At 41.0% G+C, this 70,457-nt stretch overlaps 1 protein-coding gene across 1 annotated transcript; it reads left to right on the forward strand.

The window, feature by feature from the left end:
- Positions 1-22,105: 22,105 nt before the first annotated feature.
- LOC125891885 (basement membrane-specific heparan sulfate proteoglycan core protein-like) lies at positions 22,106-60,429 on the forward strand. Its single transcript, XM_049581455.1, has 3 exons — positions 22,106-22,275; positions 23,088-23,267; positions 60,363-60,429. Exons 1-3 carry the CDS (start codon positions 22,252-22,254, stop codon positions 60,402-60,404), a joined length of 246 nt encoding a protein of 81 aa, XP_049437412.1. The 5' UTR covers positions 22,106-22,251; the 3' UTR covers positions 60,405-60,429.
- Positions 60,430-70,457: the final 10,028 nt, after the last annotated feature.

The following is a 70,457-nucleotide window of genomic DNA, read 5'->3' on the forward strand; positions in this document are numbered from 1 at the left end:
ATCTTGTTTTCATGGAGCCAGAAGTGTCTGTAGTTCTACTGATGTGGTAGCAACTTGCCATCACCACGGTCTAAAGTAAACCGCACTTTATCATCTGTTTTCATTTAAATTGGACCATAATTTACAAAATGAACATCATGCTGTAATGAATAAGACTCATTAGGAAGATTTATTGGAGTAATTAATCAAGTAAGTATAAGGATCATTTTCTCAAAGACGTCTGTTCAATAGGACTTCTGTTTGCAACACATGTCAAAAAGTTGCCCCCAAGACATTGGTATCACTGTTCAGAGCCAGAGATAACTCCTTGGGTTTGACTTTACATTGCGTCATCTTGTTGCATCTTCTGCAGTGGTTTAATGGTACCTGACTGGATGATTAAACCCCACTAACTGCTTGTCTTGATAAACCAACTCCCAACATTTACAAAGTGAATGAAACTCACATAAATTCTTATTTCTTTAGCTCATTTTCTGAAAGATTAGGTTAAGATTTGTACAGCATTTGGATGGGAACCTGGCCAGAGATTGGTACTAAAACTGATTAGGTTAAGCAGAGGAGCTCTTTGCTGAGCCGCAGAGAGAGATATCAGTTCTTGATCAGATCAGGCAGAGGCCGGATATTGCAGGACTTCTCCTTCTAGTGGTTTGAGGAGTCCTGGGAGAGTGTTTCCATTTCCTCTCTTAGACTGACCTGCTCCACTCTGAATGCAGGGCAGCTCTCCAAACACTGACACATTTTCACTTCAGTCGAGGCCAAGTGCCACAGGGTCTATGGCTATAGGAACACCTTCCTATCCAGTGTTATCTTTGCATCGTATAGGGTGTCGGAGAGTCATTACCATGAGGGACCTGTTGGTATGCAGAGCCCACTCACCATGATGGGAGTGAGTCCACAGTGAATTTACGTGAAGGGTGTCCTTGAAAAGGGATTCAATCATTGTCAGCTGGGTAATAACAAAAAGAAATTTGATGTCAACAGGGCATGTCTGAGGCTGCAAAGAATGGAAAGGCAACTTTTTAAAGCGGCACTAAGTATTTTTTACAGTAACAGTGGGTCAAATTAATGTGTGTATTATTAAAGCAGCTCTATGAAGTCTTCTTTAGCATCTTTCAGCCCATTGTTTTGGTTTTACAGCCCACAATTTTACTATTTTGGTTCACTCTCACAGCGCTGATCAACCCCCTCTACAGCAGCAGTGGGAACCTGTCTCCAGTGAAATAACTCTTAAAAACTTGCTGTACACTTCCTGCTGAAGCAGATGGACAAATTTAGAGACTAACTGCTGAAGATAGTGGAGCATTTAGCAGCTTAAGAGAGAGACATCTCCCTGGGGAGTTGATGGAAACCAAAAACAGAGTGAAAAGGAGAGTGAATATTGCACTTACATTTGTCAGGAGGTTAGAAACACGACTCCAAATTGATGCTAAAAGCGCTCTTGTGTCTGCTGAAGGTGTAGGCTCAATATGCAACTGATGTATCAACAGGTGATTAAAAAGTCAGTATTTTGTTTACAGTTTGTTGCACTGCCCCGAAGATTTCAAAAGAGTTAATACTGCTTTAAAAAGCAGAACTCTGTTAAAGAAAGTCAGTAAACTGCTCACACCAAACAATCACCGGAGTAAATGTTGGCATTGTGCGTTTCTGCAACCCATGTTTTGTACGTTATCTTGTAGTAGATACATTGGAACTTTATGTTTCTTTACATGTCAACAACTTTTGCGGTTTATGTGTCGTTGGTTTAGGCACAAAACCCAGTTGGTTATGGTTAGGAAAAGATTTTGTTTTGGCATAAGATACCCTGTCTTGGGGGCACAATCCTGGCATGAAACACAACAATGTCTCATTAGTAAACAATTGCTTCTTTTTCTGGCATTATTCGTGGTGGAAACACAGGGAAGGATCCCTAGAAAAACATCCACCTTTTGTCACTAAAAAACCACCAGAAACCCAGCGATGAAATGCTAAATAACAACCAGTTTTGTTGCCACCCACCATCCCAAGTCACCTCATATACAGTACTACATCACTTTAGAAACGTTCATATGATATGTATGGAAAGCAAATGTAATGTATCCTTGGTTTGCAGAAATGTTCAATGCAAACATTTTCTTCTGGTTTGGCTCAAAGTTATTCCTCCCAGTTAGGACAGACTGTTTTTTTATATCAATTTGCCAAGGATATCTTCACAATATGAAGCCACTTTGGATAGCAAACTGCTGTCTTGTGACAAATAGCAGTTATTATTTTATTGGACTGCACTGTTATGGCCCCACAACAAAGGGTAGAAATTAAATTGAGTGCAAAGTCATTCATAATCCTGCAATAACTATTGTTTTGGCAGCAGGAAAAAGTTAACACAATATAAGTATGGCATCACTCTCTAAACTGATATGCTGAACTTGTTTTAATATTGTCATTTGATACTATTACTTGATTCTGATTGGCTGGGGAGTGTCTGTTAATAGGTCTCCTTTAGCAGGAATTAAGTGTGTTCATCATTCTAAATTAATGTGCTGTCTACAGAGTATCAGCCTGTATCTAAAGTGAGTAACCATAGCAACAGGCCTGTCATTTGTTCATGAACATCTTGACAGTCACATGGCCGGATAGTTCGCTGGTCTTGTTGTTTTAGATACTGTCAAGTTATGTAATTATATTTACTGTTTGTTAGCTGTGTGCAGTGTTATTGACTTTGAATCTTGCTAGCATAACGTTAGCTTTCTGGCTAATAGCTGATTTTAAGGGTTCTGTGAGCTGAGTGGACTCGAAATTTGCAGCATAGTATTATTGTATTTTGCATGGCAATTTTAAATCGGTACATGGACGCTGACTATCGATTTGTTTAATCATATACATTATTGATATTGCAAGTACAATTAAACTTTTGGTAGCCTTCTAGAAAAAATAAAACCAATTGCTTTTTCAGTCCACGAGAAACTTGATAGACGGGATGAATGGAATGAAAACTTTTTTATGTTATTAGATAAAACAGATTCTGACAAAGATTTCCATTGGGGAGATAGTTTGTACTTGAAAATAAGGTAATAAATTGTATGGGTGGGGGAAAATTTTGATACAGCATAGCATTGCAATTTTTTTGGCACGGCACTATTATATCATCAAACAGTGCCAAGTATCGATTTTTTTTAAATATATAAATTATTAATATTACAAATACAAATTCAACTTTAGGTAGCCTACAAGAATATTGTAAACAATTGATTTTTCAGTCCACTAGATCAGTGGTTCCCTACTGGTGGGTAGTGGTCCAAAAGTGGGTTGCAGATCCATTCTGAATGGACCGCAATTCACTTGCGAATGTTTCAAGTTAAAAAAAACACACTTTATTTTGAAGTACAGTGAATTTTTGGTGCAGATCTTTTATTTTGAAGTGTTGTTTTCTACGTTAGAGTGAGTGACTAATGGACAGCTGCTGAACAGAGACAGCAAACTAGCTCGACGGCACGGCCAAATGCAAGTATGATGCTGAATAAATTAAACTGTGTGGACTTTGAACTAATGACTAAGGACAAATCTGGACCCTGGGGCCGGACCAGTTGGGAACTGCTGCACTAGATACATTTTGCTGCTGCTAAAAAATGGCTAAAGTGAAATGAACAGACTGAAAACTTTCTTATTACAGTAGATAAAACAAATGTTGACAAAGTTTTCCTTTTAATTTACAGCTGAAAATTATCGTGATAATATCGTATTGTGGTTTCTGGCGATTTCCTACCCAACAAGTCGTATCTGACAGGACTATAAATATCCATTGTTACAAAGTCGTAACTAAGGTTCATCCTATTTACTGGAGTAGTGAACAACATTTCCATTATTTAAGAACATCATGGTAATAATATAATAATGCCGAATAATATAATTAATATTACAAATTAACCTTTAGGTAGCCTAGTAGAATAATATAAACAATTAATTTTTCAGTCCACTAGATACATTTTGCTGCTGCTAAAAAGTAGATGAACAGACCAACAACTTTATTTTATTAGATAAAACATATGTTGATAAAGTTTTCCTTTTTAATTTAAGGTTGAAAAAGGTAATACATTGCAATATAAGTAAAATCCCAATAATATTGTATCTAGCATCGTGATAATATTGTATCGTGGTCTCTGTTGATAACGACCCCTACAAGTCGTATCTGACGGGACTAGAAATATCTATCACTGCAAAGTCGTAGCTAAGAGTCGTCCTATTTACTGGAGTAGTGAACAGTGTTTCCATTGCATAAGAACATAATGGTAATGATTGTTCCAAGTATTAGTCAAACCCTCAGGTGTTACAGCTTGAGTAAAACTTAAGATATTGATTGCAAAATGCATGAATATATAAATGATTCAAATTCTTTTTCTGCGGCAAATGACCATGTAACAAGTGGAATAAGCCCTTCAAGGTGTCTATAGTCAGAAAGTTAATGGAAAAATGATAGACGTGGCCCCCTATGACTTCAGTTCATCAAGAATGTGTCTGGTTTTGGATTCTTCGTTCACCAGAGGCATGCAACAAAACAAAACAAAAAAACACCCAAACATTAAACAAAAAGTAAAAAAGTTGCACTGCCAAGTCAAAGTAACTTTGTTTAATCTTATTTATTTCAGTGGGGTTGTTTTACATCTATAAACCATAGTTGAAATGTAGAAGAGATGCTGGTCGTCATATTATCATGTAGCACAGACTGCTGACTAGACTCCAGAAAAAGCCCTCAGGTGTGTGTAAGGTTTCTGCTGCAATGAAGTGATGATTATGTTATGGTAATACAGTGATATGATATGGATCCTCTGCTGTACAGGGTGTTTTATGCATGAGGCTCCAAACCTCGACCGTTCCCTCTGGCTGTAGTGTTACGTTTTGAAATAGATATCCAGGGTTTGTCGCAGTCTCATGCAGATGAAACACCCCCATGCATGTGACAGAATGTTTCTGCCACTTGATAATGACGCTCCGTTCATCACTTAGTAATGCTCCTCTTGTAGTCTTCAACCAAACCTGGCTCATGGGATGCATTAGCGACTGTGTTTGGTCAGTGACAGCCGGTGACAGGTGATTAGTTTCCACACTGATGCCACAGGCCGCTGCTTCACTGGCATGTCACAAGCATGCATTGCATTCCAAGCATTCCCAACTCTGTTCTTAATTACACGCTTGGCTGAGGATTAGCTTGTCAAAGAGAGGGGGCTGTGATCTACCAGGGGATGAATTACCATCTGTAAAAACTTATTTACATAGAGGGATTTCCATACGTGAACCCCAGGTCATTACTGATGGCGTGTAAATTAGGGTGACTCATTCCTGTCACTCTCCCAACACATTTCACCTGTTGTAATATTAATGCCACACTGGGAACAATCCAACACAGACATTAACAGCACTGATATACCGACAGATAATTGTTCTGTAAGTGAAAATTATTAAAAACTAATCTGCCGGCTGATCCATGCAGATCAGCATGGATTTGGACATGGAAACAATTAAAAGTCTAGAGTGTAATGCTGATTGATAACACTTTATTTTACAAGTTTGATATTTTGTAATTAATTCCTGATAACTTATTGAAAGTTTTATGGAACAACAATGTAATTTGGTGTCAAATATAATGATATAGTGGAAGTTCTGGGACTGTTGTACTCCTGTGTGTATGCATGTATCTGCCTGTAGATAAATTTACAAGGACCCTAATATTCCACTAATCAAAATAAAAATGCCTCATACACCTGCCCTGTCTCCTAGAAATATGTTCGTATACAACTAATTTGAAACAGCAGATTTGTTTTGGAGGAAACGTAATGCAGAGCAAGTTCTATTTTACAATGATATCAAATAATGAGGAAGTGCTGCTGAACGTATCAACAAAATATTCACTGAAAACTTATTTCATTCATCAGATTACCTGAAAGAACAGAGAAAGTAGAATTCAGTATACATCATTTTAATTCTGCAGCTGTTGCAGAATCCGATCAGATGGTAAAACTAAGCAGCGCTGATCAAATATAAACCAAGATTCTGTTACTGAGTTGCATATTTTTTCGTCTCAGATGTTTTCAGAAATCAGAGAGAGATCAAGATCATTTCTTGCCAGCTGGCCACCATTGGTTCAAACGGACGTGTTTGCGAACGCATCTTTTTTCTCTGATGTGGAGCACCAATTTAAAAAGTATTTGCATCTTTCTACTACAGAGACATCCTTGATTTATTAAGAGGCCATCTTCCCAGCGATGACATGTCGTTTTAAGTATTAAAAAACGAACTGAATTTTCTCAGCTGGCAAAAAAAAAAACTTCTCCTTTTGTTATATTTCCGTCAGATTAAATGTTTCACAACAGACGCAGCCATGTTGCACAAGACATAAAATATATTTTTATTCATGGTTCATGTAAACAGTTAAGTTGGAATCTCTAATCAGATTGATTTTAACTGGATTGAAGAAACATCGCCCATGTAACTGCAGCATGTCTGTCCGCAACTAATCTCACAAACTTCTGGGCCTTTCAGCCTGATATTCTGTGTGCACATTCATCAATGTATGCTCTCGTGGTCAATTTTATTGACTGTGTTAGGGGCCATACACGTTGTGTTTTTTGCACCCTCAAATTCATTGTTTTCAAGGCTGTGCCCTGAGATAAACTGAGTTCAACTTTTGGAAAGCAGCAGCGCGCACCGTGTGTCATGTGACAAGGAACAACCAATTACAGCCGTCAGATATCTTTCCCTTCTTCTGTAAATACTCAGATAAATACAAGCGGCAACCTCCAGGGATGACGAGTGAAGCCAATGCGGAAGTGCCAAAACCTGCAGTTTGTTGAATGGCCACTTGAGGCAGGCTCCAAAAGTGAGCCAATCCCCATAGACCCCCATGTTAAAAGCTCAACTTTACAGCAGAAATAAACATGTTTACAAGGTACAAAAAACAGTTTTGGTCTCTATGGCTAATTTCCCCTTTCATGACAACTGTACGGGGCGTGAATTTTTTTTTTATAACTCATCTGTTTAAAATTTATTAAGACTTAAAGTTGCGCATAATTAAGGGCGTGGTCACTTTGAGTGACAGGTGGCGCCATCACGGGTGGCTAAATAGCCGCTGGCTGTCTGCTTGGGATCATCTCAGCTAATTCGCAAGTCAATGAACCTGACCTCTCAGCCCTGTTTGTGCCTTTTGGATATTTTGTTTCGTGAGGGAACTGCCACCAAGCGGGAGAATGAGCAGGAGCAGCCCACACCACAGGGCTAGCCAAAGTAGCGTAGCTTGTTAGCCTAGCTTGTTAGCCTTAGCTAATTTAGCAGCTTCGAGCGAGGTGGGTGTGTTTAGGCAACCAGGCTTCATTTGGCCTGCCTCTTTGCCCATTTTTGATTGGCTGGGAGTTGGGCGGAGTCAGGCACTGCCAAGATAGCAACGGCCAGAGCCACCTACTTTGAGCTTCAGACATGCTCCTCAGAAACCAATGGGTGACGTCACAGTGACTACGTCCATATTTTTATACAGTCTATGGATAAATATGGAAAAGTTGATCATGTTAGTGCAGGGCTACCCAGAGCTTTACATCTGTCTCACAGATGATATGCCGCCTTGACTGTAAGGGAGCTGGAAGGAACAACTGGGTGAAATTCAAGTCTTTGTTTGGAGGGAAGGGGGCGTAGGGAGGGGTTTTATTGAACATTTTGTCTGAAGTTTGTCCCTATATGGCTTACTGTAGTTACACCTTCATAATGTAATCTGTATATTGTCTCCCCTTCTTTTCACTAGTGTCATGCCTACATGCTGGACACACAGCTCCACCCACATGCCCTCAGACTCACCTGGCGTCAATCAGACTTTCCTCGTTTCAGTTAGTTGTGTTTAGTTTGAAAGCAGCTGGTAAAGAACTGCTCCATTCAACCCGAGTAAACATGCTTTTAATTATTATTCATTAATTATTCTTCATATATGGTAAATTACATGTTTGCCTGGAGACAGTTTGGATTTACTTTATGTTCAGCTGAAATTAATTACCCACTGAACCATGCCTCTATTTTCTCTATAATTAGCACAACATTACATAGTGATTATCAGGAGATGTTCTTGGAAATTATTAGTAATTAATGGACCTGTAAAAGAAAGGGAATTTTAAAAACACAGTGTAACAGCAGGAGAAAAACAGAAGAGTCTCAGAGTCTGTGAACATGCTCAGTGATGTCAGTTGCACAGCAATAAACACCTATGTCAGCTACATTAAAGCTTCAGTGTGTCGGATTCAGGGGGCTATATCGTCAGAAATTGAATATAATAAAATAACTACGCTTTCTCGAGCGTATAATCACCTGAAAATAGAAATTGTTGTGTCCTACGTCTGCACCCTCTGTGTGTCAGCTTTGATAGTTACCAGCCACACTCCTCCGAGTGGTTGCCTTTTAATGAACCCCGGGTTTTAACAGATCTGGGAAAATGGCATTTTCCTACTGTGCACAATTGGCATGGAATGATCTAAAATTAGAAATACTCATATCCATTGATGAATTTACAGGCATCATAAAGAATGGTGACAGAGACATGTGCTTGTTTTTCTTGAGAGGCCACTATGTGTGAAAAGTTAATGTATTATTGTGGATTTTTGTATGTTGTATATGAGTCAGGAACACTATAGCTAAAGAAAATTTAATTTCCATTTGTAGTATTATGTTTGGCGGTATCCCCTCCCTGCCTTTCCTTGGGCCTATGCAGAAAACCTCTATCACACGCCTACAGGGAAAGTCTAAGGCAGAGAGAGCACACCTCTCTGCCCTTCCAGGTGCAAACAGGGAAAGCCTGAGACAGAGAGAGCACACCTCTCTGCCCTTCCATGTGCAAATGGGGAAAGCCTGAGACAGAGAGAGCACACCTCTCTGCCCTTCCATGTGCAAATGGGGAAAGCCTGAGGCCGAGAGAGCACACCTCCCTGCCCTTCCATGTGCCTACATGGAAGCAGCAAAGACCCCCCAGGAACAGAACTGAGCAAACAGTGACAAACAGAAATGACATTGATAAGTCAGACACAGCATAAAAAGGAGAAGCTGGGGTGGAGGCAGGTTTCAAAGCGGCTTGCAGAGGAAGCGGCAACAGTAGGCAGGCCAGAGCAGTCTAAAGAGGGCGCCCTGAATGAGATTCGCAAATTGGTTGCAAGAGAGGAATCGTGTGATCTATCAGCTGACTCCCTTCCATCAATAACCTGCTCTAACAGTTGATTGGCTGTTTGAGATCAGCTGAGTTGAGCTGAGCTTGACATCATGTCCTGCCTGAGCTAACACTATGCTTAGTTTGTTGCATTTTAATGTGTTTTGATTGGCTGCTGCCTCGGCCAGGTCTCTCTTGTAAAACAGATTTTCAGTCTCCATGGGACTTCCTTGTTAAATAAAAATAAGAAATAGTAACAGTAAAAAACTCTTCATCTTCATCCTCTCCTTCAGTGCTCACCTAAAGTGAAAGTCCAATCCAGATTCCTTCTTGTTTTGGAACGAGCTGTGTCCGCTTGGCGTTTCATTTTGCTTCATTTTTGTTTTCTCTGTCCTGTGTCCGCATTTTTCATCGCGTCCTCTTGGATACATGCTGCTTACGGTCTGGCACCTGGTCGCTACCTTTTTATAAAGTTCTGACCTCACCTGCACGCTGTTAGTAGCTGGAGACTATGTGCTCAGAAATGTCCCGAACAAAGCAAAATGATAATAGAACACAGGCAGAGGGCAAAGTCTCAGATAAGTACACCATCACACACTTGTAGTGGGTCAAGTAATGAGTCCATAAGTTCCTTCTTAGGAAAATCCTGTATAGTATACCTTTAACTTTCTATACATCTATCAGAAACTTTAAGGAACTCATAATCTGCAACTCACCTGTTTCCTAATCTGCTGGAATTATTTATATGTTTCATAAATAAAAGTTCCACTCCTGCTATTTGCATTTCAAAACATTTCTCGTCAGTGTTTTCGAGGCAAAACTTCCACCTCTGCCTCAGAATTAATGAATTTCAAGTAATTTTGTCACCGAACAGAATCTATATCTGGTTATTTATTACAGCATCTCACAGATAAATGAAAAATGCAGATTTACAGGACGCATCTGTTGATGAATAATGGAACATGGCCTCCAGAGTGTGTGTGGATGAGGTGATTATAACATCTTTTTGTCTGGCTATGTGTCAAAAATTCAATCTACTATATGTTTTACTGAATATTACATATAAAAAGCTCTTTTCTGTTTTTTTTCCAAGAACTCTCTCCTCCTCTGATCTGCGGTGCCACAGTCTGGTGTTGCTCCACTGATGTAATGTTAGAGATAAAAATGCAACAGAGACACACAACTGTTTTCACATCTCCATTGTTTCACGGTGAAATTGTGGTGCAATTTTCTGCTGGTAGACAAACTGTAAGGTCATTCCATCAATTCTTGTCAGCTTAGGTAACATCATTTCAGAGGCAGCGGCTGCTTTGTAGAGGGCGCTAATATAATCAGAGGATGAAATGTCACAACAAACCTCAAATTGCAAACCTCTCTTTTCCCGTTGTGTTCAAAGACAGAGGTAAAAAATCTAATTCTGCCTTTTGTTTTAATTAAACGCAATGAACACTTTGTTCAAAAGCCTTTTGTGCTGCTAACACACAAGAAACACACATTTACACATATTGACATGCGAGACACACTCTGTCGTGAGGTTGTTATTCAGTTTGTCCTTCCCCCATCTCCCATCTACCCTGATTGTGCTTCGTGTGGGTCATGTTTCCTCGGGGGATTGTTAATGGCAGTATAAGTGAAAACACAAAATATAGGAAGCAGCAGAGATTCCAGGAAATGGGAATGATATAGTCTGAGCTGATGGAGGGCCTCGGGCAACATATGTTCTAGGTGCACCGTGACTAACACATTTTCTGGCAGCTCTCGAACACACAGGATTCATAGGCAAAGACAAAAGTATACCGTCTGCAACCTAAAAAAATAAATAAAAACATTTTAAAAATCCTTCACATACTATAATTGACTTTTTTATACATAAAATGGAGCTCTTCCCCTTCAGCTGAAGTTAAAAAAGGGAAGAAAAACATCTTCAATCACTGTCACAACACATGGCGGCAGGACTCAGTACCCTGTTGGCATCGCAGTATAAAACAGTGCAGCGCTGCATAAATATGACACCCTTGGTTTGCCCCTTAAGCATTGGTATTTGTATTTAATTTAGTCTTTCATGCGTGCAACATCTCTTTCTAATTAGTGGATAAAGTTTTAATAAAGTAGACCTCCTCCTCATTATCTTGTCATATCCTTCGGGTAGTTACGGTTATAGTAGAAAGAAAATATCTGACATCCTTCACCCAGAGGCAACACGAGAAACACCTCACACCCTTCTGCTGAGTGGACCTCCTGTCACGCACACGTCTGTAACAGAATAACAACACATTCTCACTCAGTCACTTCACTTAAAGGAGATTTATGTTTGTGTTTATGTTTTAATTAAACTAAGTAAAATTAGGTGCTTGTTTATTTTCTAACACAGCCTGCAAGTTACACTGTAATTTCATTGTATCACTGTGGTACCAATAAAATACTTCCTAATGGTAATTAAATGCAGGTACAGTGGAAAAAATCTAAACAGTGGGGAACAAGGGAGTAACAACTGGGTGTTTCAGAGGAAAGGGGAAATAAAGTATTCTTGTAAATACTAGGAACCTTTTGGGTGCAGTACTGGAAAATGAAACAACACTAACATTCTGCAGAACCTATAAAATAAAACCTATAAAACAGAAGCTGGTTGGCTAAACTGTCTATGCAGTGGGCTACTGTTTATCCTGTTAAATCCCATATAAGTATGTTGCTGTACCTCCTGTTTGAGCATCCAGCCCTAAAACTAAGTTTCTGTACCTAGGGCCGCCCCCAACTAAGAATATCCCTAGTCGACCAATAGTTGTCATTTAAGGTCATTAGTCGACTAGACACGCATGTTTACGGCATTAATTTAATGATTACATGATGTATTTTGGTGGTTTGAGTTGAAGGTGTGAGAAAGAATAGTATCAGTAACATTGTTAACACTGTGCTACATTACAGAGAAATACAAAACCGTACTAATGAACCTTCATTAATACAGGCCTATATTTTATCTACAAGTGCACGTCACACACTGAGCGAGCCGCCTGTTAATGACGCTGTGGGCTAATGGGCATGTAGCTACTTCCATGTTTCAGATGATACGTCATGTTTGTAGTCGACCAGTGAAGATGAGTTTACATATCACCTTGGGTTCGTCCTTCACCTTCTCAAAATGATCCCACACTTTGGATTTCCTGCCCGACATGTTATTAACTAGCCTGTGGAATAACTGCAGGTACCAGCCCTGGAGATTAACCTGACTCCTGTCTGACTGCTGAGCGTGGTCACTTCCTGTGTCTGTCCTTTCAAATTAAAGTCACACATGGTCCAGTCATATAGATTTTGATTCATTTTGACGAGGCACGGCTCCTAATATAGTTTTACATTTATTTGTTTGTCTGAGACTAAGCGACCAATGAAGTCTTGCCAACTAATGACCTTTCTAGTCGCCTAATGTTTGGTCGACTATAAGGGGGCAGCCCTAGCTGTACCCTATATCCATAATGTACCGATATCTTGATGTTAAATATCATCTTTAGCCCTGCTCGCACAGGATCAGTATCACCAATGGACTTGGAGAATGGAGAGTTTCAGAAAGCGACCTTTCTGGTCGACTAACATTTGATCGACTTTTAGGGGGCAGCCCTAGTATTTGATGACCTGGGTATGAGAACAGGTTAAATGTTTAGGTACCATTACGAACCATTAAGTATTTTATTGGTTCATGATTCATAGAACAAAATAACACGGCAAATGGAAGGATGTATTATAAAGTGTTACCAAAATCTCTTGTGCCCAATCAGGTTTGGTGATTTATCACGACTGCCTCTGGAAACAGAATATTGTGCAGGTATTGAAAAACAGGGTCGGACTCGTGTGAGTGAATTGACAATGAAAATACGTGTTTATATCATCCCTTCTATCACAATCTAAGAAGGAGGCTGTGAAGTAAAACTAGAAAGATCTCTTTGTTGGAGAAAATAATGAAAAGGTTTTATGAAACTGACACTCTTGTGTTGTCACAGTCTCTGGACAAAAAAGTGTCGTACAGATAGATTTTTTATTATGTTTCTATTGTATTGTGTCTCTGTGTGAAACATGTTTTTTTTTCTTTGTGTGGTTCGGGAACTATGTGCAGTCTGTCTGCAGCAATATGTGGTGTTATTATGTGCCGTGTAATTCAATGATGGATCATTTCAGCTGTATAACAAAAAAAATAAATGGTCCATTCGTGTATTTATATAATTTACAGTTTCAACTATTTATGACCCACAACCCCTGACATACACTGTCTGTTTAAGTGTGGTGTCTTTTACATCAGTGTGCAGCTGAAAAAACCCACAGTGGATTAAACACTAGAAACACTTTCAAGCTTTCACAATGAGCGTACAGCTGAATAAACACCTCTCACACAGTCTGAACAAAAACTGAATACAGGACCTTTAATTTATTGTGGGGCTGTTGCTGGGTTATATAAGATGTTTATATATTTCTGGTTTCTCTGCTCGTTAATCTAAAAAACATGTTTTAAACATCTTGTAACAAATGAGGTGCAGAAAACAGATGCAGCCTCTTTGTTATTCAAAGCAGCATTAATTAATTTCTGACCTCTTGGCAGCACAACAAACTGTGAACACAACATCAACACATTGTCACCTTTATAAAGTTACAGCGTTACAGTCAACAGATGGCTTTTTATTTACAGTATCAGACACGGATCAGCTGTGTTTGATGGTGCATTTTGACAGTGTGTTCTGGAGATGAAAATACACTGTATATTCTCTTGGTAGCAAAGAAATTAAAGGCCTAATTTAACTTTAAGTGATTGATACTTGTAATACTTGCTACACACGTCCTCACCTATCCTTACAAATCTCATTAATCTGACTCATTTAAGATCAGGCTGAGAGTGGTGTTAATTGATTTTTTTAAGGGTAGTGAAGCAGCTTGTTAACACAACATTGACACATTATCAGTGTGTAACGTTCTAAGAGTGCACATTTTATCAAACAGTTACCTGATTACATCACCAGCAGATATTGCTTTCTGAAACTCTCCGCTCTCCAAATTCATTGGTGATACTGATCCTGTGTGAGCAGGGCTTAAGATGATATTTAATATCAAGATATCGATACATTATGGATATAGGGTACAGCTAGGGCTGCCCCCTTATAGTCGACCAAACATTAGGCGACCAGAAAGGTCATTAGTTGGCAAGACTTCATTGGTCGCTTAGTCTCAGACTAAGTTAATAACATGTCGGGCAGGAAATCCAAAGTGTGGGATCATTCTGAGAAGGTGAAGGACGAACCCAAGGTGACATGTAAACTCATCTTCATTGGTCGACTACAAACATGACGTATCATCTGAAACATGGAAGTATCTACATGCCCATTAGCCCACAGCGTCATTAACAGGCGGCTCGCTCAGTGTGTGACGTGCACTTGTAGATAAAATATAGGCCTATATTAATGAAGGTTCATTAGTACGGTTTTGTATTTCTCTGTAATGTAGCACAGTGTTAACAATGTTACTGATACTATTCTTTCTCACACCTTCAACTCAAACCATTGTGTTGCCCCGCCCAAAATATATCATTTAAAAATCAAATTAATATCGTAAACATGCGGGCGACTAGTCGACGAATGGCCCTAAATGATGACTGTTGGTCGACTAGGAAAATTCTTAGTTGGTAGCAGCCCTAGTTGCAGCCAAGCGGCAACCTCTGGGGGTGAAAAAATGCAAAAATGTTTCTCAACAACGTCAGTCCAATTTGCAGATTGAAGTTAGTGTTTGTTATTTCTCCTTTACAGATCTCAGATCTGATTTTGTTCTTTGCTGGAACAACCCAGTCTTTTCAATGTTCAACCATTTAGTGATATCACCCTCTAAGACTGCACATTAATTTGTGTGATGAAGTGTTCGGGCCCCACGTCTAATTCTACACCATCAACCCTGGGAGCGTGACAGGAGCGTCAGCCCCCGGAGGCCCTGACGCTTCCACCGTGACAGACAGCTCAACAGCCATTATGACAAAACAGCTACATGAACCGAAACCAGCCAGTGAAAGTCGGAGACAGAAGAAGGTACAAGAGGCTTCATTAGAAAAGAGGGGGATCAGAAGAGCTTGACATCAATGACGTGGAGTCAAATGAGGCAAAACAAGAAGACTGAGGACTACTTTTTATTCTCTGTCTCAGCTGCTATCCAAAAATAAGACAATCCCAAAATACAGTTGAGCAATCTGTGGTGTGTGTGTGGCTGCAGCACGAGTGATGCTTGGTATATAAAGACTTTTTTGAGCCTTTGAGCAAAAGTCTAACATTTGATTAAACAGTGTGTTTTCATGCTCTAACCTGCAAACATTAGCATGTCCGACCAACCAGCTGACTACCTATGGTACTAATCTAACTCAGCATTACCTCAGAAGCCAACAAATATTTTACTGTTGGTTGGCCAGTTATATTTAAATGTTCCACTCACAATTAGCTCATCGAAGGTGTAATATTTTTTCAGTGTGTAGTAGCTGTTCCTGGATGCCATCAGAGTTTAGGCTATGTGTCTCCTGACTTTTGCCTGGGACCTCATGAGTGTAAGTCTCAGTGCATTTGAAACATTAAACCTGCAGTAAAATTTTTGGGCCACTTGGGGGCAGCAGAAACAAGCTGTGAGCACAACTTTGACACATCATCACCTTTTAAGTTGCACTTTATAGCAAACTGTTACTTGTTTACACATCACACATCAAGTACGGAGCAACATTTTAAGTCCTTTTTAAAAAAAGGAGAAGAACAAGAAAAAAATGATGGAGGTGGGTTTGCCTTTTTCAAATGGCACTGTTTTTAATCTAATGAGAGTTCTTCTTTGAACACAGGCATATTTCTAAGGTGGCAGTCACTCATAAGGGCCCATTCTCCACCCAACACATTGTTGAAGCGCCCTACACTGTCTATGGGCCCTCCACCTCACAGGCCCCTGTGCAACTGTACTGCCTGTATTGTCTATATTTACGCCCCTGTGTTTACCCCATTATTTCACAGTTTCCTCCCAGGGATCAAACATTTCTGATTAATTAAAACTCAACCACACTGTAACTGTATGCTGTATGACAGAAAATAAGGAAAAGCCTAATAGGTCTTTTTTTAATTAGCTAGCTACAGCTTACAAAACCTGCTAGCAGGAGTTGTCAAATAAGTAGGGCTGCCCCGTGATAGTCAACCAAATGTTAGTCGACCAGAAAGGTCATTAGTTGGCAAGATTTTATTGGTCGCTTAGTCGCAGAAAAAACAAAAGAAAACAAAAAAACGAACAAATGTGAAACTCTATTAGGAGTATCATCTGAAACATGGAAGTAGCTACATGCCCATTAGCCCCATTAGCATCATTAACAGGCGGCTCGCTCAGTGTGTGACATGCACTTGTAGATATAGGGCTATATTAATGAAGGTTCATTTGTACGGTTTTGTATTTTTCTGTAATGTAGCACAGTGTTCACAATGATTGGGGGCGGTCACACAGAGATGAAACGCTAGAAGCGCGACGCCAGTAAAACAGTTGTCTTCCTGTGATACGGCGCGTCTGACCGGCGTTCAAGCGTCTTTTTAGGCGGGCGTTTTTCCGGCGTCTTTTTAGACGTGCGTTTTTCCGGCATCTTTTTAGACGCACAGTTTTAGACACGCGTAGATGCTGAAAAGTTAAAATATTTTCAACTTTTTGAGCGTCAGACGCCAGTAGCACCATTCGTCATTGGCCCAGGCAGCCAATCAAATCCTCCTTCCTGTTTTGTTGTGGCAGTTAGGTCAGTTACGGCAGTTTACAGCACTTACGAACGACAGACAACACAATGCAATCTGAAGACGAGAAACTTATCCTGACGATATTTGATTTTTAAGAATTATACATCACACGCACACCTCAGTACTCGAACAAACACAGGAGGAGACACGCATGGAGCTGTGCGAGCAGCGCAACAAATTTCTCTGGTGAGTGCAATGTAATTGATGACGATGATACTGTCATAGCAGCTAGTTAACTTTCAGACAGTGGGATATGTGAGAGGGCTAGTGACCTTATTTCGTAGTTCACAGTTTTTGTGCTGCATTGTTATGTATGAAAAGTGCTCTATAAACAAAGTTGGATTTGATTTGATAGCTCGTGATAGTTTCATGTAAGCTAGTACTGTCTCTACTATCTTTGAGGGAAACACTATATTCAAAGGGAGACATAGGGGGATGACAGGAGGTGTGTGTGTGTGTGTGTTGCGCACGCACCCCCGCTCCACAGGCGCTCCTTGCTGGTTTTTTTTGTCTAGCGTGCATTGAATAAGCGCTTCCAGCGTTTCAAGCGTCTTTGAAGCGTCCGCGTCTCTAGCGCCTCATTTCTGTGTGATCACCCCCTTACTGATACTATTCTTTCTCACACCTTCAACTCAAACCATTGTGTACAAAATTTAATATTTAGATAAATATTGCAAACATGCGGGCGACTAGTTGACTAATGGACCTAAATGAAGACTATTGGTCGACTAGGAAAATTCTTAGTCGGGGAAAGCTCGCAAAATTGACTGTTCTTGGCTTGAAATGAGAGGCCTGCTTTTGTCTACCTCTGTCTGAAATCAAGGACACATTGTTCATGAATTTACCATGAGTTTCAAGTCTTCCTTGTGTTTTCATTGTGAACTACATGTGTTGTATGTCAACAGAAAGCGTGACATGTGTAGCAGCAGTGACTCAGGCTGTGTGCTTGTGTTGCATTCCAGTATCAAATTGTAGTATAATGTGCTCCAGTGGGGCGTAAGGCATGAACAAAAATTTCTCATGCTCTGTTGTGTCTCTCGTTGCCCTGTGAGGCTCTCACCGCTCTGCTCGCCTGGGGCCTGATTCTTTAATCAATAAACCGATGTTACTGCTCAATAGCTCAGCAGAGGCCTTGCCCAGTGCTCTGGCCTGGATAACACGCAGCAGGTTTCTACATTACTCATCCACCTAACACTTTTGTCATTAATGACACTGATGCATTTTGTTGGAGAAGGCCACGCAGAGAGAGGAGCACTCTCCTGCGAAACACTGACACAAAGATACAACACAGTGTGGTGTCGTCTGCGCTATTGAGTCCAGGAAGAGGGATTTTTATTATTTATTCATGGAGATGGATTCACATTCACTATAGTTCCACAGCTGTTCAACTGGAGGAGCAGATAACATCACTAGAAATTAGCACCTTCGGGGACATCCCGGGTGCCATTGAGCATCAGAATGAGAATGTGGGGGGAGGAAACACCAGAGAAGCCCTCAGAGAAAGAGGAATGAAGGCGGTCCTGTTTGTAATGCTGTTCACAGACTGCTTACAGAGGAGCTGATTGGTATTCAAGCCACTGTTTGACTTTTGTCTTTTAGCGCATTAACTTTAATGAAAAATGTGTTCTACTTTGCCGGTCATTATTTCCACTTCTTCCTCCGCTGACCCTACTCAGCCGTGTCTGTTTGATTTGAACCTCTGGTGTCATAAAATCACTCTTGCATTAGGTAATCTTACACCTTCCCTCTTTTGTTAGGGTGCAAAGAAAGGATAAAGGCTGAATAAATACATAAAGGTCCAGTGTGGAGGATTTAGGGGGATAAATTGGCAGAATATAGTATGCATATTTCCTTTAGTGTATAATCACCTGAAAAAAATTATCGTGCTTTGTTCCCTTAGAATGAGCAGAGGGAGCAGGTCCTCGTATTCAGAGATCACTATGTTGCGCCACCATGTTTCTACAGTTGTCCAGAACGAATAAACCAAACACAGTCTCTAGATAGGGCCATTCCTATTTTTGCGTTTTCACATTGCTACGAATGCAGTGTCTGAAAACACAGATTTGTAATGTAGAACTGCTTTATTCTGTGTTTTTACTGATTTTAATCACCTGATCCATTTATTTGGGAGACAAAGAAACCTCTGCTGATAATTTGGCTCCCGGTAAAAACCTCCTGAATGTCTGGCTCTTCAAGGAACAGTGTGTAAGATTTAGGGAGATTTTAGTGGCATCTAGTGGTGAGGATTGCAGATTGCAACCAGCTGAAACTTCTCCTGGTTAGAATTCTTTCAGTGTTCGTTGTTCTGAGGTTTTTACCAAGAGCCGAATTATCCGCAGAGGTCTCTTCCTCTCCAAAACAAATGGAACAGGTGATTCTAATTGGTAAAAACACTGAATAAAGCAGTTTCACATACAAATCAGTGTTTCACCAATGCAGTTTGGCACGTCACAGACAGGCCACTAGCCCAGCCCCTGGTCACATGTGCTCCCCTTTTCTCTCTGATAACTTAAGATCCAGACGTTCAGGAGGTTTTTAGCAGGAGCTGAATTATCCTCACAGGTCTCTTCCTCTCCCAAATAAAGCAACCCAGTAATTTAAACCATTAAATAAATCAAAAAGCAGCTTAACGTAAAAAAAAAAAAAAATCTGTGTTATTCTGACACTGCTCATTGTGAAGGGGCTTCTTACTATGGTGGTGGACTCAAAAACGCAAAGGCCCTATCTAGAGCGACTTTTTGGTTTGTCCGTCCTGGGCAGAAACATGTTAGTGCAACACAGCGATCTTCGTTGATGAGGACCAGCTCATAATGTAGATATAAGAGGCTCATTCTTAGGCAAAGAAAACATTATGGGTCCTTTCACACCTGCCCTGTTTGGTTCAGGTTAATCGAACACAAGTTCGTTTGCCCCCTAAGTGCAGTTCATTTGGGCAGGTGTGAACACAGCAATCACACTCAGGTGCGCACCAAAACAACCAGACCGAGACCTTCTTGAAGAGGTGGTCTCAGTCTGGTTACAAACGAACTCTGGTGCGGTTCGTTTGTGGTGAGAACGTGTTCCGACCTGGATGTGAACCAACTGCAGTCACATGCCACATTGTTTGGGTTAAACATGAGCATGTTACAGTCCTGGAGGATTATTAATGTGCACCTCCTCCTGTACTGCCTTAATATGCACATTCAGCACATCCAATGCATCAAAACATTGTTTTCTAGTTGGAGCCGCGCCTCGTTTTCAAACTGTATGGTTTGACTAAAATGAACAATGACAGCAATATAGTCCACGATGAGCAGCGCTAAAATCAACCTGCGTAGTTGTCCCTCCATTGTGACATTACAAAGTGTCACATTTATCTTGCAAGTGTATTGTTCTAGCCTGAGTGTCAGACTGAAGCTCCCAGAACCTTCAGTCTGACACTGCCTCCATTGAAGGCGATTTACAAGGGGGAGGGAGTTTGATTTTCTCCCTAACCAATCAGTAGAGATCAACGACTCACCCAGAATCTGACGTCATTAGTATCCATGCCTCGGGGTGCCGAAAACAAGCGAGCATTGCCCATTTAAAATGTCTCCATCGTTTTAACGCCCAGCTGCATCGCTGTTAAATCCAGTTTAGCAGCTTCCTTAATTTGGTCCTCCATTAACGCGAGTAGTGGCGAAATACCTCGATAGCATCGTTAATGTGGTCTGTAGGATCTGTAGCGGTCGCCATTGTTGCTATCCTCACCAGTTACCCACCGGCGTACAGCTTGACTTCAGCGTGGCGCTGATTGGCTAATCGCTAGACCCCCGGCGTTCATTGGTCCGTCCATCGTTTGGACGAGATAAATCGCAAATTCATTGAAATATGCCACACCAGTAATGCAAGCCTACTCAGTTGAGTGGGCGGGGTCTATGGTCTGGAACCAGGCTAGTACTCTTCTTCAACGTTTGCTTTACTTCCTGGATTTTTCCCACATGGAAATTCTGACCAATCAAGAGCAGCTTTCTCGCACAAGGCATTTGATCTGGTCCGTGAGAACATGAACCAACTCTAGGCAATTATACAACTTTGTGACAAAATTAGTCCCTGATTCAGACCAAAGGAGACGACTCTAGGTCTGAAAGCACCCTATGATTCTTATCTGCTTTATTCAGTGTTTTTACTGGTTAGAGTCACCTGGTCCATTTGTTTTGGAAATAAAAAGAGTTCTGCAGCTCCTGATAAAAACAATGTGAACGTCTAGATCTTAGGTTATCAAAGGAAAAAGGTGAGCACACATTCGCAGGGGCTGGGCTAGCAGCCTGTCTCTGATGAGCCTAAGAGGATTAAAGAAAAGCTGATACAGAATGAACATGAAACTACTTAAGTCAGTGTTTTTCTGTTGAAATCACCTGTGGTCTCATTTATAAAAACACTGCGTAGGGTCCATACTAAAAATGTACATATGGACAAAAGCCAAAAATGGTATTTGCCAAAAAAAAAACAAACAAAAAAAACATACATCTGCATCACCAATTTCCCGTCTCCAGAATGTTCATAAGCGTGGGTCAAAGTTTCTCCCATCAAATCTGCTTTTGCGCGGGAAATGGCATACGCCACTTTCAGGCCTTGTTGTGTGTGTACGCAGTGTTTCTAAATGAGACCCCAGGACTGTTTTTGGAGAGGAAGAGACCGCTGTGGATAATTCTACAGTAAAAACCTCCTGAGCAATGAACACTGAAGGAATTCTAACTGGGGAAGTTTCAGCTGGCTGCAATCTGCAGTCCTCACAGCTCAATCCCCCTAAATCTTACACACTGTTCCTTTAAACCCTCCTAATTCTGCCTCTTCGATCTCTTCCCTTGCCCACCTTGTTGCCACTTATTTTATTATACTAATGATTACAGCAATAAAAGCAGGAGCCTTGGAGGACTGGCGTTTGGTCTTTTCACAACAGACATTTTTCCGGTTCTTATCTTCCACAACAGGAACACGTAGTGTCTCCACTGTTCTTTTGTGGTCTACAGTGAAATGTTGTATCAATAAAAGACAGAGACAGTCGACAGTGGGTATTAATTATTGAAAGGCACAGTGGTTCGGCCGGGGTTCTAATCTCCACAGTGCAGTTAATTTGATGTCCTTGTTTTTCTGTTTTAGATTCAACCTGCAATGCACCATCCGAGCCTGCAAATACCACGGACACAGAGAGAGTGGATACCGGTGGGAACTAAATGAATGATCTGCTGATGCTAATGTCCTCTGCCAGCCAAGGTCTTGTTTAATAAACCTCAAGATGAGATGGGCGTGCGAGAACTAACATGATCAAAAAAAAAAAAAAAAAGCCTCGTCAATTCAGAACCCACACACCTGAAGCTGCAGCTGATAATGAAAGAGGAATTTCTAATGCAGGTGAGTGAGTGTTTGGAGGAGGGGGCGGAAGGTGGGTTATAAGTGCATCCAGCCGTTCAGGAGCCACACGGGGCTTAAGAGATATGTTTTGTAACCTGTATAACGCTCGGGAGTGAATATCAATATCTGAGGCTGGCAGTTGATCAGTGGGAAATGTTCGCTCAGCAGAGTGTGAGACGCCTGATCCGAGCTCTCATTTATCTCCCTGAAAAAGTCTGGTGTTGCGTTTCACACGCACAGCAGGTGGGTCCGACGCGGCCTTTATTGGAATACAATCAGCCAACTCAAGATTCAACAAATTGGTCAATAAAGACAATGGGTTATTATCTCCCAGCCGCATCAGGACACGGGAATTAAAGTCCCAGGCTTTCTAATTAGTCGTTCTTATTTTATCATAATCGATTCAAAACTAGCAAGGGAATACTCAGCCGACAGCGAGGAGTTCGGAAGGGAAATTTGCTCTGGTAAAATGACTCTGCTGCTGTGAGCCTGATTGCTGCAGATATATTCAAACAGCTGCGTGTTCGCAAAACTAATGTGCTGTTTTGCCCTGTCACAGATGAGGAAATGGGCCAAATTGAAACATTGAGTTGTTGTTTTCCCAAATCTCTCTAAAAGCTGGGATGAAGTGGAGAGAAAAATGGAAATTACAAATAGATGAAAGAATGCACAAGCTGTACATCTGTGAGGTTCACTGATAGTTTGGGCAATAAAACCCTCACTGACCAACTAAAGCAGCTCAAACAGAAACACTATGTAAATGTGTCGTGGTGTTTGTCACGAACAATTTGAATCTTTTCATCTGTTTCTAGATTGACTCCTGTGGAGGATCCCTGAAGTTCAAGGTGCGGTACACGTTGGCCCATGGTCTGTCTGAGCCTGTGGAGAAGCCAGATGTGATGCTGGTTGGAAATGGAGGCAGGCTTGTGTACCGCAGAGGCAACCCCACCCCTGCCCGAGTGGTCAACCAGAAGGAGATCAAATTCACTGAAGTAGGTCTTTGGTTAAAAACAGTGCAAATTCTGCACAATCCTGTGGTACATCTGTGATTATGACGTGACGTCATTTAAAAAAAATGTTAAAATACGAGGAACAGAAAAACACAGGTAACATCAAGTTTGACACTAACAACATTCTGACCAAATTTAAACATAAAAATCAAGAGCTGTACATCCCCTGTCAAAAATAGTGTTTTACCTACGTTGTAAGCGTGTTTTCAAAAAGGCTGCATGCATGTAACAAGCAGAAACTGTACATTTCTTGTAGAAACAGAAGTGTATTTAAAGCAGCTGTGCAGAACTTTACGTTTCCATTGATTATAGTGCCCCCCTTTGGTCGAAGCAGTATGACACCCACAGCCTGGTGTCGTAAAATCTCTGCAACCAGCAATTACTGCATGCATTTGTTTTGGAGAGCGAGAGGAAAATCATAAACGTTCTGGTGTAGCTCTGAATTTCTTATAAACTGAGGACAACTGCCTGCTGTATATTTGTGTTCATGGTCACAGTCACAGATAATTTTGTGGCGTTTGTTGTAACGTTACTAGACAAAAGCAGTTCACATCAGCTAACGTTACATTTAGTTTGCTTATAACTTCCATGTCATCATATATTGAAGTGAAACAACGTCTAACAAGTTGCGGTATATTCTCTAAATAAAAACAAAAATGACATACCAGTCGATTAGGAAAAGGGCCAACTTGGCATCACTTTAAAACCTTTCAAATCTCTCAGCTCTGTCCACTTGGTGAATGCCCAACCGAGGTTTACACGAGTCCTATCACTGTCCCGTTTAGCCTTCTTCTGTTCTTTTTCTTTTAGATGGTGCTCCTTCTTTATCCGCCACGACATCGAAAGTACAACCAAGTCCTTATAGATACATCTGGTAAAACTGTTACGTGTTCAGCAATGCCCGTTGCGTACCGCTTACTCAAAGAACACTCTCTGTAAACACGGCTCTTCTTCTTCTCTCAATTTATTGGCAGATCGCAAACAACTTCCAGGTGCATACCACCACCTACTGTACAAGAGACTACTCCCTACTACATGTCATTTAGCCTGTTTCTTAAATCCTACTTGTAAACACGTCTTCTTCTGTGGTTTAATGGCTGCGGGCCGCTGCAGGCGTACAGACTTACTTCCGCCTCTGGGTGCCATATTCTGGTTTGCTGACTGCCGCTGTGTCCGACCCGAGCCAGGCTACGCTAAATAGCCATATAGAGAAAGGCTTTTTTGTCGCTGTTGGGTTCAAATAAATATGCAGATCTTCAAGGGGAGGTGATACGAACTAGGGACAGTTTTATGAATGGTAAAAAGTTCCGCACAGCTGCTTTAAAGAGACACGGTGCATGTCACAAGCGTGAAGTGACACACCATCCCTGAATGTCCAAAACAGACGCAGGATTTAGGTTACCTAGTGCTTCATATTTGCACATGTAAGTCAAAGCAACAGCATTTGACGAGTTGGGATGAAAACATGTTGAGTCACCAGAAGAAAATACTGGGTTTGTGTTTCTGCAAACCACGGTTATGTTAGGTTTGTATGTTTCATATGGATCATATCGACGTTTCCAAAGTGATGGAGTATACGTGCTTTGTCATGGGGAGGTGGAGGTGGAGGGAATGGTGGATGGCGTGACCCCGTGAAATGGCTGCCAAGCTGCAGAGCACTGTTCAAGACCAATAAACAAGAAAAACAGTTGTTTTTCCAGCAAGACATCAGCAGCATTTCCAGCGGCTGTTGTGGCACCAAAGCCAGGTATTTTAAGCCATAAACATGATCTTTTCCCAACCATGACCAAATTTTTGTGTATAAACATAAATTGCTCTGGCGACTGAGTTTTGTAAACTGTGAATGTGCATCTTGAGGTGAGTTTATGGAGTAATGAGAAACTGAAAACATGCAGCACACTTTACAAGTTTGAAACAATTAAAAGTGTAAATGAAATTTGGATTCTAGCTACATTTTGTGCAGCTATCAACTGTTAAGGATTTACCAATTTTACCGCAGTGCTGCTAATTATCCATTTCTCTTGAAAAATTTGAAGCTAATAAGCTAAGCTAACTAGTGTCTACTAGTGCAAGCTTTATTTCCCTCCAGTCTCTCTCCTTCTCCTTTTCACCTCTGTCCACTTATAAAGTAGATTTTCAGGACCTGGAATACTCACAAATGCTTCACTCAGGTTGAAACATTATTTTTCAAATGTGCACAGATGCATGTTCATATAAATCTGCACTTCCCTGAGTAAATGTGTGTCTAATTGTGACTTTCCATCGCCCTCTGAAATTTGCTTTGTGTTCTCCCTGAACACACTTTTGGTTTAACTTTACATCGATTACCACCAGAAATTACTTTTTGTTACTTTGTTATTTGAACACCTGCAAAGTCATTGTCAGGCTCCAAGACACTCGGGTGAATTCACAAAAGGATTTCATGGCTTATGCAGTTTTTAATCTGCACAAATAAGACAAAAAGAAACTGGATAATTCTCGAAACACCTGCAAAGTGAAACGTGAAATGCATCCTCAGCTGTGCTGCCAAGCAAAAAGCATCTCTGTGCTACTGTGCTGTTTGCACATATTTAAATAAAGCAACATGTATTAATGTAACATTTTGCTCCAAACTGGCCCCTTTCTACGCAAATGAGCCGAATTTAAAAAGCAGTCCTTTTCACAAAGGTCAGCACAAACAGTCACACACAGGTACAGTGAAGTTATCAGTGTCTGTCAGAGCAGAAGTGCTCTGCAGTGCGAGCATTTCACTCGCATTTGCCCCTAAAAATATATACATATGTGCGAACTGGGAAAATGATTTAGGTGCACAGTGTGCGAGTAAACACAGCCTACTGTTTACCATAATCGGCATCGGACGTTTTTTCATCGATAACCAATCAAATAAATGTATTTTAAAACTCGCCCTTTGGCTCTGATACAGCCGTCTCGCTCCCTGCCTGCAGTCCCCACTGCGCTGGGCTTTGTAACAATGTCCCGCCTACAGCCCCCTCTGATTGGTTACACGGCACAAGTGATAGCCAATCAACACTGACGCCTGTGCATGCTTTCACATCATGTCACATTGAGACACAGAGCACAGACGGAGCGGGAGAGGCTCCGGTAAGCCAGTGGTAATTTTGAAGGTAAGGTAACAGAAACCAGACAGAAATGAAGGTTGCAATAAAAATCCTCTATGCTGAAGTTTTAAAGTCACCACCACAACGTTACATGATCCATTTCAATGATGACATGCTTGCCCAGAGGTGAAATTTCAACATAACTGCTGGTTTAATTCACATCAAGCGTGATACAATTTTGCAAACAGCCTAAATGATTTAGCTTCTAAAAATAAATAGCACCAAGGCAAAAAAGAGATGCAGGAGCTGTAAGTCAAAAAGTCTGGTAACTGCTGACAGTTTAATCTTTATTTATAAACTCATTATGCTATAAAAGTTTAATCCGAAAAGTAACGACTAAAGCTGTAATCTTTTTGTTCATTGTAATACTAAACACGTTCCTTTGCAACACATACATTTCTTCATTTTGTGACCACAACACCAAGCCCCCCCCGCTCCGGAAAAGATTTCAGATTTCAGGCACACAAATCTTCCGTGCTCCACATTTCAGGCACAAAATGTTTTCTTGCTTTAACCCCTGTGTTATACCTTTGGTGCAGTATCTTTTGTGAATCAGACCTTGAGATGAAGCAGATAGCAGTTGCCAAGTGATGCATAATTCATGGTGCCATCAGCGGCCGCAATTGAGTCTTCATGAATTTGCTTTTCTGTGTTTTCCTTTGTCTAATATCATTGTTTATTTAACAACTCTGTTTTGAGAGGCCTTCAACAAAGACCATTTCCCATAAGCTTGAGACCACTGTGTGCTGAACGTCTGTGCCGGACAAAAGAGACCCCGAGTGAGTTGAGAGGCTGCAGTTAACTCTAACATGTCTGTAATAACAGCGGGACAGAGACAGGGTTTTTTTTGGACCGCAGAGATGATGGTTAAAACGTTAAAAAGATGATATCAGAGTATTGGTCAGAAGTGAAAGACTTATTTGGATCTTTTACTGACAAATAAATCAGATTGTAAAAACACTCTGTCACAAGTAAAAGACCTGCATTAAAATATTAGTAACCCTTTATTTTACAGTCTGCTGATTACCTGGTTTTAACTAGGAAACAGAATGATAACAAAATCTAGTTATTAGGAAAGTATCAAAAGACCTGGCTAGTAAGTAAGAAGTTAATAGGTTACTTAGTGAGTACATGGAAACCGACCAGGAAACGAGATGGTAATAAAATCTAGGCATTCGTAACAGTAAGAAAAGATAGTAAGTACTAAGTTATTACCTTGTGAATAAATAGTACACCTGCACTTGTGAAGCAGCTTTCTAGTCTTCTGACCACTCAGAGCGCTTTTACACTACGAGTCACATTCACACAGTGGTGACCAAGGCTACCGTACAAGACGACACCTGCTACTCTCTTTTAGACATTCAGGAGCAATTTGGGGTTCAGTGTCTTGCACAAGGACACTTAGACATGTTGACTGGAGGAGAAGGGGATCGAATAGCTGATCCTCCGACTGGAGGAAAAACTAGCTTCACTTCCCAAGCCACAGCTGCCCACATGAAAAAAGTACTAGGATATTAGTTTAAAAAATATTGTTAAGAAAGTACCTTAGCAAGTGCATGAAAATTAGCAACAGAAAGTGCTTAAAATATCAGTAGTACAGTTCAGTTTGGTATGCATTTTGGTACCACTGGAACCGTTTCTTATCGTCCCCATGTTTGGTCCTCCTCTGTTGGGGTACCTAGCACACAGATCTGGTACTAAAAGGTGGAGCTGTGAACACTGCAGTCTGATTGGTCAGTAGAGGACGGTCACTCTGCTCAGGGCTGAGTTGTGTCTGGTTTTGAGGCTCATGTAACCACTGTTCATACTGTGGAGAGTTTTATTAGTAAACTGTAACTATAAAATGAAAGGATGATTTGCTGCCTCTCACAGCAGCTGGAGTCTGAGAAAAATAACTTTATTCACTGGGCCGACTGCCGGTGACTTTTAAGGTGGAACGTTCACTTGTTGCATGAGGTGACGACGTGACGCACACCTTATGCCCTCTATACACTGCGATTTTAGCAATCTTATAAGACCATTGCATGACACACTGTGAGACGTGGATCTGATAAACTTTGGTACGACGTCAAGTTTGATGTGTGCAGATTGTACGATGGCCTTCCATGCAACATCTTTTTTCTCGCGGTCATGATAGCAGATGGAGGAAACATCAAATAAACAAGGCTTCTGCTGCCACAGCTCTACCAAACTTTCCTCTGTCTGGGAGTTCGTTTTTTTGTTCGTTTTACCTCCATGGCAAGCGATTTATTTGGGTTATTTGGGTTTAGCGCCGGTGACCATTGTGTCATTTCGTGCTGCATTTCTATTGGTTGATTAGAAGACGTAGGTCGTAGCAGCTGTCACACTGTGAGATAGTCATCCTAAATTTCTGACACTGTCAGAATTTTATCTCAGGTTATCTTTGGTCGCAAGATGTTGACAACGGCCATCCTTGAACCTGTCTCACAGTGCGATGTAAGACCACCGTTTTAGAGCCACGACCAAAGATATTGCCACGTTTCTCCCACGATGGCCATCTTTCATCTGGGACTGCCCAAAATCGCACAGAGTATACCGGCCGTTAAATTTCAATAGGACAACTATGACCATTACTTCAGTTGTTTTTTTGTCTCTGTAAGATGACCTACACCTTTAGAAATTACTGGATCTTCAAGCATGAAAAAATATTAAGTTCGAGTAGACTATGTGAACTGCCTATATTCTAGTCCTCAGTTGGAGAAAAAAAGCATCATGGAGCATCGTTCCTGTGGGCTACAGCAACACTAAACCCCTGAGCTTGCCTGAGAAGGACTAAATGCACAAACCTGCTATTTTTAAATATCCCATGGAGAGAGACTCTCACTGCAGCCTGTTTTATTTTGTTCTGAAAATGTCAGCATGCAGCCTCGTGTGTGGATGAGAAACAAGGTGCAGACCTCCATCTGTGTCACCGCTGATGAGGAAATACAGCTAGAACTGTTTGTGGTGGAAACACTTAGTGGATGAAGGGTCTAGGTATCATGTCTGAAGGGTTACTTTTGGTTCCTAAGGTACTATACCGAAAGTGTTTGGTGGAAATTGGGCTTAAAAGTACTCATTAGGCAGCAAAATGGCCCCTGTCAATGTAATGTTACCATATATATATCTGATACTTTTTGGTAGTTCAAACCTAGAAAGCATACCATTTTGAAAATTCCTGATACATTTTCTATGTGAAATTTAAGCTTAACGCGTGTCAGATAAATTTCGTCAATTAAGAAATGAAAGATTTCCCTTAACTGTAGTGGAGTAGCAGCTTAAACTTGCTTTAAATAGAGATACTCAAGTAAAAGTACATCAAAATTGTACTTTGTTTACCAGATGAGTCCGCAAATCAAAGCAAAGGATGTGTGTACTGATGTGTTAGCAAAAACGAACTAACTAGTAGTATGGTCAGAAAATTATATCGTTCAGTTAGTGTAGTTTTTAGTCGTGTGTTATAAGAAGGGAAGGAATAATAAGTTGTAGCCTCAGCACATTCATGGTCTGTTTCCTGTTTGTTTAACAGCCACATAGTGCTCTATGTGGGACCTATGAATTATAGAAACTAAAAATATATACAAGGAGACATTTCATACAACCCCCCCTCAACCTGCATATCCTCCAACACTATGGGAAGCAGCTTGTCTTTAGCTTCCATGTGGCAGAAATAATCCACATCAATGGCTGCATAACATGCAATGGCATTTAATGTCCCCACAGCTCAGTAGTGGATGCCAGTGGCACTGTGATGTACGTTCAATTCCTCCGCTGAGAATGATGTGAGTTGACAGTGGATTTGGTCAGGATTGGTGTGACATGAACTCTGTGAACAGGGACCCATCCTCGAAAAAGCAGCTACAAATGATATTTCTTCTTTCTTGTGCACCTGCTAACAAACAGCCAGACTCACTCGTTGGAAGAGGAAATAAAAAATCAGCTGGATTAGCAGTTATGGGTGTCTAATATGCAACAGATCTCATAACTGGCATGGAATTATATGTGGTAATATATTTACTGCGTAGATATTTTAAATCCAGTTAATCCAGATAAAAATAAAGTGCTGTTTTTCAAATTGTACACGGAGATATTTTAATGTTTAAGCTCTGATATCAAAACAATCTGAACACTGTCAGAGCTCAGGGACGCCTGTCTGTCTAAATCTATCAAGCTACAATTCTCCACACACCCTTTCATCACATCTTGTGTAGTGTTCTCTGCAGCGTAACACTAAATTCACCAGGTCAGTCCATGTTTGCCAGATCAGACGTTACATTTTCACAACTAATATTCACACACAACAAATATTAAAGCACACAAGAGCGTCTCCATTAACAATGCGTCTGACGAGAGGGATTATTCCTTTAACGAGGATGAAGCCGACCACAAGTGCCAAAGCAACAGATGCACGAGGCGGCAACAGATGTGTAAATCAACCCTCATGAATAACTCAAAAAATCCACTTCAGGATGTTGAAACTTTGCAGAGCAGATTAAACACACAGCACTGCTACGTGATGCTTTTAACCTGGGCGCAGCGAGATACATTTCTAAAGAGGTTTGTTTGTTTCTCATCTCTTTTTCTTCGGTAAGCCTGAGTGGTCAGGACAGCATCAGCTGGCATTAGTCAGCCCGAAGGCTTATCTATTAACAGTATAGATGCGCTGCTCTCTGGAGCAAACTGGGGAGTCAATGTGAGTTTGTTTTACACACCTATGGCTCCCCGTTGCCCCGGGGTCACAAAAACTCATTAAGGATGTATTAATGGCTCAGTCGAAGCTCTATCTGAGAAACCATCTGTGACTGCACGTGTGATAAACAACGGGGGAAAGAAGTAAAACCACATGTTAACTGGCAATAAAATTCGATTTTAGCTGTGGCATTTACAAAATGATCTTTCTTCTGAGGAAAAGACGAGCATGGAGACTTACAAAGCACACGAGGAGAGCTGCAGCCTCTCACCCCAGTATAGATCAGGAGTTAATTATAGTCCTTACCCAATTCTTTGTGGTCAGAGCTGTGGGTGGACAACAGGAAGAGGTAATCCTGACAGGTGTCCTGGTCCAACAGTGAGCTGTTGTGCAGGCAAAGGTCAACAATTAGGGTCACAGCTTTCTGACAGACCATGTCATACTCCTCTCGGTCAGAACTCATGCTCCCAGCTGCATCCTCAGCCGAGTGTGTGCTTATCCAAGGGGACTAACACACCCACACACACGCAGCAGCAGCAGCAGCAGCAGCAGCAGCAGCCTAACATGCAGAAGATGAATTCAACTTGTCTCCGTCCTCAGCTGATTCTCCTTCCACGGTGTCTCAAATGTGTTTATGCACAAACACACTTGAGTATATGTACAAATGTGTGTGTGTGTGCCTCAGTTTGTGTGTGTAAGCAGGGCCATGGTAAGTGCATGAACATGTTGTATGCGTACTAATGTGTGTGTGCAGTAATGTGTGAGGACTTAATGAATCATATTTGTCCCCAGGTGATGGAGGGGCAGAATTATTGCATCACATACATACATACGCTACAGAAAGCAAGTCACAAAGAAACACAACAACTAACCAGAGCCTAGGAAAAAAAAACAAAAAACAAAATGCCTCCTCCTCCACCTCCTGTCTCTTCATTGCTCTGTTTCCACATCACTCCCCTGCCACACCCCCACCCCACCCCCACCCTCGATGTGACTGTAAAGCCCCCGCCGCCACTCCTCCTCTGAGTGTGCACAAACAGAAAAAACATAACGACCACTGGGCTTGTTTTTCTCACAGTTGGACAGATTCGGTCCCTGCAGGTCAAAATGTCTCCTGTGATAAAGTCCTCCTCGAGCTGAACCACCTGTGACTCGTCAGGTCTCGCTGCTCCCACCGACAATCCCCCCGTCGCTCAGATTGTGATCCCTGAGTGTTTACAACCTGTAATGATGAGGGTTTATAACTATGTCTGTGAACAAGAGTAACAATGACAGGGAGGAGGGAGAACAAGTCATGAGGCTGCACACAGTGTCAACTAATGCTGATCTGTGCAGTAGAAGTACTTTTATCAATATTGTACTGTAAAAATACTCCTGCTGTCACGTCTGATTCAGTGATTCAAAATATTTTATTTTCCGTGCCCTCAGTTCGGATGTGAGTGGGCACGTTTGTCCAAAAAGTGCTTTTTGCTTTGTGTGGTAGTGGTGCTTCACTTCCACTTTCAGTAATCACTGCGCTCCCGGGACATATAATGACACATACTGGTTTTAAACTGCCCGTGGGAATAATGAATACATAAACATGTGTCCATTCTTGATTAAAAGCTCTGTTTTCGTTGTCTACTTTTCTCCCTTTAAAGCACGCCATGTGAAATTATTTTTCCCTCACTCTCTATTTTTCTCTTTTTATGGTTGTCTCTCGTCTCATCTAAGCCCCGAGGAACAGCGCTGGGCTTTGAAGCCAATTTGAAATAGCGGCAGATAGTGGAATTACACCATTCAGTTCGGACACGTGATGCCATGGGACCCAAAAAGACCTTTTCCCATAGACTTACATCTTACGTCTGTATCAGTGGATTCATTTTTATGAGCGTCACAACCCCCACGAAATGTTCACGATCAGTATTTGATTCATACGGTCTGATAACATTTCATATGTCTAGAAGAGCTGTAAGATTTAATAGTTTTATCCTCATTCAAGTTAGCAGAGTGCTAAATCGGAACTTAGCCACTCGGCTGCACTCAGCTAGCATAAGTCTGTAGTGCGCTCACTGTTTGGGCCCCACAATGTGAAAGATCCGGGTAATTTCATACAACAGATATAGAGAGATTTTGACTTTATGCACCACCGAGCAACTTCCATAGGAATGAACAGAGGCCGGCCTCCAACACTGTATCTAGGTCTCTTTATATACCCATGATCTCATCTCTCCTGTGTGTATCTCACTGACTGTAGTCCCAATGCTTATCAGAATGCAGAGGCTTGGTTGGGTGAGCAGCATCACATGAGATGATTTAAAGGGAAATTTCGGTTTATTTCAACCTGTCTCCTATCATCCTAAATTTGTTTCAAGTGACTAGTGACATAAAAATAATAGTTAGCATGTTAGCTGTTAGCCTAGATACAGCCGGGGCGCATAGTAGTGGCAGACCTGTTGAAACGTAAGTGAACGGGTAACCTTCAAGTGCAAAGTTAGTCCACTAAACAAGCTTTTTTCCACAAAGACCGCCTCATATCGTTAGGATAAATGTCAGAGAACATATAGAAAACGACATGTAAACGTGTTGTCTTACCTTACCGGTGTGCTGCCGTGTTTGTTTATCCCTCTAGCTCTGCTTTCCAAAGCGCAGCAGAAATGTCGCGAGAACAAGCAGCGATCTCATAGCGTGCCTGAACAAGCAGCAACAGCTGGAAGGCAGAACCGGACAGTAGCCTGAAAAGTTCATTCATTTATTTTATGAAAGATTTATAGAATAATGGCTGACTTTTTGCCAGACTTCGACTTTGTGGAGGAGGGATTTGATTTTGCAGAGTTTGATGGCCTTATTTATTTGAGTCAGAATACACTGTGAAGAGCGTGAAATTGGAGAACAGAGGAGGAGAGAGAGAGGCGCAACAGGTAGAGGACAAGAGAGGAGGAATGGCTGCTGCAAGGCTGCGTAGCTCTGGAGATTGGTGGTGTACCTGTGAATGCTGTGCCCCAGTGCCCACAGAAGAGGAATGCCTCTGTTGCAAGGAATGGGACCGGTTGCAGCCTTATTTTCAAGGTCTGGATGTGACCGAGGACGAGACACCTCCACCTGGAGTAGTATCCAGCTGGGCTTTATCTAGAGCTCGCGAGATATATTTTGGCCGCGCTTTGGAAAGCAGAGCTAGATGGTAAACAAACATGGCAGCACACCGGTAAGGTAAGACAACACGTTTACATGTCGTTTTCTATATGTTCACTGACATTTATCCTAATGATATGAGGCGGTCTTTGTGGGAAAAAAAAGCTTGTTTAGTGGACTAACTTTGCACTTGAAGGTTGCCCGTTCACTTACGTTTTAACAGGTCTGACGCTACGGCTGTATCTAGGCTAACGGCTAACATGCTAACTATTATTTCTATGTCACTAGTGACTTGAAACAAATTTAGGACGATAGGAGGCAGGTTGAAATAAACCAAAATTTCCCTTTAACACAGTGGTTCCCAACTGGTCCAGCCACGGGGTCCAAATTAGTGTTGTCATGAGAACCGACACTTCAGTACCAAGTCGATGCCAGCAAGCAAAAAATACGTAGGTACCTGTTTTTTTTCGGTACCTTAAGTACCAGATACAACTTTGCCCTCAGCAGGCCATGTTGATTCATGTCGGAACTGACGGGGGCAGTATACGCGCGTCAGTCAGTGCCGAGGATGAGTGCCAAAGAGGAACCCCTGTTCTCCATTGTCTTTGCTAGAAACAATGGCTTTTACAAGTGCTGCTGGAGCCACAACACCTCTGCTTGTTGAAAAGTCAGGTAGTAGGAGTCCTGTGTGGAGAGGGATAGGCCTCCTACACCGCAAGTGATGCGTTCGCCTAGTGCTCGCAAACAGTCGCTGTTTACTCACGTTTTCATTTCGGCGAGCATGTTGACAGGTTAGAGCATTTGCACCGCATCCGTTCTACGCGCTGCTCGAGTCGCGCTGCTTTTGCGAGCAAGCTCAAAAATAGAAGACACACCGTTTTTTTGCGTGACTTGCGAGCGAATAGTCGCGGTATTCAACAAAAAACATGAGTTTGCGTGTGTTGTGACCTCTCTCGGCCACCGTAGACATCTCCCCCTTGACCAAGCGAGACCTGACAGGCACATGTTTCATGTACTTACCTATATGTAATGCTAAATATTAATTCTCCAAGTGTTGGAATAATCACTGGCGCGCGAACCTGTCCACCCTGGGCTTTGGGTTCAAACTCACTTCTTCTTTGGGGTTTATTGAAGATTTGCAAACACAGTGCACTACCGCCACCATTTGTTCAGTTTTGGTGTGAATACACGTGTGCTGCCGCAATGCTTGTGGATTGCTTGCGGTGTAAATGAGGCCTTAGAGTTAAAGTTTGAAACAGTTTTAATAAAGTAGTGAATATAGAAATACATGAGTTCTGTTTTTTGATTTTTATCGTGATATCAAATGAGTATCGAGAATTGTGGAGATTCACTGGTACTGGTATCGACTACTGAAATTCTGGTATCGTGACAAGCCTAGTCCAAATTTCACCTTAGTCATTAGTTCAAGGTTCACACAGTTTAATGTATTCAGTGTCATACTTGTGTTTGGCCATGTCATCGAGCTAGTTTGCTGTCTCTGTCAAGGAGCTGTCTGTTAGTCACTAACTCTGCAACAGGAAACAACCAACAAAGTAAAAGAAATTCACAAACTTAAAAATAAAGTGTTTTTTATAAACTTGACATGTTTGCAAGTCACCTGCGGTCCATTCAGAATGAACCTGCAATCCACTTTTGGACTGTGACCCACCAGTTTGGAACCACTGATTTAACACATGCAGTTGGTTTGTAAGTGTCCAGGTCTGCTTACCAGTGCTACAAATGCTGCACTGTTTGAAATAGAAACACTCCATCAGTGTTTCCTAATTCTCAATGGAGGGACTGCAGGTTTACAAGGGGGACACATTTTGGTCTCTCTATATATATTATATTACAGACACAGCATTTTAATGTTACACTGGTGGAGGTGGAGCACATTTAGACCTCTTAAAGATTCTGTAAGCAGCATCAGGGCATTAATATAGCAGCAAACCATGAAAAGATATAGTGGAGTAATGGCATCCTTAATTTCTATAAATACACAGCATCTGTAGGGACAGGACAACATTTGGGTATCAGAAGTGTTCTGGTTACCATTTGTATTCCGAGTTGTACTGACCAATCATGTTGTAATGATGGTAAACAGTCTGTGTGAAGAAGCAAAATGCAATCAGGGTCCACTGGCGATTGCTCAATTAGGAGTTAGCTTTTTATTAGCTTGTTTTATTTATCTGCATTCATATGCAGATATCTGTATATAGTAGGGGTGTAACGGTACACAAAAATCTCGGTTCGGTACGTAGCTCGTTACACAAGTCATGGTTCGTTTTTTTTTTGGTACAGTAATGAAAAAAATAGACGACTATTAAATATCTTTTACTTATTGGTAACCTTATTAAAACATACCACCACAGCAGTTAACTCTTTTTCCACAATTGTTGAATGAAACAAATATATATGTAAAATCCTGCTTTTTCACATTGTTTGAATGAAAATATAAATATACATTTCTGCTTTAACAGTTTTACTCAATTAAAATAAAAAGTATAGTGCAGCTGGTCAGCTTTAAAGCCTGCTCAGATTCAGTTTTACTAGGAACTTACTTAGCTTTCCCACTTTGTTAAAGTGCAGTAAACAAAACATGCTTATATCTAAAGTGCAGCTTAAACAATTTTACTCAGCTCCAATGGCGTTGGTTATTTCTTTAGCGTGATGGTCAGGGAAACGCTCTCTCTTTTTAAACGACGACGATATCGTAGTTTGCACCAGATTGCTTTTTCTAGTCGTGCCGGTTAACGTTCAAACTCGGGTGGTGTCGCTTTAGATGCGTTACCATGTTAGACGTGTTTCCAAGTACATACCCGACCGCTGTTCTGCAGTGTCGGCACACTGCTTTTGTCTTGTCCACTTGTTTATTTCCATCTTCGTATTTTATCCTGAAACTAAAGTGTTCCCAAATGGAGGACTTAAGGTTTGCGGGTGGGTCTTCAGGTTCGTCAGGCTCACTTGCCATGTTGTCAAAATGCGAGAATGCGCTGCACAAAGTGAAAGTGGAGATTTACAGTCGGACTCGGTCCGTCGGGGAGCTAGATATTTTAAATGGTTCGGCTCGCAAAAACGGAATTAAAATAAAACAAAATAAAATAAAACAATGTCCTGAGCCCAATAATTTGGTACAGGGTCGTGCCGAACCGAAAGTCGCGTACCGAACGGTTCGACACAAATGCATGTACCGTTACGGCCCTAGTATATAGAGATAAGTCTGAAATGATTGGCACACATAAGAGTTGGTCTTGGCTTAGATATCTGATGACTACACCAGATCGGCCTGAAACACCCCCAGAAATGTTATCGTCATCAGACCGAATGGGTTCAGAGATTGTAGTGCCCTGAGCACAGAGTGAAGTCATGCTGCCTCTTTGATTGTTGTAATCTGAGTTTCTCTGTGGTTTGTTGTGGTAAAATGATCCGATTGTGCATGCATGTTAGTACATGTGTGTATCCCACTGGCTAGCTCAACGCTGCCATTTTACACTGCACACATACAGTGATTACCACTGATATTGGGACGGCGTTGTCGCAGAAGCATAGCTGCTGGTTCTGGTTTGGTGTATGTTGTATTTTTAAGGCCGCGGTATGGCTGTAGAGCCCAAGACAAATATCCAACTTTGTGGGACAATGAAGTTCATCTTGATCTTGATCTTGATCTTGATCTTGGTTCCCCGCAGCTAACAGCTCTGTAAGCGCTGTTGCTGTTGTTAAGCGCTATTTGTGGAGTCAGCACCGTTACCTGCCAGCTCAGCCACCACCATGCTGAGAGCCAGTTCTATAGCACAGTATCACATTTTATAAGCTGATCACGTTTTGTTTTAAAATCTTAATCCATAAAGTAACTCGTAACAAAGAATGAAAAATGAAAACTAATTGTACTCCAGTCAGATAATTAAAAGTACAGCCTTAAATATTATACGATATTTCCATTTGAAATGTCGTGGAGTGGAAGTACTGAGTTGAATAAAATGAAATAATCAAGTAAAGTAAAGGTACCACTGGATATGTGTTCATTTTATATACAGTTTATAACTTTGCACCAACTGTCAGTTTGATGTAACTAAGTGTGAGCTGGGATGTAAAAGTTGCTTGAATGTTTCTGTTGGGACACTAATGAAGCTCAATAAAAGCAAATATACCTCGAGCAGCTGATCCTAAACCTCTGAGGATTCAATTCAAATTAATTTTTCATATTGGGTAATTAGAGTAAGTGAATACTCAGATGTGTTTATTATCAAATCAAGGCTTTGAAGCAAAAAAAAAAAAAAAAACCTCAGAGATAAACCTAATTGCCTTGACTTTTTCCACTGAATTATATTGAACTATACGTGAACCTGCTTGACCTTATCCCTTAATTATGTTCTTAACCATTAATTATAGTAATTCAATAAACCCTGTGACGAATCAGAAAAATGATTTCATGCCTTTCTAATTACAAAGTGATATTGAGTTTAAGCAGATCTCAGCTCCCCTCCTTAATTCAGTTAAAGCAGGGCGTAAATACGACGCTGTCTACATTGGCAGGCTATTGTTCCCAGATATCTCAGATAATTGAGAGCTTATCGTAGCCCCCACCCCGGGCTTCCTCTCAAAGGTTGGGTCTGGGGGTCTACTGTGCTTCCTGTTACTCAAGATTGGATCTTCTCCTCTTTGGCAGTCCTGATTAACAGGCAAATAACAAATCGTTTCTGGCTGCGGTTTTTCAAAAGAGTCAATTACTTGTCTGCTTCTGCTGCAGCTGATACTGACTTGCCCCCTTCATTTGCCCCTGTTAATGCAAACAAGTTTGCTGCCTACCTGTATTCACATTCACAAGACGGTGCTTAGATGTCAAAACAAAGCCAGCTCAGTGATTTCCTTCCAGTGCTGCAAACAGTGCCGATGTAACAGCTTTAATGTTGGAGGAAAATAGACCTGGGGTGTAGCACGTCTTCCCACTCCTACATTATTCAGAGGGTGTTGTCCAAAGATGTCCAGTATGTCAGACAAATAATGCCACTGGTTCCTTGTTAACGTATATATTGCATCATGAAGGCAGCTGGGAAATAACCTGCCATAAAAAAGATAATGCACCATTACTGAAAGAAGCCTCCAACATCTTCCCTCACTTCCACATTAATAATAACCCTATCTATACGCTGCGGTTCGAGGTAAACTTTACATCACAATACACATGAGTATGAGGTGAAATAATATATAATGTAGCAGACGGATAAAACACAGAGGAAGTCAGCAGAATAATAACAGAGGGCAGAGGTGGAATGAACTGTGCTTTCAAATTCGAGGTACTTGTACTTCACCAGAGCCTTTCCATGTCTTGCAACTTTATACTAATACTATATCTCAGAGGAAAATATTCTTACGTCGCTACATTTCTCTGAGAGCTTTAGTTAATTTACAGATTATAGTTTTTCACACCCTTCCTGTTCAGTGATGTATTGATTTTGAATGTTTGTGATGAACTGAAGGATGTTCCTCTACGTGTTGAGAAAAGTCTAACCCTTAAAGGGATAGTGCACCCAAAAATGATAATTCAGCCATTATCTACTCACCCATATGCCGATGGAGGCCCTGGTGAAGTTTTAGAGTCCTCACATCACTTGCGGAGATCGGTGGGGGCAGCAGCTAGCACACCTAATGGCTGACGGCGCCCCAGACTAACGTCCAAGAACACAAAATTGAATCCACAGAGTATCTCCATACTGCTCATCCGTAGTGATCCAAGTGTGCTGCAGCCGCGACATAAAAAGTTGTTTGGAAAAACGTCATATGAACTCTGTTTTTAGCCTCACTGTAGCCTGTAGCTCTGACTGCTTCTCTGTGCTCCTGTGCTCCGCGCTCACGTGTGCGCGCTTGTGTGAGACCAGCGAAAGCATGAGCTTTGCTCACCCGTGTTTACATCATGTGATACCTAACCACAGAGCTAAAAGATAATTTGCACTACGGTCTTTTAGCAAAGGACAGCCCAACATGTCTGAAGACTTTGAAACTGAGGAGGAACAGCATTTCTTTGTTGAGCCGTATTTGTTTGAGCCCGAGTATACGCACGGAACTCAGGCTACTGGATGAAGCAGCTGCTGCAGCTCATGAGCCTCAGCCAGCCACAGAATACCGGAGTCGAGCACTGGAAACCTGGTGGTGTAGTTGTTTCAAATGCAAAGCAATGCCAACAGATGAGGAAAGTCTTTGCTGCTCAGACTGGGAATTGGCGATGCCTGCACTTGAGAATCTGGACATCAGTACTGACGAGACTGCTGCTCTTCAGAGACCGTGCATCACCGATCACCCTGAGCGCGCACACGTGAGCGAGGAGCACAGAGAAGCAGTCAGAGCTACAGGCTACAGTGAGGCTAAAAACAGAGTTCATATGATGTTTTTCCAAACAACTTTTTATGTTGCGGCTGCAGCACACTTGGATCACTACGGATGGGCAGTATGGAGATACTTTGTGGATTCAATTTTGTGTTCTTGGACGTTAGTCTGGGGCGCTGTCAGCCATTAGGTGTGCTAGCCGCTCCCCCCGCCGATCTCCGCAAGGGATGTGAGGACTCTAAAACTTCACCAGGGCCTCCATCGGCATATGGGTGAGTAGATAATGGCTGAATTTTCATTTTTGGGTGCACTATCCCTTTAAGGCTCAGACACACCAAACCATCTTCAGAGAGCTAGCAGTGATGAAAGCTCTCTGCTGCGTTGCCCGACATTGCCGTTTCCCAGCCAAAAAAGTTGCACATGAACATACCGCAAAGACTACAGCCAACACGTACTTTCTGCACCTGTGTGAGAGGAAATAATGCTGCGTTCCAGGCAAGTTTCTGAGCCCGTAAGTCACCACTTCAAGTCACGACTTCATAGCGTTCCAGGCAAGTCACGCCAAACTCTCAAAGCAACATGGCGGACTGTGCGGGGTTTATGTTTGTTTATGATCACTTCTGTCACCAAAGGTGCCGGTTCCTTCCTCATTTGGTATGAGTTCACGGGTGGTAAGTTACGGGTTTGACTGCCGTTCCAGTGCACTTTCACGGGTAGAAGGTTGTAAAAACACGAGTTACAGGTTGCCTGGAACGTGGCATTAAAACAGGGAAACTGGAAGACCATTTTGAGGCTAGTTAGCGACACTATCCAGTGTTGAAAGAACAGAGCATTTGCTGTGCACAAGTGAATAATAATACAAACCATCACCAAACATTTCTGCTAAAGAGATCAGTGGCTAAAGAAAAAAAATCTTACCTTATGTAAGAAGTTTTTTATGGTCTCACTCCCTCTTGTATTTAGGTGTTTGTTTACTTCTCTCACTTCCATTTCTCTTCTCATCTGCTGAGCTGAAGCGCCAGTCAGAGTGATTTCATTCAACAATGGGCTTTGCTATCAGTGAGACAGGTTCAACATATTAAATCAGCCAAAAAGAAAGAGCCAACGGGAGCCTACAAGGAGCAACCGTCGGGACACACTGCACCAACGAGGGCGCCAGACGCTCACCAACGGCTCAACTTTGACCAACAGCTGACCGTCAGCGTGGTGTGTCAGGGCCTTTGAGAGAATGACGGGACTAGCACCCCAGGAGCTCAGCTACTCATTGCTGTGGATTATGGTTAACAGCAAAATGTATTTAGGCCACTTAAAGAAAGGCCTACCAAAAAATATCAGTCTAAGTCGACACAGCCTTACCTCACTGTCAGACGGCTCTTTCCTTTGGTGCTACATTTTCTCGACCATATAACTTCCATATTCCCACACAGAACACCCAGGTGTGCAGTGTACTGTATTATAAGGGAGACACTTTCTACTGCTATACCAAACCATCAGGTAAAATTATGCTATATACCTACAAATAAATGAAACTAAAATTGCTGCCTTGCGGTTGTATGCCTCCGCACAGTCAAGCTGAAGATATATTTTGCATACATGTCTATGGAAACATGGATGTTTCATACTTCCTCCCCCCAGCAGCACAGACGATCTATACAATCAGCACAGTTTCAAGATGGACTTTGAAGATTAGAGTCATCAATTCAGTATCTGACCAAATGTCTCCCTTTCTGTCCCTGAGATATGATGTTGAATAATGGCCAGAAATGTGTTTGTGCAGAACATTGTGATGTGACACTGAAGCTGACCTTTGACCTTTTGTATATAAAATCTCATCACTTTTTCATTATTTGACTTTTTTGGTGAAATTTTGTCATGATAAGCACACATGAGTTCTTGAGTTTTAGCCAAAAACATGATTTCTAATGTCACGGTGGCCTTGACCTCAACCTTCAACCACCATATTCTAATCAGTTCATTGTTGAGTCTAAGTGGACGTTTGTGCCAAATTTGAGGAAATTCCCTTGAGGCGTTCTTAAGATATCATGTTAATGAGAATGAAATGGACACAAGATCACAGCGACCTTGACCTTTGACCACCAAATTCTAATCAGTTCATCATTGAGTCCAAGTGGACGTTTGTGCCGAGCGTGAAGAAATGGACGTATCCACAGGTCCTTGAGATATGGCGTTCACAAGAATAAGACAGACGAGGTCACAGAGACCCTGACCTTTGACCTAGGGCCACCAAAACCTAATCAGTTCATCGATTTATTTATATATTTATTTATTTTTTCAAAAGCCCTCAAAGTGTTCTTGAAACATTAGGTTCACAAGAATGGTACATACGTACAGATGCATGGACGGACAACCTGAAAACATAATGCCTGCGGCCACGGCATAATGACTTACCAAACAACCAGTGAAGTGTGAAGCGCAGGCGTCTCCTTATTCGGAAGGATCTTGAGGTTGGGTTGTAACCAGATCCAGGCAGCAGCAGCTCTCTGACTCTGACACAAACAGCTGACCTGCATCGTAATGCAGTGGGAGCACAGTTTGGTGTTTCTGCGTATGAACATGGACGGTTGAGAAAATGTAGCATCTGTCTGACAGTGAGGTAAAGCTGTGAAAATATTCTCAATCTTGCGTCCACTTAGACTGATATTAAGTTCTCTTGGTAGGCGTGTTTTTAAGTGGTTAAAGTATGTGTTTCTGTTAACCCTAATCCACAGCAGTGCATAGCTGATCTCCTGGGGTGCTAGTCCCGTCTTTTTCTGCAAACACAAAGCGCAACGGCCGCCATCTACTGTACGTAATGCACTGACTATAAATAAAAGCTTGCAAGCCTCACATCAAAAACTGGAACTATCCTTTAAGTAAAGGATCTAAACACTGACAGGGGCGATAGTAATAACTGAATGAACATCAGTTGAAAATATCCCAGTAGCATCAAATCAAAGAGGAAACATGATCAACACTCTGTGTTCAAACCCCCACCTTCTTATAAGTTAAACAGAATGAAACATTGATTAAACGGCTCCGATTTAACCGCGCAGCGCATTTACCCTCTTTATTAATTATTCACGAGGCACAGTAAAAAGAACACAAAATAGTGCTTCTCATATAATTGTGTTTCCATCTCTAAATAATTTAGATCTCCGCAGCTACACAAGTGATTTAAAGAAAACAAATGGAGGCCCACTGTATGCTGATGGTGAATTAATGTGATAATCAAGACAACTGCTGAGAGTGCTCGTTTTAGATGGTACTAATAATCCTGCAGATTTAAAACCTTTCAGTCTGCTGTCATTAGGGGTTCTGCCTATAAGCTATAAATAAATGAGGAGTGTAGTGATGGTCATATTGATAATTTTGAAGCAGGTGCGGGCATATTTTTCACAGCAAATGAGGGGGTTGTGGCACACGAGGTCCTTGGTTTGATATGCAAATCAACTTCATCTGTGGCAAATCTTTCTGTGGTGACAGCCCCGTGGCTGCAGATGTTGAACTTGATTCATCGTGGCAAATGCATGACAAAGGGTTGGCTCACTCAAAGCTATGCTAATCAACATCAGCACTTTAACAAACTTCTCCGGAGGGCCACGGAGGCAGGATTTATACAGTATATAGCCAGTGTGTCGGTGTATCCCAGTATGTGTGTGTGTGTGTTTCATTGTCACGATGTGTTAATCAAAAGATTCCCTACTCAGCTGTGGGGCAACGAGAGAAATATTTCTATTTTGACTCATAGTTAAGCTCATTAGCAACAGTCTTAAATTGTGTAAGCAGGATTTGATGGATGGTGCTCTGAAGCAACAATACAACAGATGAAGCGATGATCTGTGAACAAATAGATCTGCCAGTGAATATAACACAAGAGCCTGCAGGAATTACAATGCAACGCACACATGCTATTTCCGTCAAGCCCTCAAAGGGGGCTTAAAATACTTATGGAGCCATGATATCGCAGTGTTGTTCAATAAGGATATGCACACAACACAAGTGATGAACGAGAGTGACGATGTCCAGAGCGTGGATGGCGATCAGCGTAATTACTCTGTGTCCAGGTGAAATGTGCACAGAGCGGTATCTCATCCAAACATGTCCTGAATGTCATTGAGATGAGGTGTTTAATTGAGCTCCTGTCAGCCCGGTGCAGAGGAGCGATGGAGCCCAAAAGAGTCGATTCTTGGCGCCCGCTGTCATCCATATCAATCCCAAGACATGTAAATGCCATCAGCTTTTTTTTCTACTCAGTCTTCTCATTATTCCTTTACAGGTCCACACAACTCTTAATAAAAAGCCAAGAATTGAAGGGCTGCACCCACTTTTCATGGACCACCATTCAGCTTACTCAGTATGTGATGAAAAGACTGCACCTGATAGAAAAACTGTCAGTTTGGTGTGGTGCCTCTGCAGGGTTCAATAATTTAAATGTTAGACTTTTAAAGACCTTTTTTAGCAAAACCCATTTCAGTCAGGAACACTTTCATCAAAGAAAACTTTATTTCTATTTGCAGTATTATATTTGGCGGTATGGCTCTGTTCTGGGGCCTCTCTGCCTTTTCTAGGCAAGGTTGAGAGGGCACACCTCTCTGCCTTTCCGCGTACCTAAGTGGAAAGCCTAAGGTTGAAGCAGGATTTATACTTCTGTGCCATTCCTATGGCATAGGCACTGCGTCGATATAGAGCCAACAACATACCCTACACTGTAGCCTGACGTGCACCTCCCCAGACATGTAACTACACGTTGCAGTTCGGCAGACCTCCTGTCTATTTTTGTAAGCTGAAATCATTTCCCTCAGTGGAAACGGAGCTTTTATTTACATTAATGTCACAGACAAGAAACAATAAATTGTGAAAACAATAAAGCCTCCACAAAAAAATAGCATTTTAAGTCTTGTGTGTGATTTATCCTGGCTTCATATGAGCAGAGGAAATCTCTACTCCTCGCTACGTTAATTTATACAATGTAAAATGCCGTAGGCTTGTGCTAATAACGTTAGCATGTTATATTTGTTTGGAAAACATGTTTAGTATAAAACAGTTGTTTTGTCAGTGAACCTTGTGAGCTGTAATCGAGACGAATTTTGTTATGTTACCTTTATATATGTTGCTGTTTTTCCTGGCTTCATATGAGTAGAGGAAAAGTCCGCTAGCCAGGAGGCTAATTTATACCATGTAAAATGCCATAGACTTGTGCTAAAAACATTAGCATGTTGTATTTGTGGGGAAAATGTGTCCAGATAAAGATGAGAGCTTTGTCTGTGAATGCTGCGAGTTATAGCGAAGCCGAACTTTGTACTTGTGTTTGAAGTTGTCTCAATTAAGCCATGTTTAATGTGTGTTTTAAATCAAGTAAACGTTACAGAACTTGTACCCCACCACTGACTAGTGTTTTTGAGGTGTGTAACTGCAGAGTGATACAGACACACCACCACACAAGTATAAATGCTCATAATGGCATCGGCTCTGCATAGCACTGATGCACAAGTATAAATCCCGCTTGAGAGAGCAAACCTCCCTGCCCTTCCATGCGCCTACATGGAAAGCCTAAGGCAGGGAGAGCAGCAGCAAAGACCCCACCAGAACAGAACAGAGCAGCATCAATGACAAACAGAAATGACATTGATAAGTCAGACACAGCATGAAAAGGAGGAGCTGGGGTGGAGGCAGGTTGTAAAGCAGCTTGCAGAGGAAGCAGCAACAGTAGGCAGGCCAGAGCAGTTTAAATAGGGCGCCCTGAATGAGATTCGCTAATTGGTTGCATAGAAAGGAATCATGTGATCTGTCAGCTGACTCCCTTCCATCAATCAGCTGCTGAGCTCAGTTGATTGGCTGTTTGAGATCAGCTGATGTAGCTGGAATGTGAGCTGAGCTTGGCATTGTGTCCTGCCTGAACTAACACTATGCTCAACTTGGGATGACATGGTTGAGACTAATTTGGCACTGAGCATGAGCAGGGCCTAACGGGACCAATGGTCCCAACTGGCCCACTGAAAATGCGAAGAACCTATTGTTTTGTTGAGATTTTTCTTTTCTTTTTTTTGTCTGCTGTGCAGTCACATTTTTGAGGGGCCTAGGATTCTTGAAAACTCACAAAAATTGGCACACACATCATTTTGTGTCTGTTGTATTTTGGTATGTTTTTATGGTGTTATCAGTCCCTATTTGTACTTGTATTTGAAATTTCCTGATTTCACTTCCCATCTTGACCAGGACTCCCTGCTAGAAGAGATATTCTATCTCAATGGGACCTTTCTAGTAAACAGAGGGGAAAAACAAAGCAAAACAAAAAACTCTGATAGATTGACTGTCGGAGTAACTGCAGCAGCACTTTCTCCGGTGTGTACAGTAGATTATCGTAGCAGAGTGCCACTCTTCAGATCTGATGGCAAGTGAAGGCGGAGAGGATCAATGATGTCTTTGATCTATTCTCTTGCTTTTAGAGTGCAAGAGAGACGTAAAAGAAAGGAGCTGCTTTGAAAGTTGGATTGAGGTGTACGTTTTATTTTCTTGTTAATGTTTTTAATACATTATTTAAAGCCTTTTAAAGGGTTTATTTATATGACATGTACTGTACAAAATCACCTTTCCAGATTTTAAAAAACAGCTTGAACATGAAAATTATCTTAGACAGTATTAACAATTCAATAGCACCATCACAAGATGAGTTGGTGACTCATGCACCCATAAATCTTGATTCTAATGTACATCGACAGGGAAGATTTCCGTCAAAAACTTGTGTCAAAACATCTGAAACATCCTTTGTGCTTTTGAGTATCTTAATGTTTTACACTGACAAGAAGTCGTTTGAACTTTAGTCTAAGAATTTAACTGTTTTTTATTTAAAAAATAAAAAATTCAGACAATGACGAATAACAACATTTACTGTGAAATAAAAGAAAGACTTTGCTTACAGAATAAAAAAGACAGTGAGTCTCTCGGCCAAGCGTTTGGTTGACCACTTTGATCTATTCATCCATTCATCCATTTTCATCCGCTTATCCGGGGCCAGGTCACAGGGGCAGCAGGACAAGCAAAGCACCCCAGATGTCCCTCTCCTCAGCAACACTTTCCAGCTCCTCCTGGGGGATCCCAAGGCGTTCCCAAGCTAGACAAGATGTGTAATCTCTCCAGTGTGTTCTGGATCTGCCCCAGGGCCTCCTACCAGTGGGACATGCCCTGAACACCTCTAATGGGAGGCACCCAGGAGTCATCCTGATCAGAACCATCTCAACTGACCCCTTTAGATGCAAAGGAGCAGCTGCTCTACTCCGAGCTCCCTCCCAATGTCGAGCTCCTTACTCTTTCTCTAAGGCTGAGCCCAGCCACCCAATGGAGAAAACTCATTTCGGCTGCTTGTATCTGTGATCCCATTTTTTCGGTCACTGCCCAGAGCTCATGACCATAGGTGAGGGTTGGGATGTAGATGGACCAGTAAATGGAAAGCTTTGCATTCCAGCCCAGCTCCCTCTTCACCACGATGGTCCAGTGCAGCGCCCGTATCACTGCAGAAGCTGCACCAAATCACCGATCCATCTCACCACTTTGATCCAGATATTGATCCGACAACTATTGGATGGCAAGCCAGGAAATTTGGTATAAGAATTCATGTTGCCCAGAGGATGGATCCCAAGTACTTTGGTGATCCCCTTAAAGGGAAATTTCAGTTTATTTCAACCTGTCTCCTATCGTCCTAAATTTGTTTCAAGTGACTAGTAACATGAAAATAATAGTTAGCATGTTAGCCGTTAGCCTAGATACAGCCGGGGTGCATAGTAGCGTCAGACCTGTTAAAACATAAGTGAACGGGCAACCTTCAAGTGCAAAGTTAGTCCACTAAACAAGCTTTTTTCCACAAAGACCGCCTCATATCATTAGGATAAATGTCAGAGAACATATAGAAAATGACATGTAAACGTGTTGTCTTACCTTACCGGTGTGCTGCCATGTTTGTTTACCATTTAGCTCTGCTTTCCAAAGCGCGGCCGAAATATCGCGAGAACAAGCAGAGATCTCATACTGTACCTCACAGTATCAGTTCAAAATTTCAACTGTCCATTACTTTGGTTTATGATCAAATACCTGCAAAACTAAAGACATTTCCATCTGCCTCAGCTGTACTTTGTGTTCAGTACCAGTTATCAGATGCAAAACTAAGACTGTAAACATGGTTAAAAATGAGACCTGCTAAACATAAGTGTGAGAACAAAACAAATCTGCAAGCTCATGTTTTATTTGCTTGGGCAGATGCCTGTGCAACCAAGGAGCAGCTTGTGGTTGTATTTGTTTGTCTGCGCTTGTATGTTAGTCTTCATGCCTGCAGTTTTTTTTAAATTCTAACTCAACTTTTAATGACTTGCAGTTCAGGAGAAAATGTTTTTAACCATGAAGGGTGTCTACTTGGGTTTTTTTGGTGCACTTTGGACTCTGCTGAGCTGATTCACCTGTCGGCACTATGATGGCAGTGGTGAGGCCGTCAGCAGGATTGGCTACAACTAAGAGCTACTACTTGCTCCTCGACCACCAGCAGTAGTGGATGACTCTCTGCACATCCCCCATTTGTTACGGAGTAGCCCAAATGCTACAGAAGGTGGAATATAGACAAAGAATCACTGAAGGAAAAGAGGAAGCAGCAAGGACTGAGAAAATAGGCTTGGTGACAGACGCCGTCTCCAGCCCCTTCGAACTGTCCCACTCTCCAGTGTGCACAATGTATACGTGGTGATGTCATGTCACACCAGGGTCATGATGGTGAGCATAAACCTAGCTTAGCCGCTAAGGCATTTTCGAAAACAACCAAGATGGCTTTAACTGATGTGGAATTTGCTGAATACTCTTTTTTTTATTCTGAGGCAAAAATGGCAACACTGGTTCACAGACATTGACATTGCTTCACCATCACAGCTCGTCCCTGCACGCTGTGGTCTGTTCACAGTTGTCTGTAGCTCAGCACTATGTCACGTTTTATTGCTCTGAATCGTTGTAGGTAAATAATGTCGCGACAAGAGGTATTTTGTAGGGCTGCCCGCTAATAGTCAATCAAATGTTCGTCGACCAGAAAGGTCATTAGTTGGCAAAATTTCATTGGTTGCTTAGTCACAGAAAAAAAGGGAATGGGAATTTCATTTGAAAGGACAGACACAGGAAGTGTCCACGCTCAGCAGTCAGACAGGAGTCAGGTTAATTTCCAGGGCTGGTACCTGCAGTTATTCCACAGGCTAGTTAATAACATGTCGGGCAGGAAATCCAAAGTGTGGGATCATTTTGAGAAGGTGAAGGACGAACCCAAGGTGATATGTAAACTCATCTTCATTGGTCGACTACAAACATGACGTATCATCTGAAACATGGAAGTAGCTACATGCCCATTAGCCCACAGCGTCATTAACAGGCGGCTCGCTCAGTGTGTGACGTGCACTTGTAGATAAAATATAGGCCTATATTAATGAGGGTTCATTAGTACGGTTTTGTATTTCTCTGTAATGTAGCACAGTGTTAACAATGTTACTGATACTATTCTTTCTCACACCTTCAACTCAAACCATTGTGTTGCCCCGCCCAAAATATATCATTTAATAATCAAATTAATATCGTAAACATGCGGGCGACTAGTCGACTAATGGCCCTAAATGATGACAACTGGGCAACTAGCAAAATTCTTGGTTGGGGGCGGCCTTAGTATTTTGATCTATGGCCGTTGATAAAGCCACTTGGACGTCAAAACTGAACTGAGGGGTTCCAGACTAATTTGCATTTACAAATTGGTCTGACGATGCCAAGCTAGCTAAACATAGGCATGCTAACATTGTACACTGCCATACTGTAGACTCTTATTTTTACAGTTGTAATATGATTATCCTGTTACTGTATTTCAATAGTTGTCAGTGTGTTTAGATGAATCTATGGGATATCTGACAATATTCGAGACATTTTAGACAGATATTTAAGCAATGTATCATGTTGTCACTCATGCTTGTTCAGGTCTGCCCTTCTAGCCTGAGGTTTGGGAGACATGCTGTTCTGCCAACTGCAGTGTGTTTACAAGCCACAGTCAGCCAAAAACTACTCGGTATGAGAGAAATGACTGAATCCTCGGGGTGAGTCATTCCTGCTTGCAGGTGAGAGTCTGGTGAACTGTTTACCATCGGGTGTTGAGTCAGATCACATGGGGAGACTGCCAGACGGATTCTGTGCAGACATGTAGCCGGTGAGTGCCTGGTGGAGGACTCTGTTTGGAAATGTTTCAGCTCTTAAATGGATGCATTAATGGCTGAGTGAATAAGTGGACGGAGAAATTGAAGGATGGGCTGGCATTGTCGGTCTGTTGGCCGGGTGTTTGGTTGACCACTTTGATTCAGGCTAATATATCTCAACGACTATTGGATGGATTGCCGTGAAATTTGGTACAAACATTTAAGGTCCACAGAGAATGAAAATTACTGGCTTTGGTTATATCCTGACTTTTACCTCTAGCGCCACCATGAGGTTGAGATTTCTGATTTGTAGGAAAATGTCTTGACAGCTATTTGATGGATTACCATGAAATTTGGTACACATTTTCTTGGTCCCCAGAGGATGGAGATTACCGGCTTTGGTTATATCCTGACTTTTCCTCTGATGCCATCATGAGGTTTAGATTCTGAATTTTAAGGGAAATGTCTTGACAACTATCGGATAGACATTAACATTACATTTGGTGCACATTTTCATGGTGCCCAGAAGATGAATCCTAAAGACTCTGGTGACCCCCTGAGTTTTCCTTTAGCACCAATAACAGGTCAAACCTTTCACTCAACCAGTGAAATATCTAAACATCTGGCGCAGAATGCTTTTTACCTGACATTTATGCATTTGGTGATCCCCTGACTTTTCCTCTAGCGCACCATGAGGTTCACATTTGTGGTTTTAAGGTGGAATGTCTGGACAACTTTTGGATGGCTATCCCTTAAATTTAATAAGGATATTCATGTTGCCCTGGACATGATGAACATTATTCCTGCTTGACATCAGCATGTTAGTGGTGTCATTAGTTGGACTTCTGTCCAAATAAAGCACAAATTTTAACTGAAATTTTAGAAAATTGACCCCCCAAAAAAGCAAATTTATGTGCTTTTCCATTCACTACTGTTATTAGTTGATTCATTGAGATAAACAGTAGGCTGTACTCTCCGGTCAGGTGCCAATGCAGGAGAGTGCAACAAGATGATGTAATTAAAAGAGTGCTAGTCAAACCTCAAATGAAGGAAAACAAGGGACGTATAATAACGAAGAGCACGCTGGACAATGGAAATGGAGAGTTTTGAACAATTTATATAATAATATTAATAATCTTTATTTATAAAGTGCTTTTCAAAACAGAAATGCAAAGTGCTGTACATGTCAATAACTAAAAGAGACAAGACATGAAAACAGCAGCTTTTTAAAGAACTGATAAAAACTGAGGAAGTCAGTCTAACTCAAGTAAAATCAGGAAAGGCTCTTCCATAAATGTTTGCTTTAAGAAGGGACTTAACAGAGATCACTGACTTGGCTGACCTGATTTCTTCGGGCAGGTTGTTCCAGAGCCTCGGGGCCCTGATACCAAACACTCTGTCCCCTTTAGTTTTCAGCTGGACCTCAAAAAGACCTCTGCCCGAGAACCTCAAAGTACGTCCTGGTGTGTGCGGCATTAAGACGTCGTAGATATAGCTGGGAGAGAGACTTGACTTGATGAAAAGCCTTAAAAGCGATCAGTAAAATCTTAAAATCTATTCTAAAACATATTACAACTCTGTGGCTCGAGGAAGAGTTCTGTTAACAGCCCTGCGTGCACACGTAAGAGTGTAAAAAGAGACAACGAACACAGCTTGCAGCAAACTATGCAGTGACCGAGGGCCTATGTCATGACTGAACATAAACATCTATACACTGAGTATGTTTTCATTGCACTAAGTCGCATTTACCTTTTATCGATACACTGACTTTTCCACCTCCTACTCCTTCCCACCATTTTTTTGCAATAATTCGAGGTTGCTTTGTATTTCCCACTTTTATGTCCATTCCCACTCAGGTTTTTATGCGCAAATTGAAAATGCACGTAAAAACAGGGGGATGGAAACGCACCTAGTGTGAGCACTTTATTATGCATTCAGCTCAAAGCCACAACCAGTGGGTTCATACAACGTTTCCATTGCCTAGATGTTTCATTGTTGATCTGTTTTGGTATATCCTGCCATGTTCTACTTGGATCTACTTCATACTGGGTATTAGCCTGGTTTTAGTATAAATCCAGTTAAGTACAAAATTACCGCACTGATTATCCCCAAGTCTTCCTGCTAAAGCCTTGCATACCGTGACCATTGATATATACGGAAGCGTCTTCCTCATGAGCCCCACAGGCCCCTCTCAAGGATGTACTGCCCGAGGCTACTTATTTATGGTCCAATAGGTGTGTTAGTAATTTAAGACATTTATAGCCTTGTATTGAGCAGGTGCAGAAGCACGGAGCCCGGAGATGATGAGCTTGTTTTCATTATACAGGAGGAAATGTGATCTAGTCACCACGGTAACTGGACCCAGGCATGCACACAGGTTTAATAAATTAAAGTCAAGGGGTTATATGAAAGAAAAACTTGAATGTTTGATTAGCAATGTGTCAGACGTATGAAATATAACATGACATACCTCAGGCATCTCACAGGATTCATGATTTAATTGATTATCAACAGAAAATGCCACACAGTGCTGTAAGTCTTGAATGTGTCTAATATTTTTAGTGAAACTCTTTCCTACCAAATATCTGATCCATGCAGCTGTAATTTTGTCCATCCAAATTGTGCGTAAGTGAGTGAGTCAAATAGCTTGTGTATCCTTTCAAGCATATACTAAAGTGCCATAAGAACAATTTAGAGATTAAGCGGCCCTATAGGCAATAAAAAGATAATATACCTGTGCTGAATGTGGGCAAAGCAAATCACTTTGTCTGCGTTCAGAAGGTGCTCCCACACCAGAGGTCTTACTGTCCCCTTCTACCTGATATATCCTCCCAAACCTCAGCTTCCCCGAGCATGAAATCACTGGGGCAGAATGATAGGATGTTTGGCTGAGGAGCAGTAGCGTGAGATTTGTTTCTGTGCAGATAAACACAGCCTCGACTGTTGTCTCAGCAATTGAGAACACTTTTCTATTTCAATTTCAAAGTGTGTGAGGCAGAAAATAATCACTCTAGGAACAAAACAGGTTCAGCAATTTGCCTAATTGCCTCAGGTGTCTTCGTTGTCAGTCTTAAAGATATGGAAAAGATTTGTGTTTTGATACTGCTCTGCCATCACAAACAAATTATACGTTTTTTTGTTTTGTTTTTCATTGAAGTTAATATAGTCTCACAATCACAAGGGAACAAGGGTAGAAAAACAGAAAAGTCATCAAGGCTAAAACTAGAGGTTGAATAGTTTGTCAGCATCTGGCTGTGTGGCTAGATCTTAGTTTTGTATTTAGGCTATAATTTTATAAGTTGTGTGTTTTAAACCAGCTCTGCCAAAATCACCTCATTTAAAAACTTTGAGCAGCGTAACACATGTTAAATTAGTAAAATGAGTTATAACCATTAAAGCATAAAGATATCTTAGTGGTGTGGCTGATGTTGCTTGGTGACCCACATAGTTTATTGGTTATGTGACATTATACAGATCTTAAAATTTTCAATAGGCAGTTAGTGAAAGGTTAAGTTAGCTAGCTACCAGTTAGCCTTCACTGCCATTTAAGACGTTAGAATATCATTTTCTAGGGATGGGCATGAGTACTTGAATACTTATTTGGACGTCAGTATTCGTTCAATGGATAGAGTACTTGCTGCTGTACTTGTTTTCCATTGTTGGCCAAGTGACATTCCTATTCTTACGTTAGATGAGGACTGAATAATGATTTAATGGGAGTACTTGAAAATGGAATTTACTTAAAATGCCCATCCCTGTAGTTTACTCATACAGTATCTTGTGTTCAAATGCTCATGCTAACAAAAACAGACCGTCAAAGTGCAACAGAAATGTCTAAATACCTTAAAAAAGGACTACATGCCTGGGTGGGCCAAATGGAGAAAAGTGATGTCACATCTGGGCTACCCTCACCAGCCTCATGACATTGCCTTGAAATTCGGGGGCAGAGTGGCCTGGGTTACATCTTAAGGCTCAGTTATACTTTTGGTCACATGGCGATGAGCTGACACATGACTCAGCTGACTCATGTCTGCAGCATGGTTCTCCACCGATCCATATCCGTGTGGCCAGAAAATTTTTGACATGCACATACAGGTGAAAACCCGATGTGTGGGACCCCCGTGAAGTGCACTGTCTAATGTTGTGACTTCACTTTGGCCTTGTGGACACCCGTGACCATTGCAGATCCATCAAGCATAAATCAAGCAATGTATTTATCACATTTTATTTGGATAAAGGAAAATAGCTCATGTTGCAGTGATCAATAATAAATTATGATGAATGAGTCCAGAATCTATAGTTACTAGATGATAAAGTGACATATAATTTACGAACACAACAAAGTGGATTTGGTGGTAAGTTACTCTTTAAAGCAGTGGTTCCCCACTGGTGGGTCATGGTCCAAAAGTGGGTCCATTCTGAATGGAGTGAAGTGACTTGCAAACGTGTCAAGTTTGTAAGAAACACACTTTATTTTTAAATATAGTAAATTTCCGGCACAGAGCTTCTATTTTGAAGTGTCATCTCCTGCTGTAGAGTGAGTGACTAACAGACAGCTACTTAACAGAGACAGCAAACTATCTTGATGAAACACAAGTATGACACTGAATGTATTGAACTGTGTGGACCTTGAATTAATGACTAAGGAGAAATATGGACTCCTGTGACTGCACCAGTTGGGAACCACTGCTTTAAAGACATGTCTGAACTAGCTTCAGCCCTTTGATCCGCCCATGGTCTCGCCTCATTTATCAAGCTGTGACGTTTAACTGGTTATGACCTCAGGCCTGAGGTCTTCGTTAATGGTCTTCGTTTAAATCAGCTAAAAATCAAAGATATTGAAATAACAACAATATCAGATTGTAATTTGTTCGGTTTTTATAAGGAACCTCCTTATATAAACATATGGAGTTAACCACACATCACACTGTTGAGTAGCTTTATGTTAATGTTGGTTTGATTTTACAACCATATTAAAAAATATTGGCATTGTATGTGTCTGCAACCCACAGTTATATTTGCACGTTATTATGTAGCTTATACGTTGAAACTTTACATTTCAAGAACGCTGTGGTTAACGTGTGGGTTTAGGTGCAAAAGCCACTTCATTGGGGTTAGGTAGAGATTATGGCCTCTAGTTTCCCGGCGTGGCGCAGGGTGGCGCAGGGTGGCGAACCCCGCGCAGAGCTAGTTTCGAGCAGCGCAACCCGAGGAGCGCTCAGTTTGGTAGTTTGGCAGACTGAGGTGCGCTGAGATCAGTGTGGCGCCGCAGCAGGGGGAGGTGTCGACAGATCCAGCTTGGTGCAGTGACAGTTTCGTGACAAAAGGCTTCACCGAAGGCGTGCTAAAAGCTTGCCAGCTGAAACCAGGTCTACTGTCAGCACAGGCGGAGTGAAGCTGATGTAGTGGAAGTTTGGCTGACTGGCGGGCAGTGCGCACACGTCAACAAAACCTCACAGGCAGGTTTCCAGAATATCAGGCACATTAACAATGCAAGGGACGGAGGTAGGAAAGAGGAGTAGCTGCGCCAGCGTGCACGATGTGCCAAACTTACAAAATCCGTCTGGCCACACCGAGTTGGCAAAGCGCAGGTGTGCTGCGCCTCCGCCTCGCCCGGTCTGTGAAACTAGAGTCCAGTGTTTTGGCTTAAAATACCAAATTTTAGGGGCACAATCCTGACTGAAAATGCAAGAATGTTGGTAAAAAACAATTGCTTTTGTGACACCACCTCAGCCGGAAACAGCGATGGGTCACTACAAAACACGCATATGTGATTGCTAAAACACGAGAACAGGAAACACGAAATAACAGCTGCTTTTGTTGTTTGCTGGTCTTGAACAGCAGTCTGCCGCTTGACAGCTGTCATGCCTAAGTGTCACACCATCCACCGTCCCCTCCACCTCCTGATGACAAAGTTAGCTTGTCACAAGTGTAACATATCCATGGTTTGCAGAAATGTACAATGCTACAATTTCCTCCTAGCGACTGGGCTGGGAATTTGTTATTTTAAATCAGATGTCAGTGGGATTTTGAGCTCTTACTTCTGGGTTTCACTTCAACTCTCTGAGTTGTTACCACAGTATGATTCAGCACAGTGCTGTAGCTTCCCTCTGCAGTAACTGGTGAGTCAAAGAACCCCTTAAACATAAAGCAACAAATCTAGGACATTTTTAGGCAAAATGGTCTTTGATTGAACCCTGGTGTTCCTTATTGACCCTTTAAATGAGAGGATGTTAAACAGTGGAGTGTTCCAGCGGCGATCCAGCAGACCACCCTGAGCAGGCAGTGCTCTTTGTTTCCTTAATAATCAGTTGAGGTCCTCTTCTGCCCACCAACGCTCAGTAATCTCCATCCATAATAACACAGCTGCCTCAGACATGTGGCAGGAGGCAGGAGCCTCCAAATCTAAGCTCCTTTGGTGAGGAGGAGGCAAAGCTGCTCTCCGAAGACAGGCTGTGAGCAACATAAGGCTCTCCAGCCCTCCCAGGGTTTAATGTCTTATTATTTTCCACAGACAGAACCAAAATGAACAGTTTTGTCAGCAGGGACGCTGCTGTGTTGGTGTCACTTCCTGCGTACACACAGCGAGGGAGGGTAGCAAGCCGAGGACTGACGAGGGAAACTGGAGAAACTCCATTTTTCAATATTAGCTGTTCATTTAGTTGGCGTGCTATATCTGAAGATTATTTGGGAGGGTGCTGGTACAGGATCAGTCATGTACTCATGAAGACTTAAAATAAAATACCCAAACGTGAAGCCAAATATAACATTATCCAATTATTTATTTCAGTCGCTGTCACAGTCGTGGAGTGTAACCACACATCTGTGATTCTGTTCCTGTTATAACACTTACTGTATTCTGTTTCACACTTTGTTGGATTAAGTTTGTTCATTTTAATGAGATGGATCATATGAGTCCTAGAAAACGGATTAACTGCATGTAATAAACACAGTCAGAATATGTGGTTGGGATGAACAATTCACTTTTTAAAAGAGGGCGTATTGTGCTAAATTTTCAGGTTCATACTTTCAGTGCTGGAACATCTGTATTCACCCCTGTCTTCAAAGGCTCCTTTCAGAGCCTGTCTCTTTCCTGAAAAAGCCCAGTCTGCTCTGATGGGTCAGCGTTTCTGGGTCTTCTGTATGTCAGTGTCTCTACATCATCATTGCAGCTGGGCAATGACTGTAACAGAGAATAGTAGCACTTTTAAACATGAGGAATCAACAATAAAGGCTTCTAAATGCAACCAGACATGTTCCAGCAGGAATATGAGCCGAAACTGGGGAGAGATTTTACAACATCAGCAACATTACATTTTTCTCTGATGTTAGCACATTGCTACATTGAATTCAATTCAATTCAATTCAATTCAATTTATAAAGCCCAATATCACAAATCCCAATTTGCCTCAGAGGGCTTTACAGCAGACGACATCCCTCTGTCCTTCAGACCGTCACAGTGGATAAGGAAAAACTCCCCAAAATAAAACTCTTTAATGGTAGAAATGGTAGAAACCTCAGGAGGAGCAACTGAGGAGGGATACCTCTTCCGGGATGGACAGACCTGCAATAGATGTAGTGTGTGCGGAACAGATCATCATAATAAATTTGCAGTAATCCATCTTACAAAATGATACATAAAGAGAGACAGAGATAGATGCAGGGCAGACTAATGATAATAGCTACAATAACATTAATTTAAGTAAATTATGGTACAATATGTAGTAAGCATATATTAATATATGACAGTATATGTACGTGACAATAATGATCATATGAAACTAAAGAGAGCATTAACTTTGTACTTGCAGCCTGGGAATGACTATAACTGAGAATAGCAGCGCTTTTTTTTTACTATTAATAATCAATAAAATCTTTCGAACAGGACTGCACAAGTTCCAGAATGAATATGATTTGAAATCAAGGAGAAACATAATCCCCAACCAAGATTACATTTCCCTGATGTTAGCATGTGGCTACATGCAGCAATGCACTTGCAGGCAGGGAATGAATTTCTCTGGCTAAAAACCACTAATCAACGCTTCTTAACACAAGTGGACCAGCAGGAATATCATCCCAAATCAGGGAGAAATTAACAACATCAGCAACCAAGATTACATTTCTCTGAAGTTAGCATGTAGCTACATGTACATTAGCAGTCTACTTGCAGCATGGGAACAACTGTGAAAGTGATTAGCAGCACTTTTTACAATGAAAAAAATACCAACATGTTCCAGCAGGAATATGATCCAGAATCAGGAAGAAAATGAAGACTATCCAAGACTATATATTTCCCTGACTTTAGCATGTAGTTTCATGTACATCTGCAGTTAACTTGCAGCCAGAAATTGATTACAACAGAGAATAGTGGTACTGTCTATTGTGAAAAATCCAGAATAAAAGCTTCTAAACACAAACAGATATGTTCCAGCAGGAATACGATCGATAGTCATGGAGAAACAACAACATCAGCAACCAAGTTTACATGTTTTCCTGATGTTAGCATGTAGCTACATGTACATTAGCATTGTACTTGCAGCGGGGAAATAACTGTAACGGAGAATAGCTGCACTTTTTATTGTGAAAAATCACCAATAAAAGTTTCTAAACACAATCGCACGTGTTTCAGGAGGAATATGATCCGAAATCGGGGAGAAATTAACAACATTGGCAACCAAGGTTTGTTATTCCTGATGTTGACATGTAACCAAGTGTAATTTAGCATTGTACATGCAGCCAGGGAACAATTGTAACAGTGGTTAACAGTACTTTCTACAATGAAAAACATCATTAACAACAACACAAGCAACCAAGTTTACATATTTCCTCAATGTTAGCTTGTAGCTACACTGTAGCAGTGTACTTGAAGTTGGGAAATGACTGTAATGGAGAATAGCGGCACTTTTTATTGTGAAAAATCACCCATAAAAGCTTCCAAACACAGTCCCACATGTTTGGACAGGATCCGAAATTGGGGAGAAATGAACAACATTGGCAACCAGTGGTATCTCTGATGTTAGCATGTGGCTCAATGTGGGTTAGCAGTGTACGTGCAGCCTGCGAACAACTGTAACAGTAATTAGCAGCACTTTCTACAGTGAAACATTACTAATACCAACAACCAGGCATGTTCCAGCAGGAATGTGATCCAAAATTGAGGAGAAATAAACAAGATTAGGATTAGCATGTATTTGTACATACGTTAGCAGTGAACTTGCAGCCGAGAATTGATTGCAACAGAGAATAGCGGCACTTTCTACTGTGAAAAATCACCAATATAAGCTTCTAAATGTTCCCCCCGGGGAGAAATGATCAACATTGGCAACCAAGACTACATATTTCCCTGAGGTTAGCATGTAGCTTCATTAAGCATTATGTAAACACTTGCAGTTAGTGTTCCTGGAGCACATGATGATTTAAAGAAATTCAGCACGCTCTGAAGTCACACTGTAGCCAAAGTAGAAAAACTTTTTGTTCACAGGGATTACTTCTACATATCTCATTATTTGAAACTTTGGCCACGTTTAATATTAACATTCTTCATTGTAACACTACATGTAAGACCCAAAATATGGACAAGCATAATGGGTTCCCTTTAATATTCATTTTTCCTTTACATTTTTTTGTGCTTGGCCCACAGAAAGAGCATGACATCTTTGAGGACAGCTGGACTGAAGACTGATTAAAGTGGACTTTGAGTGCACCCAATAATTATGTAAGGCAAGATGACTAATGCCTACTCCAACACTCTCACACTTAAAGTCTCACATGGTCATGGCGATAATACAAATCCGGTTTTTGCACATGAGAGAGAGTAGTTTACATCCTCCCTTATTTTGTTTGACTGTGTCACTCTGTGCCTTGTAGCCATGGGCCATGTAGCACTCATGCATAGATTGTGTGACAGCATGATTAATTGTGTCTTCTTCGGAGGCAAACTAAACTAGCAGATGGATATGTGAGGAGGAGTCCTTGGCAGTGGGGGAGAAGTAACTGTTTATTTCTTGTGAGAAAGAGGAGGCTGGTATAATGATGAATGAAACCACTGAAACATTCTGCTGATGTCTTAGAAAAACGCTGTCTAGGAATCTCCAAACAATATATTTTTCAGAAGGATAAATGGCATCTAATCTTCCATTTAGGCACTTTCACGGCCTCTGTAATGGCAGCATAAACTATCACGGTCATATTCAATTTGAAAGACTGAGAAGGGACGCCGGGTGATTTTCCTGCAAATGCAGAGAGAAAAGAGAAGATTTTGCAAATTCCAGCCATATTTCTTTTAGTGTGCACTCAGCAAATGCAGATGTACCAACAGAGGTAATATCCACAAGTAGTGTCCCACTCATCAGGAGCATATGATTAGATTAGACTGCAGATTATCATGTAGGATGTAAGCGCCAGGCAAGCAGATAACCATGCCTTCAGAAATTATTAATCACAATAAACCAACGCTAAAGTGTTTTTCCCCAAGTGAATGCATCAGCAACAAAAAAAAATCGCTGCCTACATGTAAGATAAATTGTAATATGCAACTGCAAGCACAGCACAACCCAGACTGGGGTGCATAAAACGTGCATGTTGATGAGCTCCTGAGCTATACAGTCCAATTTATGGTAACCAAACACAAAAAAGAAACACATTTCAATCATCTGAATTTTCATCTCATCACTGACAGGCTGACAGGTCTTTATGATTATGCTCTGCAATTTTGTTTTCTTCTGCAATTCAGCGGGCAGAATTGCTCAGCAACCAGAAAGATGACATCCGATAATGATCCCGACTCACAGATGAGTGACCACAAATGTGATGTTGTCATTTTCCAATATTGTTTTGTAATCCCACCAGGGCATGTAAACACAGGCTGGATGAAAGGAAGACAACACTTTAAGAACACGGCCTCAATGTTTAATTTGGCATTAACCGTGTTTCACAGGTTGTGATGGTTATAATGGAGAACACCAAATGTTTGACAGGGGATTTGTGCTGGGAGTATGAGGCAGACACACAGTGATGCCTGATTGAAAGATGCTCTTTATGACATGGCTGACAGCACATGAACAGTCGTGGCTCTTGCAACATGGAACAACAAATAAATGGGGCTCCTGTGGATCACCTTTGAGCGCAGGGGAGCCCATTATACTGATCTCCTTCACTACGTGATAAACATTATGGCAGCTGCAAGACATTAAATCATAAACACAAACTCTGTGGATGTGTAAAATACCAACCCAATCACCAGAAATAATGTTGGCATTAAATGTTTCTGCAAACCACGGATACATTACATTTGCACATTATTATGTGGACGATACGTAACACATTCTTACTCCCAACTCCTTAAATACCGACACTTGGTCAGCGGCCCTACACATCAAAATATGACGCATTAGTCGTCTGTTTTGGATACTCGGGGACAGCTTGTCAACCATAGATGTACAATAATACCTAGATTCCAACATGGCGCCTTTTCAGTCCTATGGAATTCCTCACCTGGCATATAGGCCAAACATTTTTCACTGATTATGCATGGTAGCGTTTCTCATGCTGGCCCCGCCCGTGAGTCCCCACTTGTCTCACAGACTTTACATTGGGCTGACGTCACAGATTTTTAAATTTCTTTTCTAGGCTCGAGGAATAGAAAGACATATTAAATATTTAACTTCCATGGATCAAAAACCCATAATAGAAGGAGTCATAATTGACCTTGTTTACAGTTTGAGGTGGCCTGTCAACAGATTGACAAGTGTCACTTTTACAGTTGTGGTTTAAGGGGAAAACTATTTTTGGGCTGCAGGGGATTTTTTTGCTGCAATACCACGAGTGGCCACTGGGAAAACATTGGCTTTAGGGCTAAACTGCTTTCCTGCAGGCCTGGTGTCAATGTACGCTTGTTACATTTATTTTGTCTTTTTGGAATAAACTGAAGTTGTCACAGGAAATGTCCAGTTTCCACTCGTGAAATACATGCAGTCTCTTTTCAGAATAGACTTACTATATGTTTTTAGGTTTACGTTCTTAGGTATAGGCATCTAAAGTATATGGTTAGGTTTAGAAAAAAATATGGTTTGGCTTAAAACACAATGTTTGTTATTAACGTAATGTAACATCACGTGGCATATGTCACCAGCATAGCATGCTACACATACTAGCAAACTACGCTATTACTAAAATAACTTGATCAACCTTTAGTTTCACATGGGACACCAACAGTGGGCTTTGGGGTGGGAAACCAGAGTTTGTTTGACCCATGGATGACATGACAGCTCCCCAATAGTAAAGCAAAAACATCTCGATCACCCCCTAGTGGCTGGCTGCAGTATTGGTCATAAACCCTGCCCCCGTGTTAGCGGATGGGACATGGGCCAAACTGAAAGATCAAAGTACAAGATACCTTTTTCATTTATGCAATAAATTTGTCTTTTGCAATAAAAAGAGGGGCTGATGATTGAAAGCTATATGTGTCAATCAGTGTGCTTGCTATCAGTGGCACTGCTTGAGATTGGCTGGATAGGTGTGTGGGCGGGATCTAGATACTGTGGAGATCGCTATAGCGCAGACTGTGGCTCCAAATGAAGTTACTATCACGAGATGGCAGCTGCCATATCCATGATATTTTGGCTTCATTTTTGCTCTATGCCGGCTTTCTTGCTCTTTATACTACGATAGGTGCCCGGAGCCATAGGTGTCATTTAGGTATGGCAAGGTATGGCAGCTGCACCTTGGAATCGGGAGAAAAAAAAAAGAGAGAGGTTCTGTAGTCATCTAATTTGTGAGTGTCCTTCATATTTGTTGCAAGTGATCAGATGTGATATGTTAGCTAGTCCAAGGCGCACTGGCTGGTTGTTTTCATTGTATTGCATTTAAATAGGTCAATAATATGCTCATCAGTGAATACGAGTGTTATTGAATCAAATTGTTCGCCACTTCTCTCCTCCGCGAGTTATGAGTTATGTGAGTTATCTCTGTGTTGTAAAAGCATTTTGCTCTGCTGCTGTAGACAGCCTGTCTAAATGATGTCTTGAAGCCGGTGTGATTTTATGTGGGGGTTTTTTCTTCATGTCGGCATGTTGAGCTTGTATTTTCGGTCTCTGGAGACACTCCAATAAATTCGCCTATACAGTGTTGTACCAAATTGGCCTTTGTTTTACTGTGTTTCATACACTGGACCCCTTGGTTATCTTCTAGAAATGAGCTTGTAATTAATTTATTTTCTTTATTTTCTGTGAAGTTAAACACATGGCTAATGATAATTAAATGTTCGCTCACTGCCCGTGGTGCTGAAATATGCGCCTAAATAGGTCCGATGTTTTCACTGCTCTCACCAAGTCGTGCATTACATGCAGACATGAGGTATTATGAATGTGAGAAGCAGCTTCATGTCCTTTGAAACAGTTTTCAGTAGCATCGTATGTACTTCTGACAGGTCAAAGACCAAAGTGAAGTTTTATGTAAGTTCATATTTTTGAAACTCCATCAGCAGCAGCTCTGTGACATCATGTCATATTGCCATACCTTAGCTTTTGCTGAAACGACGCCCCTGCCTGGAGCATCAGAAAATGGCACCGCTGAGTGTGTCTCATACCACTGTTAAAGGGTGCCTCGTGTGTCAGTGTCTGACATTGAAGGCCACTAGCCAAGTGCTGGTATTTGATGAATTAGGAATGAGAACAGTTTGGGATACGCTGAAACTTTATATTTTAAAAACACTGTGGTTAACGTGTGGTCAGGTCTAGGCACAAAAAATACTTGGGTTATGGTTAGAAGAAGATCAGGTTGTGGCTTAAAATATCACATTTGGGGGCACAATCCCAGCAGGAAAAGTAGCTTTTTCTTTGTGCTGCAGTGGTCTGCAGCTTGGCAGAGGTCTTGCCAAAGTGGCATCTCCCGATAAAGTCAGTTTACATACTACACTTTACAATTGATGATATGACAATGATAGGGCCAAAAATATGCGGTGAATTGTGTCCTAAATGTAGGAGAACACAATGGTGAGCCGTGAAGCAAAATCCATCCATCCATTTCCGTAACCGCTTATTCTCTTGAGGGTCGCGGGGGGGCTGGAGCCTATCCCAGCTGACACTGGGTGAGAGGCAGGGTACACCCTGGACAGGTTGCCAGACTATCACAGGGCCGTGAAGTAACAGTTAAACAAAAAATGTATGTTTTTATTTTGCCTTAAGAAGGTAATTTAGTTGTTATTCTAAGACACACCTCCTACTCAAAGGTAATCAGCCTTATTAAAAATAAGTAAATGGCTGGTTGAGTCCCAGTATAACAACCTGTAAAACCACAGCTGCATGCTGAATACAAACATTCAGCATGCAGCTGAAATAAATCTGCCCTCAGGAGTGTTTTTGCAAGCGCTGTAGACAATCATAAATAACCATGCAAGTTAAGATAGTAAATAACAATGCAATCTTATATGCATGAATAATAAAAAGAATGTTTTTTTTTTTTTTAAAGTCTAAACCTTTATTTATCCAGGGAAGGCTTTGCTGACCAAGCCTCAGCAGCATCCTGCCTCTCAGTGTGATACACTTAACCACAATAAAGATGAGTTTGTTCAATATTTTATGCCGCCGCTACTGAATGTTTTGCTTTTCCCCGACACCCAGATCCACAAATAATACACCTACTTATTCAACGAGCCCAGGGTGCGTTATTACTGGGCCCTTCAAAGCTGTCACCACATGGAGAGGCCCCGCTGTGCAACAATAAATTTGGAATTCAATTAACCAAAGCACATCTTGACCTTTGATATCATAACACAACATAAGGTGGTTATTGTCATGTGTTGTATAACTGTGTCCTACATGCAAAACTGTGTGTGCAAGTCAGCTTTGGTTTTTCAAAGCTTCTGCAACTTCTCAGTTTTTTACCTTCATCAGCATCCCTGTGTTTATCACTCGTCTACCTCTTCTTGCTTTCTCAGTGTTGTTCCGCTTCGCTTCTCTCAGACTTCACCCCCCCGTCTCTATTGATCAAACTTCTTTATCGGCGGTTTCTTTCACTTTCCATCTCCAGGGAGACGTATTGACATTCAAAGCTGCAGTTTGTCGTATCAATAATTTATGCTGTGTTCTTAAATATGCAACAGAGCATTACAGCAAATGTTCATAAAGAATCAGTGTTATAGATGTAACTGAACACCGTGCGGTCGATTTACTGCTGCACCATGACAGGGTTTTATGAGCCAAATAGTTGTCTGTTTTCATGCCCATAGAAAGAAATAATATGAATGTCAGCTGAAGTGATGATATCTTTATGAACTATGCTTTTTTTTTTTTTTTTTTTTTTAAAGATTCATACACTGCTTGGAGGTGACTGCAGTTATTGTTTTATTTAAATTATTTACATCAGTCCATGGCGTAATTAATAAATGTTTATTTGAAAATGAAATTGATCAATTAATTTAAATGATATTAATAATAATTCTGTAGTAGATATTAGTCGTTACTAAAATTAATTGCCAAACAAGTGAGCCTGCTTTTGGCTGGCAATGATATACATCAATTAGTTTGATTAATTAAGAAAATTTGATTTATTTTTTTCTCAGAGAAATACTGCTGTTGCATATATTTGGCTAATGTTGTTCCACACATAGTTACCCAACAGTTCATTAATATAATAAATAAATAAGTAAAAAGCGCTTCAAAATGACAAAAGCACAGAGATGTGGGTAGCACTTTATTTCGATGGTCCGCCTACAGATAGTTTATGGGGTGTTTGTAACTTTTCAACAGCTTATTAGGTGGGTTTCAGCAATTTAACTGTTTTAATTAATTCTGTCGATGTTTAACAGATTTATGAATTTATGAACATTCCTACATATTCTCAGAATAATTTAGTTGAACTTAAAATATTCAGTCAAACTATGCAGCATTTAAGTTAAATTATCCTGAGAATATGTAGTTAGTTGTCCTGCAAACTCCATATAATCTACAGACAAAATGACAGTTGAATCCTTAAATCTCAGCTAATTAACAGTTGAAAAGTTAGAAATATACTATAAACCATCTGTATGTAGATTTTCCAAGTAAAGTGGTACCAAGATGTGCTCTGTGTCAGAAAGAAAGTAAGGCTAGCCTGTCGCATCAGCTGTTCAAACTCAGTTCTAAGACAAGTCATATCATAATTTATTCAAGAACTGTAGTAGATATTAGATGTTTTAATACTTACACCTATTAACTAGGTGTTGCATGGCCAGTGTAGCTAGTGTCAACTGACAAGGCTAACATTAGCTTGCTAACCTTATGACCCTGACTGAAGAGCAGAAGAAGAAATATGGAATATAGATGACAATGATGTAAACTCGCAAAATTACTGTCACTGAAATAACACGATACACCCCAAATCACAAAATGTTATGGTAGTAATGTTTTCAGACTACATAACCAGGCAACATCAGCTATATTAGCATAATCAGGCTTGCCACTCTAAACTGCATGAAAAAGTCTGAAACAGAGATATTTATCAATCCATGTACATACAAATAAAACGAGGGACAGATGGGAACAGTTGGAGGTTATGTCTCAACTTACATTAGTGAAGTGTTTCTAGCATTCTGAGGTTTTAATGGCTTGACGCAGTTTGAAATTAGTTAGTTGTAAACCATTAGTGCTACTGACAAAGCTAACGTTAGCTTGCCAACCTTATGACCTTATGACTCTGAAGAGCAAAAGAGGAGATGTGAAATATAGGTAACATATTTGACCTGTGTATAATGATGGAAACTTGCTGGATTATTTTTCACTGAAATAACACAATATACCTAAAATCATAAAATATTATGGCTGGAATATTTTCAGACTACGTAACCGAGCAACATCAGTTACGTTAGCATAATCAGGTTTGCCACTTTAAACTGCAATAAATAAATCTGAAACGTACATTTAAACAGGGAACAGTTGGATGTTATGTGTCAATTTACATTAAAGTGTTTTCTTGCATTGTGAAGTTTCTAATGGCTCAACACAGTTTGAAACTAGTTAGTTGTTACTTCGAATTATGGGACTTGAAACTCAGAAACTTATTACTAAATGAAAGATTTATGAAAGGCAAGTGCAACCCAGTTCTGAAACACAGCCTGGAAACTTAAAATTAAAAGCCTGGAGAGTGGAGCTGGCCTTGTGTAAACAGTCAGCCTTGCCACTACTAAAATATAACTGACTTTATCATTTTACAGAGGTAAAGTTTTGTTAACACATCACTAAATCAAAACACAAATAATAATTTAATCAAGTACTACTTAGATACAGTATTAGTTGCTATTAATACCTACACCTATTAACTGCCAGGCGTTGTGTGGCTAACGTAACTGACAAAGCTAATGTTAGCTTGCAAACCTTATGACCTTATGACTCCGACTGAAGAGCAAAAGAGGAGATGTGAAATTTTAACATATTTGACCTGTGTATAATGATGGAAACTTGCTGGATTCTAAATTATTTTTCACTGAAATAACACAATATACCTAAAATCATAGATTTTAGAGATTTGCCACTTTAAACTGCAATAAATAAATCTGAAACACACATATTTACCCATGTATGTACATAGAAATTAAACAAGGAACAGTTGGGAACAATTAGAAATTATGGCTCAGTTTACATTATAAAGTGTTGTCTAGCATTCTGCAGTTTTAATGGCTCAGTTTGAAACTAGTTAGTTGTTACTTGGAATTATGACTTGAAACTCAGAAACTTATTGCTAAATAAAAGACTTATGAAAAGCAAGTGCAACCCAATCCTGAAATATCAGGATTGGGTTGCACTTGCCTTTCATAAGTCTTTTATTTAATTTATTTAACACAGCCTTGAAACTTTAAATCAAAAGCTTGGAGAGTTGGCCTCATGTAAACAGTCAGCCTTGATACTACTGAAATATAACTGACTATCATTTTACAGGACCAAAGTTTTGTTTACACATCACTAAATCAAAACACAAATCAGAATTTAATCAAATACTGTAGTATATTAGTTGGGGGTCATCCCTATGTTTCCACGGTTCTATGTTTTTCGGGTTCTGTGTTCCCCACTTAACGCTGCAAAAAAGGTTCTATGTTCCCCACTTACACAAAAAGGATTCTATGTTTCCCTCTTGGTTGAGCGGGCAACATGGAACCTGCATGGGAAACATAGAGCCTTTTTTGTGTAAGCGGGAAACATAGAACCTTTTTTTGCAGGGTTAAGTGGGGAACATAGAACCCGGGACACATAGAACCCTGGAAACATAGATACGCTCCCAGTTAGTTGTTATCAATACCTAACGTTACACCAACTGCCAGGCATTGTGTAGCTAACATAACTAGTGCTAACTGACGAAGCTAACATTAGCTTGCTAACTCTATGACCCTAACTGTAGAGCAAAAGAGGAAATATGAAATATAGTTAACACATTTTGACTTTTGTGTAAAGATGTAAACTTGATATATTTTAAATTATTTTTCACAGTATACCTAAAATCACAAAATATTATGGCAGGAATGTTTTCAGACTACATAACTGAGCAACATCAGTTACGTTAGCATAATCAAGTTTGCCACTCTAGACTGCGTGAATAACTCTGAAACATATTTATCCGTATGTGTTTCCATATATTTAAATGTACATACAAATAAAACAAGGAACAGTTGGGAACAATTGGAAGTTATGTCTCAGCTTACATTACAAAAGTGTTCTCTAGCATTCTGAGGTTTTAATGGCTCGACACTGTTTGAAAGTAGTTAGTTTTTTCTTCGAACTGAGGGACTTTAAACACAGAAACTTAATTTTAAATAATGGATTTATGAGAGGCTGGTGCAACCCAATCCTGAAACACATCCTGGAAACTTTAAATTAAAAGCCTGGAGAGCAGAGCTGGCCTCAAGTAAACAGACAGTCTTGCCACTACTAAAATATAACTGAATTTATCATTTTACAGGACCAAAATTTTGTTTCCAACCAGCAGAGTTTAGTCAGGGATACACAGAAGCATTACAGTGCCAAGATCCTCTGTTATCTATTATTATTTCATAATTAATGAGGGAGATATTTTTGTCCTGAGAGCTATTGGCTCAACAGATTAAGTGTGGCTGTAACATAAAAACTATAAAATGTCTCCATCTAGTGAGTAAACTGATGTAAACACTAGTTTTTCTGCTTAATATGCTTTGTGTTTATTTCTCATTTGGGTGGTCTTGAGGAGCATGGATCCCTCAAAGATTCGGTAAAATCTGAGCTGATGGTGGATTATTTTTCCAGGGTTTTTACAATATTTGCCAACAGGGTCAGACCACAAATAAGGCTGTGTTCTGACTGCAGGATCACAAAAAAGTATGTTTGGTGATTATATTTTACCGTACCAGTGCCCTGGGGAATTCATTATTAAAGTTTAAAGCCTCTATAATCAATATTCATGTAATAACAGATGCTCGAATGATTATGAATATAGCGTAGTGGTGAACCTACAGATAACTTTCACCCCACTCTGCAGTTCACTGTAACTGTAAAGCTTTATAATAATTGTACTATTTTGGTTTGATGCTTATCAGGCAGCAAAAATACTTTTTAAGAAACACTGAACATTATGTACTCAGCACCAAATGGCAGACAAAGCTAACAGCTAGCTTGTAAATATATGCACTGTGTCTACTGGATGAGGTTTGTTCTATCAACTTTGAGATGAAGATAATATGTCAGAGCTTGTATCTACTGCCCTCAAGTGGCCCAAAAAACAGGTTAGGCGCAGTATT

This window comes from Epinephelus fuscoguttatus, linkage group LG7 (genome assembly GCF_011397635.1).
Source record: "Epinephelus fuscoguttatus linkage group LG7, E.fuscoguttatus.final_Chr_v1".
Classification (NCBI taxonomy): Eukaryota; Metazoa; Chordata; class Actinopteri; order Perciformes; family Serranidae; genus Epinephelus; species Epinephelus fuscoguttatus.

Coding starts and splice junctions, on each gene's coding strand:
- LOC125891885 (XM_049581455.1), top strand. CDS start 22,252: ATGAAAGAGGAATTTCTAATGCAG. Junction 22,276..23,087: donor AAGAGGAATTTCTAATGCAG/GTGAGTGAGTGT, acceptor ATCTGTTTCTAG/ATTGACTCCTGTGGAGGATC. Junction 23,268..60,362: donor AGGAGATCAAATTCACTGAA/GTAGGTCTTTGG, acceptor CTTGGCCCACAG/AAAGAGCATGACATCTTTGA.